At 35.3% G+C, this 61,909-nt stretch overlaps 2 protein-coding genes and 1 long non-coding RNA gene across 3 annotated transcripts; 1 reads left to right on the top strand and 2 right to left on the bottom strand.

The window, feature by feature from the left end:
* Nucleotides 1–9,978: 9,978 nt before the first annotated feature.
* CSN2 (casein beta) lies at nucleotides 9,979–17,556 on the top strand. Its single transcript, XM_075997746.1, has 6 exons — nucleotides 9,979–10,029; nucleotides 10,927–10,953; nucleotides 11,931–11,951; nucleotides 12,048–12,092; nucleotides 13,194–13,715; nucleotides 17,515–17,556. The coding sequence occupies exons 1-6, from the start codon at nucleotides 9,979–9,981 to the stop codon at nucleotides 17,554–17,556; spliced, it is 708 nt and encodes a 235-aa protein (XP_075853861.1).
* A 7,172-nt stretch (nucleotides 17,557–24,728) lies between these two features.
* Nucleotides 24,729–31,768, bottom strand: LOC142864745 (uncharacterized). The gene is made up of 6 exons (XR_012915095.1): nucleotides 31,725–31,768; nucleotides 30,697–30,714; nucleotides 28,928–28,954; nucleotides 26,470–26,615; nucleotides 25,752–25,795; nucleotides 24,729–25,070 (listed from the first exon to the last, which is right to left on the bottom strand). It is a non-coding gene; the product is annotated as an uncharacterized LOC142864745 (long non-coding RNA).
* A 666-nt stretch (nucleotides 31,769–32,434) lies between these two features.
* Nucleotides 32,435–41,963, bottom strand: CSN1S1 (casein alpha s1). The gene is made up of 11 exons (XM_012785911.2): nucleotides 41,923–41,963; nucleotides 40,127–40,189; nucleotides 37,939–37,971; nucleotides 37,467–37,487; nucleotides 36,843–36,881; nucleotides 36,341–36,364; nucleotides 35,942–35,965; nucleotides 34,566–34,592; nucleotides 33,404–33,436; nucleotides 32,584–32,610; nucleotides 32,435–32,494 (listed from the first exon to the last, which is right to left on the bottom strand). The coding sequence occupies exons 2-11, from the start codon at nucleotides 40,175–40,177 to the stop codon at nucleotides 32,435–32,437; spliced, it is 339 nt and encodes a 112-aa protein (XP_012641365.2). The 5' UTR covers nucleotides 40,178–40,189; nucleotides 41,923–41,963.
* Between the last annotated feature and the right edge of the window lie 19,946 nt (nucleotides 41,964–61,909).

Below are 61,909 nucleotides of genomic sequence, written 5' to 3' on the forward strand. Positions count from 1 at the left end.
TGTTCAATGATAGATATGAACTCGTGGCTTAGAAGAAAATGAAATAAAGGATATATATAGTAGAGGATATAGAAATATTAAGGGACTATAGGTTTATGTAAGGACATCATACAGAAATGTGTGCTCTAATCCTTGCCTCTCTTCCAAACTATGCAACAGACCATGACTTTCTCCATTGGCATCTGTCTGAATGCAAAGGTTAAGCCTGACCTACAGAGCTTTTACCATCTGCCCACGCCTTTTTCTGTGACCTACTTTATTTCTATCCACTTCTTGCCTTCTATAACCAAGCTGGTCTCCTTGAGGTTTCCCCAAATACCACAATGGATTTGCACTTGCCATTTCCTCTGCTAGAAAATTTTTCTCCATGCTCACTCCCATAATTTCATATCTTTTCTCAAGTATCACTATGCCAGAGAGGCTGTTCTTGACTGTCTTATTTAAAATTGCTTCTCTGCTCTAGCCCTTCCTTTGCTTCCATAGCTCACTTATCATTGTCTGAGATACTATGCGTTTACTTTTTGTCTGCATCTCCCAACTACAGCGTGAACTCTCGGAAGGCAGGGCCTTTGTATCTCTTATTCCTTGCTGTGTGTGCTGAATCTGGAACAGTGCCTGGCAGCTAGTGTCCTTCAAGAAATATGTGTTGAGTGAAAGTCACTGTTGACACCACTCATGGAGGGCCTTTGAGGGATTGTGTTCTGAGTGTCTGCCACTGCTGGGGAGGGACATGGGTGTTATATTCTGGCCTGTGGGGACAGATATGGGAAATGTGAGGACCCTGGAGGCTTAGGAAATGCGCTGTAGCAAAGGAAAGCAGGAGCAAATCAGGTGTTAACATAAATAGGCCAAATGATCTGGCTGAGGTTAGGAATCCTATATTTGTTAAACATAAAATATGACATTGAATTAGAATTAATTACTACAAAGGGCTTTTCATATTAAGTGCTTCAGAAATTGCTACTCAAACTGGGAAAAGGGAGCGATTAAATGGATGGTTAAGTCAATGTAGTCTGTAAATATGAGATGTAGAAATAAAGGGCATCCATGTAAGATTGTGCTAGAAATGTATTGCTTTTCGAAAGAGAACAGATTTCTAGTACTTAGAATAAACAGTGAAAATAACTTAACATTTTGAAATTGCAACTCTGTAATTACACATAAATTAGGAAGGCAAGTATCATGAAATATGGAGAATACACTATATCATCTTTCTTTTATTTCATATTGCCTTTTTGATCATTCTGCCAAAATGTGAAGGCAATGTGAGGGATGAGAATACATGTGCAGAAATTGGATTTGCCAATCAAACCTGTACAGACACAGAAAATAACAGATGATCCCTAAAATGTATACTCCTGTAAAAACATTTACATTTCCACTGCATGCAGACTAGCTATTTATAGATAATTTTAGTTAATACAGTGCAGTGCCCAAAATAGTGTCTGACATGATTGAAGACTTATTCAATGAATATTTGAATAAATAAAAATTATCATCCAGCTTCTGCATTTTATTACACAAAATAACATTTATCTTTACACATCTTTGAGAATTGTTTACTCCCACTGGCAAATGTTTATGAAATAATGGTATCATTCTTATTTTCTCTAGTAGTTTAGTAGGCATTGGAAGATACTATTACTATTTTATACAATTAGATTGGGTTGATCTAATTATAATCTATACTTATTTATCAACTTATATTTTAGCAAATATCCTTGGGCAACTTAAGCCCAATTTAAAAAAAATTATTTTTAAAACTAAAGCTTCTATTTTTTTCATCCCTTCTACATAAAACTAAATCTTTAAAAGTCAAATTAGTACTATTCTTTTGCCTCAGGATTGCTTCATAATAGCCCTACAAATTTTGCTGGTTTCTGTCTTAAAAAACCATCCTGTCATTTCTAATTATCCTAGAAGACTTTGTTCAGGAGAATATCTAGTGACCTGGCTTTAATTTTTATGTTTCCACAGAATCCTGTTCATAGCACTTTTTTGGAACTATGGTTTCTATGGGCATTGTTTATATCTCATTTTTGTATCTATAACATTTCCTACGTTGCATGGCTCATAATGAGTACTCAATGTTAAGTGTGGAATGAAAGAATGAAGAAATGCTTCATGGGAAATACTTTTATTATGTAAGGTATGAGTGTAACCTCAAGAAATCATCTAAAAAGTGTAAATTTGATCAAACTCAAATTTGACCAAAGTCAAATTTTATTTAGGTAATTAAGTCTTTATATTTCAGATAACTGACTCATTCTTTTCTCAGGCTCTGCTATGGTGGAAATAATTACAGCTCTTCCAAAACAGTTGGCATCAACTATGGATCGAAATATTTCATTTTCCTTCAAGTTACTTTTCTCTTGTCCACAGATAGAACATATTGCAAGAAAGCGTGGCAGATCTTTCAGCCATATTGGGATTAGCCCATTAATGAAATGAGATGGGGGCATGGGTCCTTGTTTCGGAATTCATGTTGTCACTGTTCACAAGGCCATGTCGACATGACAGCCACAGGGATGAGATTACTACTGTTAAACACATTTTATGGGAGTCCACTGTTTTGCATTGATCTCCAGCACTAGACCCCAACAGACCAGACCAAATCAAAAAGAGGTCACTCGTGCTAAGTGTCACAAAATCAAATCGAAATTTAAGAAAGCAGGTAGAGGCCCAAACACACCCGGGATGTGATTTAGTTAAACCAAGATAATAAAGTCAGAAACAAATAAGGAATTTGAGTATATACGCAAAAGTGTGATAATAATTATTACCATGAAATTCAAACAGGGAAAAAAGAAACACATAGACATAAGTAGTTTAAAGGGCATTGACAAATTGATAGGTCATCGGAAGATTCTAGGTGCTGGTGGGATCATATTTTCTATTTGGGGTATTAAAGGAGACTTATGGTATATAAGAGTTGAAAGGATGATATTAAGATTTGTGAAGTGATGAAATTACTGATATGACACAATGTGGGTATTTGTTACTCCCTATTTCTGGTCTTCTGATTAGCAGGGATCATGCCCTCTTCATCTTTGTATCATTGTGTGAACTTTTGCATCATCTGGGGCTATTTTTGCCCCTCAGGGAACATTTGAATTTTTTTAAGACAGTTTGGGTTCCAATGGCTGGCTGGCTGATGCTAATGGCATCTTGTAGGTAGAAGCCAGACATGCTGCTAAACATCCTACAATGAACAGGACAGCCCCCTTAATAAGGAATTTCTCTTTTCACAATGTCAGCTGCCCCGGTACAGAAACCCTGGTCTAGTATGTAGTATGTGCTCCAGAAATGCATCCCGAACTTGAGTGAAATTTTATGATTATATTTAAAATAAGAGAATTAGGATCTAATGAATACGTCCTATGAACCAGGGTCATGGGCTTTATGATTTCCCGATGTCCGCTTAGAGATCATTTTCTTATTTCATGATTGCTGGTTACTTTTATTAATTAATTTTGTAGCTATATTTCACATAAGATGCCATTTTATTATATTCAAATAATCTCTCTGAAGGAATTAAAATACTTTGTGCTATGCTATCTATCCCACTTGGTTCACTAATATTTATATTACTTATAAATTTGAATTATTATATAAATCCACACATTTACTTTTTCTTATTATTTATTTTTATCTATTTCTTTTTTTCTTCCCCCTCTTATATTTTGGTGAAGTTATTAAACAGTGCCTGAAATATTAGTCAGGAGGCAAAGGTTTCTAGTACCAGCTCTATCTCTAAATAGCCGTAGAATCCTGAGCAAATAATGCAACTTCCAGGCACAAACTTTCATCTTCTCTAAAATGTCTTCAGAACATTACATGGATAATATCTAGGGTTTCTTCCAGTTCTTATTACTCAAACATTTGTTGGCCCTTTAATTTTACTCTTTATCCTGCTTTTCATCTGCTCACTTTCTTCAAGGCACTATTTATGTGGCTTTAGCTATTACCCACCTTTATGCTTCACTCAAATTTCATGCTTGCATATCTCAGATCTGTTACCTGAAATGGAAAAGAGCTTTGGCTGAACAAATTCTGTTAGTGACATATAGTCCTAGAACATTTTGCATGGATTATGTCTTGTTCCTCATTTAGGGCTGTCTTATAATAAAATTTCAATGGGTGCAATTCTCCTTTGACTCTTTGAAAATGGCGACTCTTGAAGTGCTCATTGTGAAAGCCTGGGCTGCCCCACATGGCACTTTGCTCCTTACTTGTCATTGTGTTCTAATGCGTACCTGGCTCCTAGAACCTGGTTTTATCTTAAATCTCTGGCTTTTCCATTTTTCCTTGGACAAACCTCTTACTGTAGTGTATTGTCAGTGCTTTCCTTCATCATAGCTTTGCCTACTTTTCTGGCCCAATCCGGTCTCTAAGTATACTGATGTGATTAAAGATTGGTGAGAGTCGCAAGGAAATGCTATCTTTATTGCACAATATGTAAAGCATTTTGCTGAGAAAATAAAAAGGATCTCTCAAATAAGCCAGGAATGCTTATATTTTTATTCATTTTCTTAGAAATCATACTTTTTGCCTGTGGCTTTGGCAACCCAAAGCTAACACACAAAGGCACACTGAGTACCCAGGGCCTTTCCTACTTGGACTTAGGACATTAGAGTTATTTCATCACTTATTTTCCTGGCTTCCTCCTGGCTCGGCATGAACATAGTCTTTGAATATCAGCTGTGTAGACATCGATTTGAGTTTTCTGAGTAACATAAAACATGTATGACAATCAGGAGTATTCCCCTCATTCACAGATGTAGCATGACATAAATGCAATGTATGTTATGAAGAAAAATCATTGCTTAGGCCTATACTCTGCTCATTTATTTTAGAAGGACAGCTATCTGTGCTTAAGTCCTGAATACATCTGTTACAGGCAATGAATAGAAGAGAATATTGTAAGAATGAATAGCATCCGACACAATCATCCAAATACTTTCATCAACATCAGCCAATAAAGAGGCAAAGCAATTTGGAGACTGCTTTTGTAAATAGGCACAAAGGAAGTACTTTGAAGCCTACCTCAGGCTCTGGTGTGGTACTTTGGCCAAGTCCCATCTCCTCTTTGAGCTTCCTTTGTTTTGTTTTACCTCTATTTTCTGTACTTCCATGAACTTTAACAATTTACTGAAAACAACAACAACAACAACAAAAAAAACAAAACAGGAACTCAAGCCTGGATGGTCCCATTTTAATAAATCTGTACCTGTATTATTTGTTCTCTGATGTAGTCAATATGCAAATGTTGCTACCCATCCTAAAACCCTTCAATAGACCCCCATCTACTGAATAAAATTCACGTTCCTTAGGAGCACAGAATGATTTCTCCTTCATAGTAGGAACCTTTTCTCTTTCTCTGTTCTCATCTCTGTCTACTCCCTTCCTTGCACTTCATGGTCCAGATTCGCTAGTTGATTTAGTCGTAGTTAATGGTTTCTCATAGCCAAGACTCCAGTCTTCCTCTACGTCTAGCCTAGAATTCTAGGCTAGCCTCTTCCTCAGATCAACCCTTTCTTCATCTGGCTTTAAGATTCTGCTCAGGGCTCATGGTCTCATGGAGACACTCTTTTCTTTTATCCATCACCTAAAATGAACTAGATATTCCCCTTCTGGCTATTGAATCTTATTACAGCTTTATTGAAATATTTATTACATTTCATAGCCAGTAGGCTTTCGTATCTGTTTTCCCATGAAGGCTTTCATCCTCTTGTGGACAAGAAGGGTGACTTTTATTTATTGTTGCATTCTGAGCAGCTAAAGAAATGCCTGCAAACATAAATATTTAATATGAAATGTATTTTCCTCTTTTCTTTAAACAACCTTTACATCCACCTATTTTTAGCATTCTGCATATGAGGCTGTCCCTTAAATCTATTCATCATCCAGAAATTCTCTTCTTTCCTTTTTTTTTTTTTTTTTGTTGTTTTTGAGACAGAGTCTCATTCTTTTTTTTTTTTTATTTCAGCATATTATGGGGGTACAAATGTTTAGGTTACGTATATTGCCCTACCCCACCTGAGTCAGAGCTTCAAACATGTCCATCCCCCAGATGGTGAGCACTGCACCCATTAGGTGTGTATGTACCCATCCCCTCCTCCCCTCCCATCTGCCTGACACCCAGTGAATGTTATTACTATATGTGCACTTAAGTGTTGATTAGTTAATACCAATTTGATGATGGGTACATGTGGTGCTTGTTTTTCCATTCTTGGGATACTTCACTTAGTAGAATGGGATCCAGAGTGGATTAATAAAATGTAGTATATGTATACCATGGAGTTCTACTCAGCCACAGACTCTCATTCTGTTGCCCCGGGTAGCCCTGTGTAGAGTGCAGTGCTGTCATCATAGCTCACTGCAAAATCAAATTCCTGGGCTCAAACGATCCTCCTGCCTCAGCCTCCCAAGTAGCTGAGATTACAGGTGTGCACCACCACACCTGGCTAATTTTTTCTAATTTAGTAGAGACAGGGTCTCGCTCTTGCTCAGGCTGGTCTCTAACTCCTGAGCTCAAGCCATCCTCCTACCTTGGCCTACCAGAGTGCTAGGACTACAGATGTGAGCCACTGTACCTTGTCCAGAAATTCTCTTCTTCCTTATGCTAACATTCCCACCTGATGTAAAGCTCTGATCTTGTGCTTCTTCAGATTGGCTTGGTCTGTAGGTCCCATCATCTGGCCCAGTCTTTGCCTGTTTTGGTTATCTCTAGTCATTCAAGCCCTTTTGGTAACCTAGTGTATTACTCAACTACTTTTCAGCTCAACTAATACCTCATGGTTTGTCATTTTAACACAAACACAATCAACCCTAACCCTATCCAGACAATTCCTTTGACATATTGATATTACCACTGTGACCATCTTGCCACACATCTACTTGGTTCAAGAAAACCATCTGATATCTAACCTAACATACGTTGGAATTATGGCTTGTGAATTTTTTATTAATTTTTATTTCACATTAATCAAAAATTTCTGCTCCTTTTAAATTATATATATTTTAAGGTGTGCAACAGATTTCTAAATTTAATTTCAAAATATTAAGGGATCATAAATGCTTTTGTCACATGGATCCCTTGTATCATGCTTACGTTGGGGCTTTCAGTGTGCCCATCACCAGAATAGTGTTCATTGTAGCCGATAGGTAAGTTTTTGACCCTTCACCCTCTCCCACTCTCCCCGCTTCTTGATTTCCAATGACCTTACATGTCTTTGTGTCGCTGTGTGCCCATCGTTTAGCTCTCAGTTATTAGTGAGTGCACGTGGTGCTTGTTTTTCCATTCCTGAGATGCCTCCCTTCCCCTGTGTATAAAATTAGTTTAAACTGAATGGTTTATTTTTGCCAAATCAAGGAGCCCTGGGAGTTTGTCTCACACGACTAAGCTATCATCATGGACTTGTCACCTTGTCATTTTCTCCATTTCACCATAAAGTGCTGCAAACGCTCAGGTTTGCATGAAATTGTGGCCTTTTTGTGAATGTGTGTGTGCCCTGGTGCTCACACAGAATGCCTCCACAGCTGGGATCTTAAGGCCCACTAGGCCCTAATGAGATCTAATTGTGTCCACCTTAACTTGGGCACTGGGCCAGGGAGTCACCATCCTTCAGTAATTGTCTGGTTCTTGGACAATTGCATTTCCTGGACAGGATTCCTTTATCAACTGGTGAATTGCTCCCTTGTTACAATGTTCCCCAGAATTTCTGGGGACAGATAATGGGCAGAAATCATTTTCTAATTATGTGGACTTCTCAGAATTGAAACTCTCTATTGATTTTATTTCAAACCACAAAATTAGCATGTCAGTAAGCACAGTATATAAACAGCCGCAAAAGCAGAAAGACCATCATCCACTCAGCAACTCCTTCGCTTCTTGTCCTCCATCTTGAAGAAAAGGTAAGAATTTCAGATGTGAATTCATAGTATCTTCTCCTAAGCCTTTATTTCAAAGTAGTTGGAGCTATAGAAAGAATATAATTACTCAAAATACCATCTTTGAAATATAGGTATTTAAGTTAGACTGAAAATATTTTCAACAGTTAGGTTAAAAAAATAGAAGTGCCTAGAAGGAATTTTCTTTTTGGTAAAAATTATAAAGACTTTGTGAGTCTAAGAAATGTAATAACTAATTATTTTATATATATATATTTAGTACAAGTCTAGTTAATATTAAGAGGAGATTCATTTTTTGAATTAAATAAGTCTTCCAATTTGATTTACTGTAACGTAACGTAGCCATGAAAACAAATATATTTAAATTATACTATGGAAGATAAATAGTTATTGGGAAAGTTTTATCAAACAGGTAGTTTATAGAGATACCATACTGAGTTAAGAAAGAAGTGGTTTAAGGACATGCAGTACTTTAAAAGTTTATAAATAATGTTTTTAGAAGAAGAGTGTACTCATCAAACTTGTCTAGAACCTCCAACTTTCCCAATTATCAGCTAGTTGGTAATATTTCAAAACGATATTATAATGGAGACATGGAAATATAGAATTAAGTTAAAAAGAAAGTGTTCCACTTTGTAAAAAATTCTAAATGAAGCACAGATGACTTAGAAACAAAAAACAAAAACAGATGATTTGAAAGGAAAAGTAGTTAGAGCATATCAGTCAATAATGACATCCTGGCTTAAAACTTGGTATATAAAATGCTAATTATAAAATATAGAAAATGCCATGGGATCCTCCCTACATGTAATGATCTATAACAGAGTGCCACATCTTTTTTTTTTTTTGAACCCTGACAATAAAAATTTACATGGAAACTCATGGAAGTCTTAGCTTAAGTAAAATTCATAAAGAATTATATAACATCCATGAGAAAAATCTGGAAAAAATATTTATTTTCCCTAATAGTGAAAATTATTTTCAGCTTTCAGATATTAGACATTTTTCAGATAAGAGAGACTTTTTTATGAAATGTTTTTTGAACTAAATGTTTTCTGAACTGAAACTTAGTTTAAATTTTGAGAATGTAGATTAAGCATCAAGTGATAGGATGGGCAAACATTTTTAAAATAAATTATAGAAAATGCAATGAAATCTAACAAGAAGGCAATAAATGATACATTTTGGTCAAAAGTATTAACACATATTTTACAAGAGGTAGCCCAGGAATGGGGATTGGGCAAGAGAACCAGACCCTTGGTAAATCATCAAGAGATCGGTACACATATTTTAAAAGTGAGAAAAGAACAAGTATAGTGTGTGATCTTTAAAGTCATACAGCCTTAAGAGGAGACATTATTAGCTGTGTGGGGATGAAGACTGCATGGCGGGTGTAAATGGATAAGAAACAAACCTATCAGTCCAAGAATGCATCTGGAGGGCGGAACAAAATAAAGAAAATGTTAAAACGAAAATCTCAGTCTTACTGGAAATGAGGAGATAAAATTAAGCTAGATAATCATGGTAATTGTTTACTTTAATAAAAGAAAGATAAAGGTAAAATTTGATTTTCTTTGTATGTATTTTCTTGATAAGGCTTCCCCGGTAGAACATCATGACATCATCATGGCTGAGACTTCAATATTTTGTTCATTGCTGTAGACCCAGTACCTAGACAGTGGCTGGCAATAAAAAGTCATAAAGAAATACTTTTTAAAGAAGGAACAAATTCATAAATCAAAATTGTAAATGTTTATAACTTTCAAAAAATTACATAGTATTAAGAATAATATATATATATAAAAAAAACAGATTGGGAAAATGCTAATAGCTGAAAAAATCTGAATGGCTGGCAATGAAGTTTGGAATTGTGAGCCAGAGTAGATTTTGACCCAGGTCATATGATAAAACTTCTATTGGTATTTTTTTTTCTAAAATGAAGACATTTTTATTATACATTATCTTTTTATAAAGGAAAAGTAACCCTACACAAATAAGAAAATACATCTGACTGATCAATCTACCATCATTCCCTTGTTTCCCCATTTATAGGACTTGATAACCATGAAGGTCCTCATCCTTGCCTGCTTGGTGGCTCTTGCTCTTGCAAAGGAGGTATGTGCAGAAAAAAATTCCTGAATAATTAGCATATAGCAGACTATCTGGCTACTTATAGAGAATAACATCACTGACATTTTTTTTTACTGTACAAATAATTAAGAATTTCTGTAAAACTTTTTCAGCTGCTATGAAAATCATTTATGTTCACGCACCATTTCAACAGCTTTATATAGGGCTCCAAAGCTGGGCCAAATGCTTTCTACACCAATGTGCCTCCATTTCTAAAGGAAAGCCAAACAAATCAATAAGTACAAACAAAACAAAAAGAAAGAAAAATAAAAACAGCAAAAAAGTATAATATTGCACAAATACAATTGCACACATGTGCAACCTAGATAAGTATATCTTATTCCAGTGATAAAACATATGTATCTCTTACTCTAGAGCACTGGGCCAAATCTTATATGTATCTATCCAAAGATATCCAAAGGATGGAGTATAAGCAATAATCACAACCATAATCATAAATATATTGATAATGAAAAGTATTTGATACAAATTGAAGTAACTCCTTTTCTGTTACCCATCAAAAACTCTGTTCTTAATTCAGGTAAAATAAAAATATACCATTAAAAACCTATTAATCATAAAAGACATTACAGCAATTGCTCTTCAAGTCTTTAGAAAGGCATGCAACGTTTTTTTTTATTTCTTAAATTTATAAAAGAGATAGTTCTGCATAAAAGATGTAAAAATTAAGTAGGAAACATATTTAATAATTAATTAGCTACACAAACTAAAATGGTGATTTTTATCTTTACAGAAGCAAGAACTCAGTGTATCCTGTGAGGTAAGATTTTTATTTGGAGAAAACTTACCACCTATACAATGATAATATTCTCTGCTGTTGTAGAAGTCTTAGCTGATTGTTGATTTTTTTTACCCCCACAGACTGTAGAAAGCCTTTCAAGCAGTGAGGTAAGACAACATTCTTTCAGAAGCAATTTTCTAATTTTAGAGCAGTAAATGTGGTGCTAGCTTTCTATTGTTAGATCACAGCAGTTAAGCTAATATAGCTTTGTTGTGACATATAAGTTCTGGTGTAACCTTGCTTTTTATAAGGGTAAGGTCAGAATAAATATCTGGAGAATTCAGTATTCAGTATTCTAGAACTTTCTAAGTTGGCTCGCTACTTGAAATTATGTCATTTTGCTTCATTTTTTTCTTTTTAATGAACCCTACAGTCAGTACTGTGTCTGGAACCCTGTCTACTCTGACTTCATTCACTTTGAACATTTATAGAGCACCTTCTGTAGATCAGACGTTGACTAGGAACTGTGGTACAACCTGAAAAGACAGGGATGCCAATGATAGCTAAGAGCTTGCAAAGTAGTGGATAGGCAGAGATGCAGTAAGATATATTTTGCATAATTACAATAGTCACGTTAGTAAATAAGAAGCAGTCAGACTTAGTGTGGTCTCATATCTATCTGGGAGAGTCAGATAGATATTTACTCTTGCACCACTCGTTTTGGGCATGTCCTCACCTATTAAGTAAATGGCACATCAATATACTTCGTCTCTTTGCAAGATAATGTATTAATTGTTATTAGGATATGTTTTTGATGTGTGTTTGTTTTTTAGAATCAGATGAGGTTTTAGATAGAGATCATGTGTTGTCAGAGGAGGAAGCATGGCTGTAGAGAGAAATTAGCATCTATTAGACGCCTCGTTTTATACTACGTTCACTAATTTTCCTTTTCCTCTTGGCTATATTCATCTTACTTTCCTTTACATAGCTTATACAGAACAGTGTAATATATATATATTTTAGCAATTATCCTGATATTATTAAAGGTGTCCACATAATCTATTAAATGCCTTTGGTTTCTGATTTACACTGAAAAATAAGAATCATTCGCTAAAAGTCCAATTTTATTTTCTATTTTCTGAAGGAATCTGTTACACATGACAAGGTAAAACTTTCATACATAAAATATATGTATTTCTGAAATTCCCTATGCTTGATTTTTCCAGATGGTAACTTTCTTTTATATATGATTTGTTTTTAGCAGAAAATCGAGAAGGTTAAACATCTGGAACAGAAGCAAAGAGAGGTAATTTGTTCATGATGAGTACATTTCTAAAATTGTGAAGTACAATATACAAAAAAATTTTTGTAATATATATGTTTAGTCTAAAGAATGGTGATGAAATAAATGTCATGTGCCTGCCAACCAGTATAAGAAATGAAACATTAACAAAGTCATTATATTTTCTAAGACATAAATGCATTTTTAAGCACATAATTTCTAGAATATAGAGCAAATAACTAATAATATTACCAGTGGTGTATGTTTTCAGTAAATGTATATTGGCAGATTCAATGGCAGCTAAAAAAATGTATCTTAGCAGATACATTTCTAGGTTAGGAACTATGTTCCTTTTATTCTCAAGGTGAATATAATACTGAAAGGAGAAAGGACAGCTGGTAGAAGATCAATGGAGAATTTGTGTCATATTATCTTTATTCCCTATGGACAATACAAAATTTTATATTTAATTAAATTACATTTATAGCAACATATTTACATAATTATAATATTTCAGCTTCCCTGTTTATGAATGATTTGGTGCTCACACAAAATATTTTCTGAATCAAATTGAAATTCAAAAATTGATATCTCTTGAAAGACTCGAGAAAACTACCTTCTCCCAAGGGAAGTCATGCTAGAAGTTGGCCAGTGTTAAGTGACTCTCTGAAGACACAAATTAAGACCAATTTTTTATTAAAACAAAAATAAACCTTGGAGTTGTGCCACTAAGGCTTTTAAACTCAATATCCCTTCATTACATGAAAAAAAATTGGTATATTATCAACACACTTAAGTTGAAAACCAACGCTCTCTGAAGACCAAAAAGTGTACAGCTACAGCTATGCAGACAACTTAGGAAAAGATAAAAAAAAATATTGAAATCCCCAAATATTGATTCACTTTGGCCTGTGTTATTCATCCATGAAGTAAGTGAGTGGGTTAAGGAGAAATACCTCCAAGAGCATCATATTCATTTTTTCTTCATGACACAAGATAATTTCTTAATCACAAGTGAAAGATTTTGTACTCGTTATGGCTGTCCAAAAGAGAGAAGATGAATTCATCATGAATGGCAATTGTAGGTGAATCGCGGACTGAGAGATTCTTTTTTCTTCTTTCCAGAATGAACGCCAGGAAAAACTTAGCCCCTTTATCCAACAGCAACAGCCTCTAGTCTACCCATTTGCTGAGCCCATCCCTTACACTATCCTTCCACAAAACATCCTGCCTCCTCTTGCTCAGCCTGCTGTGGTGCCCACTTTCCTTCAGCCTGAAGTAATGCAAGTCTCCAAATCTAAACAGACCGCCTTTCCCAAGCACAAAGTGATGCCCTTCCTTAAGTCTCCAGTGATGCCCTCTTTCGACCCTCAAAACCCAAATCTCAAAAATCAGGCCCTTGCTCTGTCTCTGCTCCAGCCCTTGATGCCCCAGTTTCCTCAGCCTATTCCTCAGACTTCCGTGCTTCCCCCTCAGTCCCTGTGGGCTCCTCTTCAGCCCAAAGCCCTGCCTATTCCCCAGCAAGTGGTGCCCTACCCCCAGAGAGCTATGCCCCTCCAAGCCCTCCTGCTCTACCAAAACCCCACCGCCCGCCAGTTCTACCCTGCGACTCAACAGCCACTTGCTCCAGCCCACAACCCCGTTATTGTAAGTGCAAATTTATGTACTTTTCTGTTTTGCTCATAATGTGTATGATTTCGCTCATAATGAGTTGGTAGAATGAGTAAGTGAGATCTCTAACATAATAGATTTATAATGAATGGATCCAAAAGGCACATAGTTTATATCAGTGATTCTCAATGCTACTTATACAATAGAATCACCTGGAAAACTTTTTTTCCCCCCAAATCCCAATGTGTAGGCCTACCCACAGAGACTCTTATATAATTGTTCTGATTGTCTATGTAGAAGATATTGAGTGTTAGGAAGAAATGATTGCAGAAATTCTGATTTAATTGGGCTGCTGAGAATTTCGATTTAGATAAAGAGAATTAAAGTTCACTAAAACCAGAATTAAACTTGATAATCTGATTGGAATAAAAAATAGCTATTATTTTCCGTGGTTTCAAAGTTTTCCCTGTGCATAGGCCTTTGTTCACATCTTGTTTTTGCTATATGTACCTATGAGGGCAAAAGATTGAGATGATTATTTCATTACTTACAACATTTTTAAGGCAAGTGTTCTTCCCCAAAGATGAATTCTATATTTATTTGTATTTGTTTCTTTCCAAGGTCTGAGAGGATTTCAAGATTGATGCCCCTGCCTCATTTTTGGTAAGTTGTGGGAGTTTGGAAATTAGACTGATGATTTTTATATTTGATGTCTTTTAGCATTTCATTTTGCTACAGAAGCCCAAGATAGTGGCAAATTCCATTAATTCACAAATTTACATATTAATTAGCAATTTATTCTCAATAGTTGACTATTATTTACTGACCTGAAATTATGCATCTTTTGCATTCAAATAACTTTAATTTCATTAAATTATGTACTATTGACAGATTTGACTGGCTTGCTTTCCAGGTCCTATATACTTACATTTGATTATCATTATTTTCAGGAAAAACAGAAAATAGGTTTCCTTTTACTTTCATGTAAATATATTTGAGCTTTTGTTAAAGACCAATTTACATTCTTATTTCTAATTTAGGCTTCATAAATTTTGTACATAATTCACTTAAAATTGTTTAATTCATGAGCCAAAATAAAATTACTCAGTCTAGTGAGAAGTTTAAAAAGGGGAGAGAGGATAGCTTGGGATTCTTAGATACAAAACCTTTTGTGATCATGATAGACTAGACATCGCACTAAATTCCAACAGAGCAGATATTTGGTTCTATAGAAACTTTATATGTCTCCAAGGGAAGGCACAACAGGGTATATTTGCAAAGCAATTTCTTTTATGAATTAATCACACCAAAATTATATATGGAGCGAGGGAATAATTATAATATACAACATAACCAATTCTATATTTGCTCTCTATTCCACAGAATTGACTGAGACTGGAAACGTGGCCTCTTTTCTATCTTTGCATCATGTCACCAAATTTGTTTGGCTCTACATTCCTTTATGACACTCATTTAATTTAAATTTTACTCATAAACTGTTTACACTTTTCAAATTTTAATTTACTATCACAGAAGTTCAATATTGAGTTGAAAATACTAAAAACATATCAAAAACATGTATAAAAATAGCTTCTGGAATTGTGCTTATTATTATTATTTCTTTCAGAATTTATTCCCTTTCCAGTCATTTCAATAAATAATCCTTAAGCATATTTAAGTTGTCCTGTCTTTTTTTTTTTTCTTTTTTTTTTATTTCGGCATATTATGGGGGTACAGATTTTAAGGTTTCAATAAATGCCCATTTCCCCCCCTCCCCCCACAAGTCTGAGTCTCCAGCATGACCATCCCCCAGATGGTGCACATCTCACTCATTATATATGTATATACCCGCCCTCCTCCCCCCTGCCCAATATCTTATTACTGCAGTACCTATGTGACCACTTAGGTGCTGTTCAGTTAATACCAATTTGCTGGTGAGTATATGTGGTGCTTGTTTTTCCATTCTTGGGAAACTTCACTTAATAGTATGGGTTCCAGCTCTAACCAGGAAAATATAAGATGTGCTATGTCACCATTGTTTCTTAGAGCTGAATAGTACTCCATGGTATACATATACCACATTTTATTAATCCATTCTTGGATTGATGGGCACTTGGGCTGTTTCCACAGCCTAGCAATTAGGAATTGTGCTGCTATAAACATTCGAGTGCAGGTGTCTTTTTTGTAGATTGTCATTGGATCTTTTGGGTAGATGCCCAGCAATGGGATTGCTGGATCAAATGGTAGATTCACTTGTATCGCTTTAAGGTATCTCCATATTGCTTTCCACAGAGGTTGAACTAATTTGCAGTCCCACCAGAAGTGTAGGAGTATAGAATTTTTTAATTTCCATCTTGATTTCTTCATTTATGAAGTAATCATTTAGTAGGAGGTTGTTTAATTTCCACATTTTTGTGTAGAAATGTGAGTTTCTGTTAGAGTTGATTTCTACTTTTATTCCACTGTGATCTGAGAAGGTACATGGTATGATTTCTATTTTTTTAAATTTCTTGAGATTTACTTTGTGTCCTAGGATATGATCAATCTTAGAGAATGTCCCGTGAGCTGATGAGAAGAACGTATATTCAGTGGATTTAGGGTAGAATGTCCTGTAGATGTCAGTCAGATCCAGTTGTTCCAAGGTTTTGTTTAAGTCCATTATTTCTTTATTAATTTTCTGTTTGGAAGATCTGTCTTGTGCTGTCAGTGGGGTGTTGAAATCTCCGGTGATTATGGAGTTGCTATTAATCCATTTGCTTAGATCCAGTAAGGTTTGCTTTATGAAACTGGGTGCACCTAATTTGGGTGCATATATATTTAAAATTGTTATCTCTTTTTGTTGAAGTGTGTGCTTCACCATTATATAATGACCCTCTTTGTCTTTCACTACTTTTGTTGGTTTAAAAACTAAATCATCTGAAATTAGAACTGCCATGCCAGCCTTCTTTTGGCTTCCACTTGCCTGGAATACTGATCTCCACCCTTTTAGTTTTAGTCTATATGCATCCTTGCAGGTTAGATGTGTTTCCTGAAGACAGCATATACTTGGCCTGTATTTTCTTATCCATTCAGCCAGCCTATGTCTCTTGAGTGGAGAGTTTAAGCCATTCACATTTATTGAGAGAACTGATAGGTAAGGTAGATTACTGTTCATTCTGTTGGGTTGGATGTTGTTGCTTTGATTTCTCTCTTGAGCCATTGTATTATCTGGCCTTTAATCTTTGGGTTTTGGTTGTTTTTATATTCGTGAGTTTTTATTATGGTGTTCCATGCGTAACACTGTTTTAAGTACTTCTTGTAGGGCTGGTCTTGTCTTGGTGAATTCTCTGAGACTTTGCTTGTCTGAGAATGTCTTTATTTCTCCTTCATATACGAAGCTTAGTTTTGCAGGGAATAAGATTCTAGGCTGGGCATTGTTTTGTTTCAGAAGAATGAGAATGGGGCCCCAGTCTCTCCTTGCTTGTAAAGTCTCATTAGAGAAGTCTGGTGTTATGCGAATTGGCTTTCCCTTGTATGTAACATGGTTTTATTTAGTTGGAGGATCTTATCTTCAATCTCTGTGATTCTTTCTTCTGTTTGATCTACCCTGTTTTTGAGACTTTCCACTGTATTTTGTAGTTCCCTGAATTGATTCTTCATTTCCAGGAGTTCGGTTAAACTTTTCTTCATTGTGTCTATTTCTTTAGTGAACTTTTGTTCTAGGTGCTGGAGGCTTTTTGTGGTTTCTTCTTGAACTTTCGTCTTACAGCTCTTAGAAGGGCCTCTTTAGTTGATATTTTGGTCAGTCTGATGACTGCATGTCATGACGTCTTCCTGTTTGCATTGAATCTCCCAGGGATCCTCTGACCTTCTTGAACTTGTGTATCGAGATTTTTGAGCAAGGCCTGGGAAATTTTCCTCTATTATATCTTCAAGTAGTTTGTCCTACCCTTGGGTGTTGTCCTCTTCCCCTTCTGGTAACCCTATGACCCTCACATTAGGTTTCTTCACATAATCCCACATCTCTTGTAGGCTTTGCTCTTTTCTCTTGTTTCTCTGCTCTATCTCTGTGATGGTTTTATTTAGTTGGAGGATCTTATCTTCAATCTCTGTGATTCTTTCTTCTGTTTGATCTACCCTGTTTTTGAGACTTTCCACTGTATTTTGTAGTTCCCTGAATTGATTCTTCATTTCCAGGAGTTCGGTTAAACTTTTCTTCATTGTGTCTATTTCTTTAGTGAACTTTTGTTCTAGGTCCTGGAGGCTTTTTGTGGTTTCTTTGTGTTGGTTATTGAGTTGTTGTTGTAGGTCGGTGAGTGTTCTTATGATCCACATACAAAATTCCTCTTCTGTCATTTTGGTTGCCTGATTGGGTTGGTGTCTGTTTTTAGGGGGCTGGTGCTCCTCTTTGGGGGTGTGTTTTCCGTTTGGTTCTTCATATTTCCAGAGTTCCTTTGCTGATTTCTTCCCATGTCGATCAGTTGTTGTTTCTTTCCTTTAGGTTTTTGTTTGGGTATTCACACGCCTTGTTTAGTTTCTGAGCCGTTAGGTGGTGTCTGTGGGTGAGATTCGACCACTCCCTGTATAATGAGTCAGTGGGTGCCGTGAAAAGGCTGTGCAGGATGCCGTCCCTGTCAGTAGGTAATGCTTGCTTGGAGAAACAGGCTATGCTGTTGTTTTGTGTTGTTTTGTGTTATCAGCTCTTGTTCTGGGCGGAGCTGGGTTGGGTAAGCCTGCCCTCAGGCCGTTAGCAGGGGTCAAAGTTCTGTTCTCTGCTTCCAGGAAAAGCTGTCAGGGCGAGGCTGGAATGGTTCCGCTCAGCCAGAAAGTCTGCATGTGGGGGTGGGGCTGTCTGAGACCCGCAGTCTGGAGCAGGCCTTGCTTCTTTCCACCCTCCCCAACTCCGCAGCTACTCCTGGGCCTCTGCCAGCAGGCCAGACCACAAGCCACCAGGCCTCCCCGGACTGTGATGACGGCGGGGAGGTTATCTGCGCAGAAACGCCACCTGGGCTGGGCGCACGGCCTCCCTTTGGGGGGATGGTTGCCCTCTAGGATGTTGATCTGCCCCTGGAGGCACACATACCTCAGCAGGCTGTTCACAAATATCTCTTCTGTGCCCTGGGCAATGCTAGACCTCAGTGCATGGGATCTGGTCTGCAGGTCTGACCTCTGGGTCCCAGAGTTCAAACTGTATCCCCACCAGGGAGAGGAGTTCCGGTCCCAATTCACCCACAGGGAGCCTAAGCTGTGTCTATGTCTCTCAGCCTCTGAGTCGGCACCATTCTCCTGGAAACACCGTGCCAGCAGCACCTGGGAGGGCTGGCAGGTAGGGAGCTCACAGTCTGAGTTCCCCTGAGTCAGCTGTAGGGTCCCAAAAGGGAAGGTCCTGTTCCCTGGAGGTGCCTCTGGCTGGTGGCTGTATTGTCTCTCTGGGCACCCGCGGGTAGGGTCGGGGGAGGGGAGAAGGAGGCAATATGGCGCCTGCTGCGCGGCTCAGGTCTGTGCACATGGAGGTGCACAGGGATTTGGGAGTCTGGTGCCGTGTCCGCTACAGGCTCACTGCTCGCTGGCGGCGGCCGTTCTGGGCTGGTGTCCGCAGGTCTCTCCACCCGCTGGGGAGCCACCAGCAGTCCCAAATGCAGGGGAGGGGAAAGGTGATTTATCCACCTCCCCTTCCTGCTGATCTCCAGGCTGCTCAGGCAGTCTCAGCTTCCAGTTCTGCTCCGCAGCCTCCTCCCGTGGAGTCTCCCGGGGTCTCAGGTACCCCTCCTTCCAGCCCTCGTCTGCTGTATGCTAGCCTTCTTGCTTCTTTTTTCTAATTTCTGCTAGAATCTGTCTTTTCTGCAGAGACACTCTGTCTGCGGTGTTTCTCGTCCGCCATCTTGATCCTCCTCCCTAAGTTGTCCTGTCTTTATTACAAATTTTCAAACCTAATTGGCCTCTTTAAAGTTAACTTTAGGTTATTATTGATGTTCAAAATAATCCTGGAAGCATGCTTTGAAATTGAATAGAATGCTCTGAATTGAATATTAAAGGTATCAAAAACTGGAGAAAAAGATAGGGTCATCTTATGCCCTGTTTCCTCTAGAAAGTCTTGGTTTATCCCTGTTTTTCCAGCATAAGTCTCTGTACCTTTCACTTTCAAAAGTATCCAGCATTAGATGTTAATTCTGTAGTCATCCTAGGAAAAGAGCTTCACATGTGAAATCTGAATCACAACTCTGCCACATAATAGCTAAGTGATGTTCTGAGAGCTAGTCTCTCAGAGTTTCCATATCCACATCTATAAAATAGTGCAAAGGATTTTATTGAAGTTTTGATCACATGCTTGTGTAAGAAGATTAGTGCACTTGTATATTATAGGAAGATACTCCCTGTTGCTTCACATTGCTGACATCACTTACACCAAAGCATCAACGCATTCTGTGACAATCCAAATAAACTGGGTTGCGTGGTTTTAGCCAGTACTGCCCAAGAAAATAAGACTTAAATGATACTCTGATGACGATTATCTCTAATTGTTTTGTAATTGTTTTATTGTGGTGGATTATCTTTCTTCTTATACCAACTCCTCCGCTTGTACGTTCAATTTTATCCCCCTGAGTTTATGCAATGACTCATCTTTAGCAATTATTCCATCTTTCCTACATTCCCAATGTATTCTTTGCCTTAGTATAGCATAACCAGGACATCCTTGCTTATGCTATAGTATCTCCCATCTTTAAAGAAAAAAATTACCCTTAACACTGTACCTCTAAACCCCTCCCAGTTATTTAGGTTGCTCTATGAAAGTAAAAAGTACTCTTTCATAGAGGGTACTTATATAAGTACCCATACTGTTGTTTCCATAATTTCATATGTTATTCTATTATTAAACCACTCTGATCAAACTTCTGCCTCCCACTGAAACCATTTGTTTTGAAGAGTATCAGCAATTTTCATATTGCTAACCTATATTTATTTTACCCAGTCTTTCAGTTGTATTTGGTAGAACTGATCATCCCTGTTTCATTGAGAAATCATATTTATCTTCATTTGAAATCCTCAACTTGATAAACTTTTGGTTTCTCCTTTAACTCACTAGCCAATTTTTCTGTCTCCTTTCTGGTACTTTCTCCTCCAAACCTTTACCGGTTGAAGTACCCTAGGAATTAACCTTACCCTGGGTGATCTTTTTTCAGTTCCCTGGTTTTAATTACACTCTTAGACCAAGGACTTCTGAATGTATTATCTTAAAAACTTCTTCTGTGAACTCCAAACTCATGCACTCAACTGCCTTCCTGACCTCCACACCTAAGTATCTAATTAATATCTCAAGCCTGGCATGGCCAAACATGCTGAATCCAGTCCCCGAATTGTTCTTTTCTCAATCTTCTCTATATCAGTAAATGGCCCTACAATCTACTTTGTCATCCAAACTGAAAACTTAGAAGTCACATTTGCTTTCTCTCTTTTCTTCACCCCTTGTTCTGGGTAGGATAGGGCTCCTCAAGATTTCATGTCTTTCTGGAACCTCAGAACACTAGCTTATTTTAGAAATAGGATCATTGCAGATATAATTAGTTAAGATGAGGTCATACTGGGGGAGGGTGGACCCTTTATCCAATATGACTGATACTCTTGTGAGGAGAAGCGAAGAGACACAGAGAAAACATGGGAGAATGCCAGGTGACAAGGGAGACAGAGGTTGGGCTGATGTGTATGTAAGCTAAGAAATGTCAAAGATGACTGGCAGCACCAGAAGTTAAGAGAAAGACATGGGGCAGATTCTCCTCTAGATTCTTTAGAGAGAAAAAGCGTGGCCCTCCTGGCACTTTATTTTAGACTTCCAGCCTCCAGAAATACGAGAAAATAAATCTCTGTCGTTTGAAGCCACTGGTTTATGGTACTTCTTTAGAGCAGCACTAGGAAATCCATATGTCCTTAAATCCAATTTATCATTGAGTATAGAAAGCTCAACCTAGGAAATATACATCCAACTTCTCCAGTGCTTGGTATCCCTCCTGTTAATATTTTATTCTGACTCATCGCCATCATTTCTTTCTGAACCACGACAATGGCCTCGTCACTGACTTCTCACTCACCCCTTCCACAGATCTTCTCACACGGCAACCAGAATGCTGTGTTTTATAAGCATAGATTCCCTCAAAACAGTTGCCCACAAGATCTTACATTATGCAACTCTGGCTCCTATTCTGATACTCAACGCATGCTCACTAAGCTCAATCACATGCATGAATCTCCTTAATATGCTCTGATTACAGGAGTAGAAAGGTTAAGAGCATGGACTCTGTAGTCAGACTTGCGGGGTCCAAATATGAGCTCCAATGTTTACTTAAATATGGCCTTTTCTAAATTATTTAATCTTTCAGTACCTTGGTTTCCTCATCTTTAAAATGGAATAATATTTATCTTTAAAAGCTGCTGTGTTGATTTTCTGAAAAAAATCAATATACGTAAAATTAACAAAACACTGCCTGAGAGATTAAGCACTACACAATTATTAGCTTTTGGCTAAAGTATCAAAATGTAGACAAGATGAAATAGATAACCTGCATAGTATCATAACCATTAAAAAGATTGATTTTGTAATTGAAAACCTCCCCAAAAGACATCTTTGAGCTCAGATAATTTTACAGGAGAATTTTACCAAATATTCAAAAAAGAATTCATGCCAATTCTAAACAATCTCTTTCCAAAAGTAAAAAGGAACACATCCATCACATTTTATGAAGCCAATGTTATCCTGATATCAAACTTAGAAAAAGAAGCATGTATACACACACACACAGAACTAGAGACCGATCTTTCATGAACTTAGATATAAAACCTATCAACAAAATATTAGTAATTTAAATCCAAAAAAAAATTTAACAATACACTATATTGGGATGCTGAGGCCAGAGGATCACTAGAGACCAGGAGTTTGAGACCAGTCTGAGCAACAAAGTGAGACTTCATCTCTGCTATATATATGTAGACATATTGTTACGGCATATCATTTATCTTTAGTTATTACATACCAAAGTGTTGGCCAAGGGTCAGTAGCTCTAGAGATACCTACAGTCAACCCAGATCAGCTGAGATTAACCCAGGCTCTACACAGCCCTTCTGTAGAAGTCATGCATGATGATAAAGCTTACCTCTGAATATCCTTCAATTTGTAGTAAAGCGTTTTGGTATTATAAAGCTTCATATTGCATTGCTTTGCATCCTCCCTTATCTCCATTTGTGTAGGGTCCTTACATACACATTATTCATTACTGCTTCCAAATAGGCCTTCAGCCTATACGTTTGGGGACATTTACCTGGAGAAAGGGAAATATTTGATTATCTTACAGACTCATGGATGCATGGTCTGTCTTCCACTAATTGCTTGGAATGCAGGATGTTCTGATGATCTGGTGTTCATGATGAGATTTCTTTGAGTCATGTGATAGACGAAGTTGCCACCAGAGTTTGCCTCCTTTTATGCCCAGTCTAAACTATTCATGGTACACTCCCGGTTCAAAGTGTATAGTTTAAATGGATATACTTAGAAACTGATCTAATCCCCATATTGCCTTCCTGATGTATATAACAAGAAGGTCAAAAATACTGACTAGAAATCATTATCATGCTTCCTTCTATAATAAATAATAAATTAAAATCAGTACTGTATCTCTGGAGAAATTGTAGTGAATTTTAAAAACTAAAAGATACAAGTGTGAGTCATAATATTATTGCATTTCCTCATTTGGCCTTTGCAATTGCTTCTTAGAGAATAAAATAGATCATTACACATTTAGTGAGGTAATGTTACCTATTGCAGGTGGCATGTTGAATGGGTTAAGTGTCAGATAAATTCTTAGTACTTACTCTACAGGTAGTAACCCAGTAAATGCATTTTCTCTATTCTGATTTAAAAACTAAAAAAAAAAAAAAAAAAAGAAAGAAACGAAAAGAAAATAGTACTAGGAACAATTTGTTTTCAACTTACAAAATAGAGGTTCCACCTCATGGGACCATTTCAAGAACAAGTCTACTCTAGTCTTGCATTATAATTTAGTTTACATGAAAGGTGACTGTCTTATCTTATAGTTCACCATACATGAATTAAATTGATGACTTTATTTCTACAGGATTCCTAGATGCCTTTGGAAGTGACTCCATGACAGAAGCAGAAAGAGATACAGGGGCTGCTCCTGCATGAATTTCCTGCAGGCCCAGTTGTCCAGGTATGTTAACAAACTTTCTCTAGACTGAAAAACAGGTTGTTTCTGCTTGTATTTCCTAAAACTGAGAGAGGGTGGGAGACCCAATGCTAAATGATTTCTTTTTTATTTTTAAGGCAAAAAATATATGTTTTGGTATTTATACACACACTCACATATGTATAACCAGTAGAACACTGAGCATCTGATGTCTGTCTAGGTAATCTAAGCCATGGTGCTATGATTTGGTCAATCCAATGGTTCATTAAAGGGTCATGACAGTTTGGTTGATGTGGGGATCTTGGAGTAAACCCTGACAGGTAAATCTCACCTGAGACTTGGAAAATGTCAGAGCAAGTTAACTGTAACTATTTTGAGAAATAGGTCCTAACTGGGCTCTGGAGGACACTGGACAGTTCACTACCAGGTTACTGTGTACCCTGAGCTGACTTTTTAATTGTTATTATCTTATTTCTGTAGCTACAAACTCAATTATAACCAAGTGGATGGTACTCAAATGAGTCCCAATGGTATAAGTAAATTGCATAACAGGTTGTTAAGATTCCCAGTTTTCCCACAGCTGCTACACTGCTGTTCCTCTCTGCAGCTACAACAGTGTCCTCCTGGGATATATTCTATAAACTACTGACTTGGAATTAAAGATACTGGACCCAGTTACACACGCCATTTGTGATCTGGCTGTACCAGGTAGAAGTGAACAATTTTTAAAATCTTCATTAAAATGCGATCAAAAGTGTCATACGAAATTTAGTGGAAACAAAATATTACACACATGAAGACTCTTAACAGGATTATGGAAATATTGCTGAGTGGAATAATGACAGAAAACATGAATTGTGCCTTACAATGTAATTTATTGAAAAGAAGAAAAAATACATCTCAGTCACTGCACACAATTATTTGAAATGATGACATTTACAGAGGAAGCAATTCAAAGACTTTTTAAACAAAATTTCCATTATAGAAAGTTAGTAAAGACTTCAAATACTCTCTGTTTAGGTGCCCTCCATACTGGCATACCACAAGTGGAATTTAGATAATAAACTGTCTAAGGAAACTTAGCTAAGGAAAAGAATGATATGCTATCTAATACACAGTAGATAACTCAAGAAGAAAGACTGCCATTAAAATGGGATTTTCCTATTCTAAAATAACAGTCAAAGAGGAGAAATTCAGAGAATGGAATTTTCAGCCACATCTGTAAATAGAAATAGAAATACATGGTTAGTTATATTATTAGTGAGGTAAAGAGAAACTCTTATTATGTAATTTATTTTTCTAGCCATTTTCTCTTCAGATTAGATCAGCTCACAATGTTACTCTTGCTGTCCTGTTACTGACATACATTTCTGGTGTTACTGATTTTCAAGATTTAAAGACAACTTATTTTCTTTTGTAGTGTCACAAAAGATAGAGCAAGGCAACTAGAAAAAAAGGCTTGCATATAGATCAGAATTTTATAATTTTCCTTAGATTTATCTGTTGGAAGGGAAGTTTCCACTACTGCAAGGGGAAAGCACACACACACACATAATTAGAAGCTCCAATATAGCAGTGAAGGTCATTAAAACAAATTTGTAGACCTCTTCAACTGGTGTTGACAAATAGACACTTGGTTTCACCATGTGACTTGCTAAGGATTTCTGCTGCTGATATCATAAAGAACAGAATCCCACTATTGGATTAACCAGAGTTTCAAAGTCACGACTTCATGAAAATTGGTAACATCTGCCCATACTTGTATGAGTTTCCAATATTATAAACTATATTAGTTAAAATTAGGTGATTTTTAAGTTGCTGTTTAAATACATTATGATTATTTTTAAAAGTTGCAAATAGAAATATGATCAATAGATAGACATGTAATTTCCAAACTTACCAAGGGTCATAATTGTGGAGTTCCTGAGAATGGACTTAATTCTTCTGAAAGGAAAAAAAATTGTTAAAATCATGTGATCAAGGACTTGTAAAGATTCAAGGTTAAGGGGGAAAAATCATGCAATGAAGGCAGTCAGCAAATTTTTTTACCAAATCAAGAAAAAAATGACTGCTACTTATTTGGTATCTATTTTCCCAGCACCATGCTTAGTAGAGATTACTACATTTTATTACCTTAGGGTTATAAGATATCACATTGTTATTTCAAATAAGCAAAATGGTCAGAATTTGAATATAGGACTACTGAATATCAAAATCTATGCTCTATTCCCTACATAGCATTTTTATATTTATCATAAGTATACCCAAAACCAGGCATTTAAAGATTAGTAAAAGTACAAGGAGGAAAATGCTAAATTATATATCAGAAGTCTTTATATTTTTTAATTTAGAGAGGTCTTTTTGCTCACCCTCATTAGAATGAATTTCACTTATAGAATAGATAACACTGCTCTGCATGTTACCAAGCAATAGATTAATATTAGCCAGAGATACCAGAAAGTATTACTCATTTTCCATTTCAGAAAATTTTAGTATCATGCAGTAGGCATTGATTTGGCATGTTTATTCTAAATGTGTTCTCATAGTGTGTCCTCTAAGCTGCCTTCTTTTATTTCCTTTGTCAGAATATCAATATGCAGTAATTTAAATGAACTTACCACCACTGTGCCATAACATTAGTTTTCTCATTGTTCTCAGCGGAAGTTTGCTTAGCGATGTCTTGGGATGGCAGGAAAGATGGGTACTGCATGTTTTGTGGGAAATAGTACCAAGTAGCGTCAAGCTGGTAGACTTGAGGGAAGAGCTAGGAGAAAAGACAATTGAAAGCAACTGTGTATGAACAACTGCTGTTTTCAATCTCTGAAAAATCAGACATTTGATTTGTTTCCTAGATGCCTGTTAGCATCCCAGAAGGTGATTACTCTGTGAGAAAAAAGAAGAACTCAAACTCTGTGGTTTGGTGAATTATGGTGAAGAGACTTCTAGAAGCAGCTCTTTCAGGGTACCAGAGGAGCGATGAATAAATCACTTTTTTAAGGCCACTATTCAATATTAAACTCCAAGAACCTGTATTATTCACACAGGACAAATTACCAGAGCCCAGAAGAATGTAGGAGCATGAATTCCATTAGTATGCAATTCATAAGGTTATGGGCATTTTTGCTACTGAGCTCTATTACTTTCCTTAAAAGGCATTGAGGTCAAAGGAAGGATCCTGCATCTAGAGTCAGCTCAGGTGACTTTCAGAAATGCCAGGCATAGAAAGAAAATAATTCTCCAATTCCTATATCAATGCTGTTTCCAAACATCAGAGTTTTGAGGCCAAAACATTATCCTTTCTGAAATTTTGGAATAGCTGCCTCTGTTGATCCATTGTAGCATCTTACTTAATTGTTTCTATGTATTAACACAAGAACAATTGCATATAATTCTCTATATGTTTTGGTAGAAGATATGTGCTTTTTTTGCTGGAATTAGAAAAAAATGAAGTCATTTCAAATTTTGCTATGGATACTAGACTATGTAAAGATTAAAACAAATATGAAATCTGGAATTTTCTGTTTGCTTATTAAAGCATTTAAATTAAAAAAATTAAATATAAGAAAGTCAACTCACCTCAGGGTAGAATTGGGCCTGTTCCTTGATAGAGCGAGAGACAGAGAGAAGGAGAGAGAGAGAGAGAGAGAAGAAAAGGAGTTGTTATGATTTGAATGTATTCCCCCAAAATGTAACCCCTAATGCAACAGTTGTTGAGAGGTGGGAACTTAAAGAGCTGATAGGGTCTTAAGGGCTCTGCTCTCAAAAATGGATTAATGTTATCATGAAAGTGGCTTCATTATTGCAAGAGTGGATTTGTTATAAAGTGAGTTTGATCCTCTCTTGCTCTCGTTTGCACCTGCTCTTTTGCCCGTCTGTTCTTCCCCCGAGGGATGGCGCAGCAAGAAGGCCATGGTAAGATGCCCCTCAGTCTGATCTTGGACTTCCAGCCTACAGAATCATTAGCCAAATTAATTTCTGTTCATTATAAATTATCCAGTCTGTGGTATTTCTTGTTATAGCAGCACAAAAGGAACTATGGCTTTAGTGTCATGATTTACATCCAATAGAACACCATGATAGACCAAATTATTGCTGCCCCAATCCCTCATTAATAAGAAAAAATACATATATATTTTTCACACACTTTTTTCAAAGAATTACATGGAGAGTTGAGACCAGTGAACTCTTTGGAGCTCAAATAAACTGCATTATTGTCTTTAGTTTGCTTTTACTTTTACCAGTGAAAGTGATTAGAAGATTTCAGAAGGAATTGAAGATAAAATTTGATGTACACTGAGGAACTATTATTCCTAAAATCAATTAACAAACTCAATATGTTGAATCTTGGAGAAAAATTTTTCTGTCTAATTACCTTCACAGAGAGAAAACTCTATGGCCTTCTTTAGATGCTTTTTTGGTGGTTGTTAAATTGGCATGTCACGTATAAATTGAACCATTATTGGTCCAGAGTCATTGATTTGAACTCAGTTACCAACTTTGAAAGACACAAAAAAGCACTATAAACATAAGCATATGGGAGTTTTGGGGGAGAGGAGAAATTGATAAACATATTAATTTCTTCATAAACAAGAAACCAAAGATTAAAGAGAATACACAATATGTTCAAGTTCATGTGATTAGAAGGTGTCCAACCTGAGATTGAAAACCTAAGTTGTTTCCATTACACAGTACCATAGAAAAATAAAAGGTCACATTTGACAATGTGAATGGCCAGTTGGGATTTTTCTGACTTAAAAGTTGGCCTGATGCTATCTTCTTCACTCAGGGATGGCCATAGAATTATCCTTTCATTTTTCTTTGATGACTTATATCTGATCTTTCAGAGCAATGTTCAAGCCAGCACCGGAGAGTCCAACACTAGTCAACAGCTAAGAAATACTAGTGTAATGCTAGTTAATGATGCAGCTGGTTAACAATGCAGCTGGTTAACGATGCAGCTAGTTAACAACGCAGGTAGTTTCTGGAAAAAACAGTGACTGCTCATAGACCGTATCTGGAGCATTGTTAAAACACACATACACACACACACACACACGTACATTAACACTGATTTACCTGATTCACTACTCTTACGGGCTCTTCCTAGAAAGAAAAAGAGAATCAAAATTATCTTTTAAGACTGAATAAAACTTCAAAGACAGAAGAAACAACCTAATTGAAATACTTTTCATTTGGGAACTGACACTAATTTTGCCAATTGTAGTTTGAGACAGTGTTTCTTCGAAGACTCGTGGAGCATTCTCACTTATCTTTATAAGATTCACTAAATGGAGATTAGTGATTAGAGAGCACATTCTTGGTATGGATTTGGCATAGTTATTTATAGTAATCATAACTGTTAAGGTAATACATATTTCATAGTAACTGATCATTGCCATGACAATGAGATTAGAAGGTTCAGGAACACTGTGGGAATCAATGCTACATAGGCTAGGGGAAGAGTCAGTATCTGTTAGGTATTACTGATAAACTCATTTCACAGGTGAGAAAACAAAGGATTTTGGAGAGTATTTTGAGAAATAGTCTCTCCAGGTGGTTTCTTCAAAAGAAATGTGTGTCAACTAGTAAATCTCCAATACACTTTGCTTAAGAGAGCATAATTATAACTGAATTTGAGATTCTTAACAATAAATAGGATTTGAGAATCAGACAAATTTATGGGCATAAGTATATAAAATTAAGGAATATGCTAAAAATTATTATAATCATGGATATTAATGTTTCATAATGCTTATGATTATAATTGTGATACCCATGTTAGCTGAGACAGAACACTTTCCGTTTCCAAGAATAGAGACAAGGAGTTCTTACATTGCAGATTAATTAAATAATTTCAGAAACTTGGAAGTGAGAAAAAACTGAGAAGAAAGAAATCTCTTCGGCCGGGCACAGTGGCTCATGTCTGTAATCCTAGCACTCTGGGAGGCTGAAGAGGGAGGATTGCTTGAGCTCAGGAGTTTGAGACCAGCCTGAGCAAGAACGAGACCCCGTCTCTACTATAAATAGAAAGAGTTAGCCAAACAACTAAAAAATAGAAAAAATTAGCCGGGCATGGTGGCATGTGCCTGTAGTCCCAGCTACCTGGGAGGCTGAGGCAGGAGGATTGCTTGAGCCCAGGAGTTTAAAGTTGTTGTGAGCTAGACTGATGCCACAGCACTCTAGCCTGGGCAACAGAGTGAGACTCTGTCTCAAAAAAATAAAAAAATAAATTTCTTCAAGAGCAGGAGGCTATTTAAAAGCAAATAAATTTAAACTTAGCAATATATTATTTTGTAATATATTGTTATTTTATAATACATTAAGCAAAATATTACCACTTGAGCATGGTTGTATTCATTCATTCTGCGAAGTTGCTCCTGTATAAAAGGAAATAAATTCTAAATTACTTAGACATCTTATGGTGCAACACATTCGCCTTACCTTGCACCAAGAGTGTATCATCATACATGAAAGTTAGAATGAACTATATTCTATGCCAGAATTAACCAAAAATATCAAAACACTTATATTTTCTAAATTTAGAAAAATATTCAGCTAAAGGCTAAGCTCACTAGAGTTTGGAAGAATAAAAAAAAAATTGTAAGGTTCACACTGAGGCAAAATAATAACTTACCAATTTTCTAGGATTACATATTTTCTGTTCCTGGCTATTTACTAATTATTTAAATTTTATCTTTGGTAAATTTTAAATAAAGTATTACCAGATCTGGGTGGGAGACACTGTCTCTATTAGAATATATTTTTATTATAAAAGAGCATATATTATAAAAGCATAACAGAGGAAGAAAACATTAAAATATTTTACATTTAGTAAATAATCTTACCTGAGCATGGATAGCTTCCTAAGGAAGAGAAAATATTTTGATTAAGTATTTGATTTAATTCACTTATAACATTTACCAGGTACCTTCATTCATTCAGAAACTATGCCAAGTATTAAAAACACATCTATGAAATATTATGAAAACTATGAGCAAGCCAGAATGGTTCTAACAGTTGAAGTTACAGACAAGCCATGTCACAACTAAGGTACTAAAAAGTATTATTCAGGTAATTTTTTAGATCAGTAATGAGGAATTCTAGTGGGATACTGATGTATTTAAATTTATGAGGACATTAAACACAAGGAACCTGAAAACTGAAACAGGAGGAACAATTGGGATCCACATTAAATTTGTAATTGACTTTCCGCCTCCCACACTGATTATAGAAGAAAATGTTAAAATGTAATTTTGCTAAATTAGGGCAAGACCTTTTCCCAAAGTCTCAGTGAAGTCAAATTTATTTGCAGTAACTTAAGAAAGGTTTTTATTGCCCTTTCAAGTGAAAGACTTTTATGATACTCAAAAGGTCAAATCCAGCAATAAGTAGCTGTGTGAGTTATGGCAGAAGTAAACCTGGCGTGTGGTATTCCTGGTTCATTTTCTAGAATCCACACTGTTTCTTAAATGGAACGTTTACTTGGCACAACTGTGCTTTCACAGGTAACCACGTTTATGACACCCTCAACTAGGACTGAATTTGGGAAAATAGACACATGACAAATTTTTTAAGACAATGTATCATCAGGGAGACTATAAGACGATTTGAGGTAGAATGTAGTCAAAGTAAATTTCTCCCTGGTTAGTAATTATGGATAAGATATACAACTTTAGTCATAAATAGAGTGAGCTTTGCCAGTAAATACATAGACAATGATATACATAATTTATCAATTATTACTGGTCAAAGCTAGAATAAATAATTTCTTAAGAAAAATGAAAGCATATCTAGAAGTGGCCCCAATTTAAAATTTATTTATTTACATTCTACAGTAGAATATGATTTTGTATTATAATAAATAAAATATTACCAGCTGGAGTTGGTTGTATTTGTTCATTCTATGAAGCTGTTCCTATTTAAAAGGAAAAATATTCTCAATTGCTTGTATGCCATTCGGTCCAGTTCCATCATTTTTAGATAATGAAGCAAAAATATTAAAATACTCTTTCCCAGGGATAGAGAATGAGTAACTATCAATCCTACGTTAATGCTATTTCTACCACAAGTAATTTCAACCTATTCTATTATTCCTTTTTAAAAACATTAGAAAAACTACTTCTTAAACTTATTTTTAACTTGAAATAAATTACAGTGCAAACTGATATAAATTAGTATCTGACAATTTTACTTGCAGCATATTAGAATTACTAAGAACATTGAAAATGTTTTTTGCTTTCTGACTGTGAAAAGTTTACTTTGGCCAAATTAAATGAGCATATTAGATGAATGGAGAAAAATGATGCTTCTAATATTAGCCAACATTTTTTGATAATTTACTATGTGCCACTTAAATACTATGCTATTTAGATTGAAAAGGAGACTATAAAATACAAATATTCAACTGAAACCATAAATAAGATACCTTCGATTAAAAAAATTGTTTTATTTTTGGAGTGGAATTAGCAAACATCTAGAGTCCATTAGACCACTTACTATAGATAAGTCCACCACATAATGAGAAGGAGATATATCTTATCAATACAACATTCTAACTTGTTCCTTGGTATACTTGATACACCTTTAATGAATTTTTACCTGATTGCATTGGTTGGTCACATCTTCATTTAAAGCGCATTTTGGCTGAAAAATATATATAAAGGTTGTTTAAGTAAATTTTAACTTGTCTTGGATAATATTAATATATTTTAAATTTAGCAAATATGTCTTACCTCGGTGCTGCTTTGGGAAGCAACTTCCTTTTAAAAAAATAAAAAAAAATGCAGAATTTTAATTTTATGACATTAATTTACACTTAAGGTGAGAATATTAATCGACCAGACATGATTACTAAATAACTAGGGTAAACTGATTTTTAGCCATAATTTCCTGGATAACTGAGACAAGATTAATAATTTGAGGCAGATGTTATATTTACACTGCTTTTCCTTTTCTTACTGCCTTCACCAGGATGTTACTCCGAATACTGGGGGTGGATGTGAAGTAATCACCTTTATTGAATAAACAGGAACTCCAGCTAATTGACTTGCTTTTATTTTGGTCATATGAATGAAGGTCTTCTCCCAAGTCAAAGGAGGGAGCTCATAACCTTCTTTGCTATCTTTTTTCTCTAGATTAACAAAAAGCAAAGGGTGAACAGTAGTTACAGGATTCCAGGGTCTGATTAACCTAGAATTTATTGATTTCTACCCAGGATTTCTTTGGTTTAGAAGCAGGGTCATTGTTGGAACTTTTACTGATAAGATTGGGTTCTATCAAAATCCGTGAAGGACAAAATAATTGGGAAAAATTGGGCTCCATAGATGGCCAGACAGGATTGCTGTCCAGAAATAATTCTGTAAATTTGTCTCTGACAAATAATTCCTTTCTTCTTTTGGGTATATAATCCCACACAAAAACTAGGATAGTGTCACATACACAGTGCCTGGTACAATGAAATCTTACCGGGCATGTAATATTCCTAGTATAATAAGTTTTCATAAAAGTTTTTTTAATTAATTAGAGCACTGAATTAATATCAAAATCATTTACCTCGCTTGATGAACTGCTGCTAGATTCACTCTGCTAAAAGAAAGAAAACCACTGGTAATGATCTTCCTGAATTTTTAGAATTGAAAGAAACCAGTTCTGTACCATCACAGTGGGTTGCTTACCCCTGGGAACATCAGAATTGAAATTGGTGGTATGAAAAGATTCAGGGCTACTATAATATATTTATCAGGAATGTCAATTTTACTTGAAAAATGATGGGGTAAAGTTTAATAATATATCTGGGAACTTAAAAACTTTATTTTTTTAGTTTACTAAAACAAACATAGGTATATCATTGAGTAGAATGCAAAATTTATATAGATCCTTGTGATAAAATGAAACTTCAAAGAAAGAGTCATATTGAACTGGTTGACCCAGAACCTTGAGTTAACTGTTCTCAACTTTGCTTGGGGTTAATTTTATGTAAAACAATGGAAACATCAAATACATCCAACAGTTTCAAGATGGAATTAAAATTACATTAGCTTTTAAAACATCTACCCTTTTAGATATTTATTTTTTTCTTCTAAATCCTGTATGCCTACGTTTACATATAGATATAATATTTGTTCCCAAGTAGATATTTTAAAAGATTAATGTTAATATACAACAGACTATTCAACTCTGGGAAGAGTTGATTGAGCGTATATAATGGGCTAATAATTTTTTCCCATGTGTTTAGAGTAGGTAGCATAGCCCATTGATCCTAGGTAATTGCTGTGATAGATTTTTCCTGCGCACGGACTATCTTCAATAGCATAAAAGAGTAATCTCATGCCCTAGGATGTCAGAGGCAAGTTTGTATTGGAGTCTTATTTTAAATATTTGTGAACCTTTTGCTTTTTACTCTTTCTTTTAATAAATAAGCAATGTTTTCACTGATTATCATTTAAATGGCTCAAATTCTCGCTTCCAATTTTAACTTTATCTGGCACAATGTTGTATGTTCTTGAGTATAATACCTCTGTATGAGTAGTGCAATGAGTTAAAATTAGGATAGGATTCATTTAACATCAGGATTTTAAACATTCTAAAATTAAGTTTCTTATCTTACTCAATTTGAGAAGATCTCCTTCTTAAAAAGAAGCACACTGCATACTATACACGCATACTTAATGCATGATACATCAGTGTGGAGTTCATGAGAATAAAAGAGCCTTACCTCAGTCTCGGTTATTACATGTTGTTCCTTAGGAAAAGTAAAGAGAATTAATTTATTTTTCGTGACTCCCAGTCAAATGCAAAATTGATAATTACCAAATAAAATACATGCCAAAGAAAATATAAAAATGGGGCAATGTCAAAGTAATAAGGAAAATTTAAAAACCTGCCTCCTTTGATCTGAGCTAACTGAAAGATTTAGCTTCCTAATCCACATTTCAGAGTTTAAATTTTTTTAATTTTTTTTATATTGTGGTAAATCAGTGTAAACAAGTTTACGTTTTCCTTTAACACCACTTCTCTCTCTCTCTCTTAGGCTTCTGGACATTAAGCAAATAATTGCATTAAAGATCACGCAGTAGATAAAAGTATGCCGAAGGGGAGCACTGCTTCAATGGCATGTAAACACTTCAGCAAAATAGATTTTTTATCTGTCTAGTATGTTGTGTTCAGTCTTCATGACTACGGCAATACAGAGAGTGGTGGCATTATCCATAGAATTTAAGTTCAAAATATTAGTGTTGGTTTAGTTATGCAGCTAACTTGGGCCAACATGATATAATAATCTTTTTTCTTTCTTTGACTTAGAGTTATCTTTCATCATTCTGACGCAAGAGAATTATTTATACATATTGAGCAGTGGATTTGAAGGAAACATTTTTTTGTTATTTTTTTCCTTTTTCGTATTGAGTGCAGTTGTTTTAAAACAAAGAGTCTTACCTCAGTTGATTCATTGTTAGTTTCCCGCTAAGACAAAATAATTTATCAATCACTTGTGAAGATATATATCTTATAGGTCATAAATTTTGAGCGCCTATTTGATCTCTCAATATGAAATCTATTAAGAAACCAGTAGACACTACAAATCAAAAAGTTAGGTTTAAAGAGAATAATCAGCTGTGACTATGTGAGACAGTCTTGAGTCAGATATACTGCATTGCTTTGTAATATCTTTGATAAAGCATTCCTTCCACTTTGATGATAAATACAAATAAACAATTGCACTTGTTTATTCATTCACATTAATGCTTTGTGTCATTATAGGTACACAGTTAAGTCAATAAAATTAGTAGTCTTTAGAATTCTCAGCAGAACTCATTAGTCATTATAAATGGCATCATATCATGACTATCCTTCAGGGAAAGGATAAATGTCATAAAAAACACATTTTTTAAACAAAAATGAAAACATTTTTCCTACTATAAGGATATATATTTTGGCCACACTATTTTAAGAAAAACTTTGATACTTAGATTTCTTTGCTCTGTTTTTCTCCCTGACGTTCTCTCTGCCAAAATCAATAAAGTATAGCTTATGAAGTATATTTTTATAAGAGCACACTTTTAAAATAGTTTAAATTTCATTGATGTTTCTTACCCTGTTCAGTTCATTGATGTATTCCTTAGAGATAGAAGAAATAAATAATATTAGTGAAATGAGACATAAATGAATGAACATGTATGAGAAAGCCTCCCTCTCATTGGCCTATTGCAAATTTATAAATAATGTATTTTAATGAATGCACTAATATTTCTTGTTATATAACTTCTAACCTTAAGGGCTTTTTTTGTTTGTTTGTTTGCTTTTTTGCTACATGTTCTCCATGTAAGTTGTCAGTATATGTAAGTGTGCACTTAAAAATATTTTAAAATTTATTCCACTGAACTTTGTTGTCTTAGACCTTCACCTTGTGTTAGGCACTGTTATGAGTCCCCTGATCCTAACAGTTGCTTCCCTCTCTTCACTCTACAATATGTCCCGTGGAGTCATTCTTACCTGTCTTAATTCTATTGGTGTGGCCTGCAAAAAAAAAAAAAAAAAAAGAAAGAAAAAAATGTTATAAAGGTTATACTAAAATTCAAAGTTGAGTTGTCCATCAAATTTTTTAAATAATTTCTTTGAATTAAAATTTGATGTTTTTCTATTTGACAATTAAGTGACAAAATTATAGAAAAATACAACACATTTGGGGTAATATTTACAGTCAGAAAACATTCCATGATAATGAGTACAGAAATTATAAAGTTCTACTTAGGTCATGCAAAAGAAAGCACAAGTGTTTTGGAAAGGGGCAAACATTTAGGTACAAATTAAAATTTAAAGTAGCTCTTTAATATTTTCATATCTTGTTTCAGTATATTTTGTGGGTGCCTGGATTGACTGACTAAAGGGATGGTTGACCAAGTGAAGTGAAAAAACATTTTTTATGAACAAAAATTAAATGAATTTCTGCCCCAAAATATGTTTATCTTTTAAGAATAAGTGGATAAACACTTACCAGAGCAATTGCTGAAAACTTTCTTTCTTTGAGGATTTCCTGTTGAAATTGGATTGTGAATTATAAAAATGATAAACACCAAAAAATGAAGGTTTTTATTTTCCATTTGAACACAAATGTTCCATTTCATTTGGTAAACTGGCAGATTTTTTAGGTAGAAGAAAAAACAATAGTTTGAGGGTTTTTAAAACTTTCAATCTATTTAGGAGATACAAGTGCAATTTTTTATATGGATATATTGTATATGTGTGAGGTGTGGTCTTTTAGTGTATCTGTCACCCGGATAGCATGCATTGCACCCAATAGGTAATTTTTCATCCCTCACTTCCCTTGTGTCAATAGATTTAGTTTTATTATCTAATTTTAAAATCTAAAGGGGACACTTTAATTAGTTTCTTCTTCACCAGGCCTTGAGATTTCGAAAGTACATGCTTAGCAAAATGTCTAAAGAAGAAATTGAATAGGGGTTTCAAAACAAAGTTGAGAGAGTAATCCAAGGACCTGTGTACTTGGATACATTTTAGTGTAAATCAAAATTAGAATGACGAAGACATTCAACGTTCATGAGAACTAACTGAAAGATAGGAGGTGAGGGGAAGTCAACATTCCCTACAGAGAGCTTACCTCGCTGCTGCCTGGTTGATTCTGCAGAAAAATAATAATTTTGAAACATGGCATTAGTTCAGTTACTGGAAAAAATGCAGGATTAATGATTCTTGTAGAAGGTGTGGTAGAGGTAACCAACTCAAGATTCAACATGTAAAATGAGGCCAAATTGTAAATCACATGTTTGAACACATATAAAAGAGATAGAAGCAAGACTATATTAAAATAAACCACTCTGTTTAATTATTTCTTTTGAATAATAGCAATCCCTTTATTAACATAAATTTTATATAAGGCCATGTGCTCTCTTCTTTAATAGGTTTTGTAAGAGCAGGCAACAGCTGTCAGTCTGTGAACTGAAGGAATTATGCCTTAGCCCAAGTGAAATGGGTACAAAGAAGGGAAGATCAGTTTTGAAGTCTATGTGCTCCCATTGCACTTAAGCTCCACAAGTAGAAAGAATTCTTGGAATGTAGAATAACATACTTACTTGAATGAGTTCTGGGTGTCTAAGAGGATGTTTCTGTGAAAAATAATGCAAAAATTTTAAAACAAAACAAGCAAAGCAACAGTAATAATACACATATAATACTATGAATATTATTAACATTGCTATTTAAGAAGGGTGTGTATTTTAACAGCAAAATTTGCCAGAGATCAAGAACTCTGGGAAGAAAAAGAAAAAAAAATCATAATTATTTCATTGACAAATATCAAAGGAAAATAGGTTGATTATTTCCTTTCTTTAGAGTATGACAGAGAATTGAGAAAACTGTGTAAAAAGTCTTTAAAAAGTAAAACCCTTAGTTAGTGTGAATTAATACAGAATGATAAAAAATGTATTTAGTTTTATGAACTATTTATAAGATTTATATTATAAGTCATCTGAAGATGATGTTAAATCCTTATAGAAATGTTGGGCATTATAATTAAATGTTTGCCTGGATTTTATTTTTATCATCAATTAAATCATATAAAAATGTATCTTCCTGTGGAATCAACCCAAGTGCCCATCAATATGAGTAGATTAATAAAATGTGCTATATTATACTATGGAATACTACGTAGCCACGAGTAAGGATGAATTAAGGCCTTTTGCAAAAGTTTGTATGGAAGTGAAGACCATTCTCCTAAGTGAAGTATCTAAAGAATGGAAAACAAACACCACATGCACTCACTATTAAATTGGAACTAACTGATGAGCACACATGTGCACAAAAGGAAGTAAAATGAAATGGAAATCAAGCAGGGGGAGGAGGGTGGAGAAGATGGACGAAAACCTACATAACGGGTACAATGAACACCATCTGGGTGATGGGCACACTGATAATCCTGACTGAAGCATAACAAAATAGGTACATGTAACCAAAAACATTTGCACCTTAGTAATATCTTGACATCAAAAAAAAAAAAGTATCTTCTCAGACCACAGTGGAATAAAACTAGAAATCAACTGAAGAGAAACACTCAATTCTACACAAAGTCATGGGAATTAAAAATGCATTTTAATCTGCATTTTGACCGCGAAGATAAGACTTAAGTTTTGTTACATGATGGCACAAACAAACAAACAAAGATTCTATTGTTTTCCTTGGAATAAAGGTGTAGAATTTTTTTGGGGGGGGATAATTTTATCCATTTCCTTTTTGTAAAATGAGAAGATAAGAAGTGCTTAAATGATACATTTGTAAGGCACTTTAATCTTCATTTGGTAACTTGTAGTTAGAGATTTCTTTCTATTGGTGTCTAGGATATAGCATGAGCAAAAGGCTGTTGGTTTAGAATTTAAGTCTTAGTGATTCCTCACTGTCCAAAGGAGGATGCAGAGAATGAGTCTCATTAACACAAGCAATAACCCCCTAGCATTTCATAAACCTTTGCTTCTGTATGAGATGGTCTTAGTGTCCAAATATCCCTGATCATTCCTTTATCTGGATTTTTTATACTCATACCTTTATCTGTTTATTTCTCCTTACATTTATTAGCTATACATCACAAGGAAACAAAGAAACTTTTGCTTCATATAACTACCTAAATAGATGCAAACTCTAATTTTGAGAAGAATGGTTATTTTAATTTACATTTTCACTGTTTACAGTGACCACAATAATTTGATTGCTGAATTGGCAGAATCAGCTCAGTTTATTATCCCTTGGGGAAAACAACAACAGAAAAAAGGTGACACAGCCACCTGAAACAAGAGTTTGACTTAGGTTCCAGAAGTAGGATACATTGGAACATGTGGGTTTATGTTACATTTGGTTAAGAAATGTTAGACACCTGTCACATGTCTGAATTATATCTGATTTATATATATAGCTGATTTATATCTGAATATTTCTGATTTAATTTGAATCATTTCTGAATATCTAGAAATATTCTATAGTGGACCCAGGGAACCAGCCTAATCACATTCTTTGATGCTATTTATTATGTTACTCAATAACTCATTTCTTCTTTTTCTTAATTTTTCTCTTTAATTCTCATTTATTGTGAGGTGCTTATATTTCAAGCTTTGAATTGATTATATAATAATGATGAAAATGTGAATTATTACTACATTTCTAATGTCAATAGAAAGATCACCCAGTGCTTTAAGAGTACTATTCCCAGTACCCTGGGAGTCATCAGGTCATTTCTAATAAGATTCTAGAACCTAAATTCTCTATTGAGCTTACAGGTCTGGCAAGAGCGACAGCCACAAGGCAGGTGAGTATGAGAAGCTTCATGGTTGTCAAGGCCTATGAAAGATGACCAAAAAAAGAAAAGAAAAAGAAATATCATATTAAAATAGAGTTTTTTAATGAAAAAAAATCATTAATTTTTCAACAAAGGGTCTCACCACTACAAACAACAGTAAATATGGTAAAAGTAAATTCACTTGAGAAGCAGTACTTTTATAAACTTAAGATGTTCTATTTTTTCTCAACGTAAATGTTTATCATTTTAGTTATCTTTGTTAGTTCTTACATTATTTAAAAATACCAGTTTCTTAAAACCTTTTTATTCGCTAATACTCTAGAACAAGACACTTGGTCCCTAATGTGGTAATATGGCTTCGTGAGAAGAATAGAGAAGAACGAGTATTTCAATACAATTAACAACAACAACTTTTTCTCCCAGATCATTAGAAAGCGTAATAAACTAAAATCCACTAAAAACTGGTTATTAATTTTATCTGAAATGTCTTGACTATGTGTTACTCTGATAAGTCTGCTTGAGAGCATTTTGTTCTTTTAGTCTTCTTAAAAAATGCCAGCAACACATTATACTAAAGCTATTAATTTCCATCAATTATATTTTAAAAGAATCAACCAGGTGCAGTGGCTCATGCCCATAATCCTAGCACTCTGAGAGGCCAAGGTAGGAGGAACGCTTGAGCTCAAGAGCTTGAGACCAGTCTGAGCAAGAGCGAGACCCTGTTTCTATTAAAAATATAGAAAAAATTAGCTGGGCATGGTGGCACATGCCTGTAGTCCCAGCTACTGGGGAGGCTGAGGTAGAAAGATTGCCTGAGTGTAGGAGTTAGAGGTTGCTGTGAGCTAAGCTGACGCCACAGCACTCTAGCCTGGGCAGCAGAGCAAGACTCTGTCTCAAATACATAAATAAATTAATTAAAAGAATCTAGCTATAACTTTATGCTTTGTTACATTGGGATATCCATGACATGACTATATGAAGATGATTGAATTGGATAGAATAATAACATTCAGATGTCTTATCATGTTTGACTTCTAGAGTTCCATCAAACTGCAAGAACCCAGAAATCCTGACATTAATATGTACTAGAAAAATGGTTTCCAGAGAAAGTAGAAAAAAAAAAATCAGGTTAAATTGCAATTTGCTCACACCTTAGTCAACAAACTAATGCTCACATAGCTTTATATACTGCTTCAGTCTACAAATTACAGAATGTAGATGCATTATTAAAGAAGACATATTTTTAAACCCAAATTAATTTGTATCTATCCATTTGTATCATTCCAGATATCTAAATTTAATTTTTACAAAGGTAGTCATCTATATTTAATAGTCTATCTTTGATATACATATTGTAGAACTGATTTTATTACCCAAATAATATGCAACAAAAATGAAATGGTCTGACAGCTATGGTATTAATAATTACAAAGATTATAAATTATTTTACATAACAACTTTTCATAAGATTGGGCAAAAATGATTCAAATTATCTTACCCCAAGTCTCTACTGAAATTATGTATCTACTTTTCCAATATACGATATTTTAATTACAAAATTATCAAAAAATTATGTGGCCTTTATAAAAGTATAATGATTTCTCACCCAAAGCTCAACATTCACAAACGTGTTTTTAAGTTACCAGTATATTAGAAGAAGGTATTAATATTTGCAAACATATAGAAAAGTTACAAATGCATCTTTAAAAAGAGTGGAAGAAAAAGATTAGATAATGTAAAATCATAGTAATTTTGCAGTATGTAAGCACAATACCTTGAACCCAAGACTGGAAAGAAGCAAGCTGGGCTGATGATCGAGGTGATGGAGCTCTTTACTTGGTGGCTATTTAAACCTAGTGATTGGTAAAATGCTAATTTTGTGGTTTTGGTTCAACCAATAGGTTTATTTAAATTCTCAGAATTCTCCCAAATAGGAAATTAATTTTCTGCCCAATTCCTTTCCCAGGAAATTCTGAGGAGAGTTTTCAACAGGAAGTGATTCATACTATGATAACAAATCATATAGGAAATGAAGTGGCAGTATTAAATATCAAAATACAAAAATTTCCAGATTTATGATTATTATAAGAACATGATTTTATGTTGAATGGGCAATTGAAAAGAGTACTATCTCAATATAATTTCTTTTATATCTTTTTCTTTTAAAAAATTCAATTTCTATAAAGAAAATCCTTGGGACAAAATGAGATTTTCAAAAATTTTAAATTTTTAGCAACATACTAGGCCATTAAAAGAATTCATCATTTATTTCACCTTTCAAAATACAACTTGTCTTCTATCATTTATTGTGATTATTTATTTTATAGAGTAACTTCTGTTATTTGTGGCCTGATCTTTTTTCCTAAGAAGGAAATCCAATTGTATTATATGTTTTGGTGATATTTTAACTAGACCAGGTAATTTTTTGTTTGCTTGTTTTAGGCATACCAGTTGGGATAGTATTCATTTGTTTAATTATTACATAACACTGTTTAATTAAAAGTAATATTTATTCAATAATTATAATTTTAAAAGGTTTTTAAATCATTGAGTATACCTCCTAATTTACTTTACTTTTAAAGTAAATAAAGTGAAAAAATGAAAATCCCTCTTTCCAACCCCCAGTTCTACTTCTAAAATTACCTAGCATCGTACATTGTAGAAAAATATTATATGCTGAAGAAGATATCCATACATAAAGAGGGTTTTACAAAGTTGTTGTTGATTGTGAGTTTGTTTTTTTACCAGAAAAGAATCATACTACACATTTTAAACAATAAAAAATTATAATGATATTTACAGCTTCTTATAGTCATATGACTGGAACATTATTCTGGGTTAAAAGAAATTTCAGAGTGATTTAGGCTCCTAACATTGGTGATTAGAAGAGTATTACAGTTCTCCTTAGTTAATATCTTCCTTGCTGACTTCATTACCTCAATTTTAACAACTTACTAGTGTTTCCAATTTATGCAGATCCATTCTAGGGACTGAGGACAAGCACCCTCAGCTGCAATATAATACTTTGCTTTTGTCTTTTCCCAGTGGTATACCCAAGGTGACCAACTTATTTTACTCCCAACTCAGAAGCATACTGCATGAAAAATCTACTTAATTTGTGAAAAGCTTCTGTATCCTCATTTGTTTATTCATTCTTTTATTCACTAATTTATTCAGAGACATGAAAAAACTGGACAAGGCACTGGAAATATAAAAGTTGAGCAAGAAAAGATGTCTGGCATTATAATATAGTGAGTAATTAACACACACGCACACACACACACACACACACACACAAACAAATAATTTTAATATGTTACAGATAGTCCAGAATTAACGATTTGAATAGGGCCTCTGGAGTGCTCATGGACAGCTGAGACTGGTGGCCATACCAGACAAGGTCCTCTAGATGAACTTGATCATGAGAAGTCTTAACATCAAAGGAGAACCATCGGACTTCTGAAAGTGTCTAATCTACATCATAAGACAAGTCACCACTTAGAGAATTTATACAACAGCTCTAGGAATTCTCATGAGCTCAAAATCCAGGGATTTTTAAAACTATAATTTCCCAGGGATAGAATCAATCTTCACTTTGTCTGAATTACATATTAAAGAAGGCTGTTAATTGGGTTTTCCTGTTATTTTAACAAATTATTCTTATCATTGTACAATGTAACTGTGCACTCTAATTTGAGAAAACATTTTTTTGTATGCTCCTTATAGATTATTAGTGCAATCAATGCCAAGTTTGGAAGATTTTAACCAAGGTTTACTTGCTTTATCATGATCATTTTCCATTGCTCTTGTGAGTTAAATTTGGCCACTAACAAAGCTCAATTTGAAGCAAATATCTAAACCATTTGTGATCAGATGGGACTTTGCCACATGGGTAAAGAAAAAAATGAAATTATTACCTGGAAGTCAGTATCAATTTCCTGGTATAACAGGGTCATTTGTATAATGGGTTGAACATATAATTGTTCATTCAATACTGAACATTTCTGATAATGAAAGGGTCTGTTCTTAATAATTACAATAGAACAACAGACATAGACAAAGACCGTCAAGGCCTACCAAGGTATGGTCACTCTAGTCAAATCACACAACTGCTTTTAAAAACCCAAAACAATCCTTAACCAAATGAAAGTGTAAATATGTCACTTAAGGGACAACTATATAGAAAGCTTCTCTGTTTTCCAGGTTTTAGATATTGGAAAAATTTTTTTCTTTGGATTCATACTAATTAGAAAATCAATTAGTTTCAAAAATGGAAGGAACTCCATTAGCAGTAGACATATTTGTGGAGAAAATACTATGTCAAAAGGTAAATTTTAGTATGCAAAGTTTTGTATATTATTGCTACATCTTCTGCTCCATACCTAAACCTGCTCTGGGGGACTCATTTTGTATGAAGCAGTCAATAATTCAAAGTATGAATTTCAAAGATAGTTTGTCATGGTTCAATTTATGATGAAGACCCCAAAGGCAATCACAGAAAAAACAGAACTAAATAAATAGGATCTGATCAAATTAAAAAGCTTCTGCACAGCCAAGGAAACTATCACAAGAGCAAACAGACAACCTACAGAATGGGAGAAAATATTCACATGCTATACATCCAATAAAGGGCTGATAACTAGAATCTATATAGAATTCAGAAAGATCAGCAAGAAAAAAATCAAACAACCCCATTAAAAAGTGGCCAAAGGACATGAACAGAAACTTTTCAAAAGAAGACAGACTAATGTCCAACAAACACACACACAAAATGCTCAACATCTCTACTCATCAGGGAAATGCAAATCAAAACCACAATGAGATATCACTTATCCCCAGTAAGAATGGCCTTTATCAAAAAGTACCAAAACAATAAATGTTGGCGTGGATGTGGAGATATAGGAACACTCGAACTGCTGGTGGGACTGGAGACTAGTGCAACCTCTGTGGAAAGCAATATGGTGATACCTCAAAGAGCTAAATTGGAAACTACCATTTGATCCAGCAATCCCATTGCTGGGCATCTACCCAAAAGGAAAAAAGATATTCTATATAAAAAAAATTCTGCACTCAAATGTTTATAGCAGCACAATTCACAACTGCAAAGATGTGGAAACAACCCAAGTGCCCATCAATTCATGAGTGGATTAATAAAATGTGGTATATGTTTGCCATGGAGTTCTACCCAGCCACAAAAAACAATGGTGATATAGCACCTCTTGTATTATCTTGGATAGAGCTAGAGCCCATTCTACTAAATGAAGTATCCCAAGAATGGAAAAACAAGTACCACATGTACTCACCAGCAAATTGGTATTAACTGATCAACACTTATGTGCACAAATAGGAATAACATCCATCGGGTGCCGGGAAGATGGGACAGGGGAGGGGGGGATGGGTGTCGTGTGCACCGTCTGGGGGATGGATGCACTTGAAGCTCTGACTCAGGAGGGGCAAAAGCAATATATGTAACCTAAACATTTGTACCTCCATAATATGCTGAAATGAAAGACATATGATGTGATGCATTCAAATTTTGTCCTTTCTTGGAAGTAAAGAATGTGAAAGGGATAATGGCCATATAACTGAATTTTTATGGTCACTGGGAGAGGGGGTGTAAGGAGGCTGCCCAGCTGGAATGTTTCAGAGAAGGGAGAGCATGAAGGTGAATTGGGAAGAGGAGATAGCAGGCTCCAATTTCTCTGAACAGGACTGGATGTTAAGAATGACAGCAATGAACAAAGTAGTGTAGTAGAAAATATTCACAGAGGCACATGAAAATCTATATAAAAATTTAACAAGTAGAACTTATTTCAGGATTTAATTTTTAAACATCTTAAATAAGGAATGAATTACAGAAGAAGTCCAGAATACAGATAGCAGATGATGGCATGAGGTGGTCAGGAATGTGCAGTGACTGTTACTATTTGGGTAAGATTGGAAATGTTGAGTAGTGAGAGGAGAGGTCTGCACACAAGAAAAGTGCTAATGGCAAGTGTGTGGAGACATGAAAATAAAATTCTAAAGTAATTTTGTCAAGGAACAAACCTTTTAGTAAAAAAATTTCGTATTTTGAAAGGTGCTATGATTGTTGAAGAATATGAGAACTTGGGTAAGTACAAAAGAGGAAATGTTATTCTCAGCATGAAAAGATGGGGAGAGGAGTCTTGAGAGATGGGTAGGAGGGTGTAGCCTGAGGAAGGGAGGAGAGTGGGAGAGGATGACAGGTGGAAGTGGGAAGATGTGTTGATTTGAAGTGATTTGAAGTGACTATACCATAGTGTTAGTAAAGGAACTGGTGAATGACACAGCTAGAATGCAGGGCAGGAAGAGGAACAAGGAAGACCACGTAGTACAAGGTCGGATGTGACCTTAAGAATTGGAAATTCTCCTTCTTTATGAGGAAGACAGGAGACTGAAAGGTTGGCAATCTCTGCTGTTGGCCCTGGAGGTGGCACTGCAATGGTGTCATCTCTACCCCACCCTGCTCACTCTACCTCTCTCCTGAATGTCATGACTTCCTCTTGTTGTTTCAAGCTGTTATGGTTATGGACTGTTCCAACTCAAGGATCTTGAGAACCTTCCTCTTCCAATGCCTGGAAGCTCTTCAAGAAGAATATAGGACTTGGGTCCCCCCCTGCTTTAACAATTCACAGGCCATGTTGCTGACCTCAGTTACCCCATTTCCAAGCACTTACATGAGGAGACAAGGAAGGACATTAACTACAATGTACTGTTTATTATGGGGCCAACCCTCCAACGCAATTAGATTCCTCCAAAATAGTCAGGGCTGGCATTTATTGAGCATTTACACTGTTCTGGGCACTCGGGCATTGTGTAAACACTTTAAGAATATTTTCATCATGAGAGTTTTCTGATGACAGCAGAAGGAGTAAATTTTATTGTTATTTCAATTTTAGAGAGGAAAAAACTAAGGTTTATAATAGTTAACTTCCACACGTTGATCCATAAATGACTAAGCTGGAATTTGTACCAAGCTGCGTTATTCCAGGGCCCTGACTCTTAAGTACTGTGCTTTATTTTCTAAATTATGCCCCCAAAGACTTTCTGTGCTTTTGACAAAGATTTGAGCACCGCAGGTACTCACCATCAAATTGGTATTAATTGATCGACACTTATGTGCACATATAGTAGTAACATTCATTGGGTGTTGGGTAGGTGGGAGGAGGGTGGAGGGAGGAGGGAGGAGGAGGGGATGGGTATATTCACACCTAATGGGTGCGGTGCGCACTGTCTGGGGGATGGGCACACTTGAAGCTCTGACTTGGGTGAGGCAAGGGCAATATACATACCCTAAACATTTGTACCCCCGTAATATACTTGGAAAGGTGGGCAAGATAAAAATTTTTTTCAAATAAAATTTTTCAGACACATTTCTCCATTCCTTTGTTACTCATAAAAACTTGTTTAATTTTGCAAAGATTTAGCAAAATCATGACTGGTAGACTTTAGGTTTAAGAGGTGTTGAACTGTTCTGAAGTAAAGAATATCTGTTTTTCTTTTTTCTTGCTTATTTGTTTTTGTTTTGTTTTGTTTTTTTGAGACATAGTCTCACTCTATTGCCTGGGCTAGAGTGCTGTGGCATCAGCTTAGCTCACAGCAACCTCAAACTCCTGGGCTCAAGCGATCCTTCTGCCTTCCGAGTAGCTGGGACTGCTACATGGTGGCATGAGCCACCATGCCCGGCTAATTTTTTCTATATATTTTTAGTTGTCCAGCTAATTTGTTTCTAGTTTTAGTAGAGATGGAGTCTCGCTCTTGCTCAGGCTGGTCTTGAACTCCTGACCTCGAGCAATCCGCCTGCCTCAGCCTTCCAGAGTGCTAGGATTACGGGCACTATTGGTCACCTTGAAACAAGTATATGGTGGCCTTGAATCTAGCTAAATGTAACAGGATACAAATAAGTCTTATTTAAAAAGAGACAAACTCCAGCATATGACAGTAATTTTGGAACAAGAAAAATGATGTCTTGTGATAGACTGTTGGAATGTAGCTCATAGATTTTAGGGGTCCTTATACCATAATTTTGTTTCAGTGAAATTTTTTCTTGCAATATAATTCCCTTTCTGACATTATTAAGTGCTGAGAAATGATAATGTATTCAACATCTTGGGGAATGGAAGGAGACTTGCGTTCATGCATGAAAGAAAATAGTGCAGGAAGAGAAATTTGATATGAAGAAATTTTGATGCAATCGTTAAAGGAGATGCCAGGAACAACAGTTCAAAATGATTTAAAAATGTTTAGAAATCCTGAGCAATATCCTGGAGGGTTACATTTCCTGTGGGATATAAATCTGATGCTATATAAACAGATACAGTTCATTAGTGCTTATCTAAAACCAAACAAAAATCATTCCAAATGCGTGTCCCTCATTCCAGAACTTGGAAAAAAATAAAATATAATTTTGAGGTACAAGTCCATGTGATTAAATCTATTCTTTTACAAAAAATTGTTTACACTGGTGGAAGAAAAGCCTAATTTTAATACTTAGTTAACTGAAATTATAAATAAATTGGTAGCAAAAGGAATTAATCACACTTGTAAATATAAGAATAAATACTTATACTTACTAGGTATAAATATTCTGACATCTCACAATGAGGGTGCTGGTCACACCCTGCCCTCCCCTCCCTTCCCTTTCTTCCTTCTATTCCATCTTTCCTTCCCCTCTCTTTCTTTCTTTCTCTCCTTCCCTCCATCCCACTCTTTTTTTCTTTTTTCTTTAATTATCTAGCCTAATGCGTAGTTTAAATATCTCTATTAATAGCATAGTCTGCCTACACTACAGTGTGAATATTGCAAGACAAGAATCTTTGCAGTGTTGTCCACTAACGTATCCTAATAATCAAAACATACAGTGTTGGCCAGGCGCGGTGGCTCACCCCTGTAATCCTAGCACTCTGGGAGGCTGAGGTGGACGGATTGCTCAAGGTCAGGAGTTCGAAACCAGCCTGAGCAAGATCAAGACTTCGTCTCTATTATAAATAGAAAGAAATTAATTGGTCAACTAATATATAGAGAAAAAATGAGCCGGGCATGGTGGTGCATGCCTGTAGTCCCAGCTACTCAGGAGGCTGAGGCAGGAGGATCGCTTGAGCCCAGGAGTTTGAGGTTGCTGTGAGCTAGGCTGATGCCGTGGCACTCACTCTAGCCTGGGCAACAAAATGAGACTCTGTCTCAAAAAAAAATAAAAATAAAAATAAATAAATAAATAAATAAAAACACAATGTTTGTCAAATAAATAGGGTTTTGAACATAAAAAAATCAAAGTAAATATGATTGCCAAATAGCAATTTAGAGATTATTAAATAATATAAAGGTTATTCTACACTACAGTGATATCCCATACTTTCTTGAACTGTTCCTATTTTAAGAAAACAAATTTATTTTTCTCTTTCTGACTTCTGTTACCTCCACTGATTGAAAGTTAGTATTTGAATATAGTAGTTGCAACAAAGTGCTTTCTAATTTCTAAACATTTTCACTTCATGGATATTTCTTTGCACAATTATATTAATGTTATAAAAAAGGGTTAAGCATAGATAAGGAAATGGTGATATATATAGTTTATCTCTTTGGCATATAATTATTTATGGGTTTGAAAAGTATTATATGATGCATTAGGAAATTAAGATATTACAGATAAAGTACTCAGAAAATAAATACAATGCATTTCCCAGAAATGTTCAAATGTTCTGAACTCACTGCAATTATTTTAAAGTAGACTTAGCACTAGGAAATAATTTGCTAGGAATACTTTTGTGACACAAAGGCCCCAGTGTCATATCTTCCTTTAGCCAAAATTAAACAACTATGTGTGAACCTCTACTCTTTTAATCCATGGCAGAGAATAACTATATTTTAATCCATAAGCAGACTTTCATTATTTCAAATTTGCTCTTTAAATTTGAAATCTCAAAATATTGGAGAGAAAAAGACTAGAAAATTATCTATTATATATTCAAATCAAATTCCATTCTACTAATGCATTAATATTTATATGCCAGATTCTCATAGTTAAAAATATAATTTGACAAGTTTATTAATACTTATCCTTCTCAAGATTTGAGGCTAAACTAAGCTCAGAAAAGACATTTATATTTGATTCTTTACTAGTTGGAAAAGAAATAAAGACACAGAAAAAATGTTGGAGTGATAATGAATAATGCTATTGTGTCTGATTTTATGAATATGGACATGGGCCAGGTGTTTTAGGTAATAATTTTAAAAAGGAACTTCCATTTCAAAAATGTAATTCTAAAAATGATATTTATCTCTAATTTCATAGAAGTAATATGAGTGTTGACTATGGTTGAACTTTCCAAGCTGCAACCATAGGTCATGAATAGGTAGGAAAAGTCTGACTCAGGTACACAGCAGCTGCTGAGGCCCCAGCAATCTCAGTCAGGAATCAGCTTCACCAATTTTTCCTTTCTGGACTTAGTTCTTCCATTTTACAATGTATCTCATCTCTATCTCGCATGACTGCCCAGGGATTCAAACCTGGCCTTTCTCTTTACTAACCAGATGGCATCTGTACTATGTCTTGTCTGCCCATTCAACCAATCATTCCAGAATGTTCCTTGATCCTTTGGGCCTTCATCCTCAACTTCTCTTTCTGTGAACAACTGTTAGGACATATTTAGCTTTGTAAGTGGCTAAATGGTGATGGCATGTAGGGGACTGACATATATTTTCCTAGTTTAAGAATTAAAGTTAGTGAGTAATATATGTGTTCTGCCCAGAGTGTTTGAAAGTAATCTGTTCTGGACAGGCTCCCTGTGATAAACAAAGGTATTGCCTAGAGGCATAACAAAGGACCTGAGCTGCAACTAGCAAGAGCAGCTCCACCCCACAGCATTGGGGGTCTGGAGGCCACAAGATAAACACCCCATAAGATGGCTGGTTAGTCAATGATGGGTAAGACCCCTCAAGGAAGGGGTGACCTAAGCCAGGCACAGCTGCCAGGGTTCAGCCGAAGATCTTAGGGGATCACTCTAAGAAAAGCTGGGGATGAGAAATGCCCCCTGTGGCTCACCTTGCCCATCCTTGCTAATCTCGGTCCTTTATCTATGCCTAGTGCCTAGAGCAACCACCTGGAAACCTTGAGCCAGGGGATATCTGCTTCCCTAAGGCTACGTATTCCGGAATTTATGGCCATTGCTGCAATGCCTGGGTTGTTAAGTACAAGGAACTAACTTTAAAATTTTAGAGTATAAAAATAAAACTGACCTGGTGTATTATTACTCCAGTCAACCGTCTGCATGTGTGTCTGTGTTTTTTTTGTGTGTTCTGCACGTTTGTGTTTTATGTTCTGTGTTCATCCTCCGTCCTGTAAATGGGCCACAGCAATGGCATCCGCAAGGAAGGAGTTCATCCCTCCTGATAAGGAGAAGGGGGGAGAAGTGAATTCAACGTGTGAGAGGACGTAGGGTTTAGAAGAAAAGGACACTGAGGGTAGGAGTCAAAGACACACACAGGAGAAGAAGAAATAGGAAAGACAGACTTCTGAGCTTCTAGCTTACTCAGCACACTTCACAGTATCAGAGACGGTCAAATGGTAGGTATCCCAAAGGCTATTTTGTTTGGTCTGAAACATTCGAATCTTTGCAACATTAAAACAATTCATATATAATTCAGTAATTCTAGTCTTTCTTGGTAAGTCAGATGACCTGACAGTACTGTTCCTGCATTCCTATGGGGAATCTCTAGGAATCTGTCAGGAGTTGAGTTGTGAATTATCTGCTTGAAATAGATTATGCATATACCACTTAACACTTCCCACCACACTCTTTTAACTTATACCCAATCTGCTTCATTCATTTTCTTCACTGTTGACTATTTGGCCTGATAAGAATTTGAATCTGCAAAAACACAACCAATGAGGTGTTGTTTATTAATCCACTCAACAATATTTGTTAATAATCTAGAATGTACAGAATATGATAGTAGCTGATAAAGATTATACAAAGATGCTTTCAATTATGGGCCTTGTATTTAGGGAGACTAGATTTTAGAAAGAGAGATAAATGAGTAAATAGCTATAATGAAAGTAGAAAAGATTTAGTATTCCAAGAGATGTTATCATTATATAGAGGAGAGAAAATACATTTTCAGTTAGATTATCGAGGTAAACTTAATGGAGAGGATAGAATCAAGACAAAAGCTTAGTAGATAGGTCAAGGGTAGGTAGATACATACTTACGGAGCTAAGTTTAGGAGATAGAACTCGTTGTCTCTCTATAAGATTATCAGTATTAGGCATTAAGTTAAATATTTAGGTTTATATATATTTGTACATGTATATGCATATGTATATATAGTGTTAAATTTATATGACATATTTGTATAGTCATATAGACTATATTAATATTTGCACAGAGACTATATTAATATTATTAACACTTGTCCTTCTGCACATATGTAAATTACATCAGACAAGGTTTTTAACAATTATATTGTACCTACTTCCAGGTAAGGGAAATGCACACACACACACACACATACACACACATACACTAAAATACAGAACCCTGAGGGAAAGATCATGGAAGCCTTACAGGCATCTCAAATTCCGTCTGTCTAAAAGGAGTGTGTCACCTTCTGCCTATGTCCAGAGATCATTCCAGGATTACTCAGCCCAGACATTTGTACATCATGCCTGACTCCTCTCTTGTCTTGTTTTTCAGTAGCCATTCTAGCCTAAAATCTCTTTGAGTCTGCCTAGAAAATGTCCCATTTCTGGTTGAGCTGCCAGCATCATACTGCCACAGTCTGGGCCTTTTTACAGCCCTCACTGTCTCCAGTACTGCCCTTCTCTAACCTGGGCTCCACGCTGTCGTCCAGGCAGTTTCTCAGACATGCAGAGCTGACTGTGTTGTTTTCCCTTTGGCTCCCCATTGCTGCCAGATCATAGTCAAACACCTAAACTCACCTATAAATTCCTGCATGCTGTGAGCCCTGCTTACTGCTCCAGCCTTGCTTTCTACTACCCTGTAGTATCCATCCCTTCTCAAGGGTGCAATCACAAGAGACTTCCTACAGTTCTGAGAGCATATGAGGCTCTTACTCCTTAAGCTCTGTGCACCTGCTCTTCCCTTCTCCCCAAGTTTCCCCATTTAGTATTTCTTCACTCCATCATCCCAGCTCTTGCCTGCCCTCCAGTGTTCGTTAAGTGACTCTTTTCTGAGGCCTTTTGGACATTTAATTTCTACATGTATCTACATATATTTTACCAACACTGCATATTAATTGCCTATTTACATATTTATCTTTCTCTTTCCATTATAAGATGTTTGAGAGCAAATAGAGGTATCACTGTATCATCAGAAACTTGTAGTACTTGAAATGTACCTGGCCACAAATTAATATTCTTAATTGAATTGAGATTGAATTAGATATTCATTCCTAATCCTATGGCTTTGACATAAATTCAAAGAACATGCTAGTCTAAATTTCTTTGTGCATTTTGGTGACTAGTATCTGATGAGTTTAAATGTCTAGGATGTCATTCAGTGATGATAGGTGTAGACAAGTGAAATTAGTAATGTTCCTTTTTCGATACAGATAAAATAATTCATATGAGAAAATCATATTTTTAATTGTCAAATTTACAATGGAAATATCTGTCATGATTTTAATGAGTGATAAGTTATAGTTCAGGAAATTCAATTTAAAAAGTGTATTATAATATTAAATATTATTTAAATCCCCAGATACAGAGTCTCTGCTGTCCAATCTAAAAAGATGATTTATTGCAGGACCTATTTATTTAGTTTTTCTTTTTTACTTTGCATTTATTCATCTGAACTTATTATATTGCTCTTTGATGCCACCTAATGATCAAAGCTGATGTGTCTTTTGTAAAAACAAAGAGATCAAAATTAAATAGATCTATTACCCACCAAACCTTCTCACACCTCCTGAGTACAAAGGGGATTGTTAACTCTCCCAAGGTTTCATGTGTTGGGGTGTGTGTTTGAAGAAAGAGACAGGAGACAAGGAAGGAAGGGAAGAGATAGTACTTTACAGTTTCTCTTAATCCATTCATTGACATAACTTGGCCATTATAGCTCTTCTCCGAATACGAAATTCAGGTATTTCCATTTGGAATGGTCAGAAACACCTACTCTAGAAAGCAAAACTTGCACTTCCTTAAGACTTGAAGCATGCCTCACAAAGGTGTTTGGTATTAAAATAAATCCTGAAGTCTGGTTTCCTCTCAGCCTTTAATGGACGGTCAGCTTCCTTTAAAACTCCTTAGGTTTTACCTCCTCCTACTGGCACTAAAGAGAATATCACTTTTAGTACCATCAAAAATTTAAATTTATTTTGTCTTTGGTTATTTAATAGACATCATCTGTAAAACCATTTTGATCTAATATTTACTTTCTGTAAATTAGTAAATTTCTTATTACATCTCCTTGGAGACTCTAATGTTATTTAATCACTTATTAAATTATTAAATTTCTCAATAGTGTGGCATTATGTATTTAAAAATCATTAAAGAAATATAATCAAAACATATATCTTTTATTCATTTATTTATTAACCTTTTTAAGATAAGATCTCACTATTTTGCCTGGACTAGAGTGCAGTAGCATCATCATAGTTCCCTACAACCTCAAATGCCTGGCCTCTCCTGCCTTTACCATTCCAAGTACTTGGGTGTATAGGCACACACCACCAGGCCCAGCTAATTTTTGTATTTTTTGTAAAGATTGGGGGTCTGGCTATTTTACTCAGGCTGGTCTTGAACTCCTAGCCTCGAGTGATCCTACCACCTGGGCCTCCCAAAGTGCTAGGATCACAGGCATGAGCCACCTCCCCTGACCATAATTTTTTTGTGATTAGAGTTATGTTTTTGTTGTTGCTGCGATTGCCATTGAGGTCTTCTTTAAAATTCTTTGCCTATGCCGATGTCTACAAGAGTTTTTCCAACATTTTCTTCTAGAATTCTTATGGTTGCATGTGTTACATTTAAATCTTTTATCTATATTGAATTAATTGTTGTCAGTGGTGAAAGATACCGATCCTGTTTCATTTTTCTGTATGTGGCTATTCAATTTTCCCAGTACCATTTATTGAATAGGGTTTCTTTTCCCCAAAGTATATTGTTGTCTGCTTTGTTAAAGGTCAGTTGGCTGTATGTGGATGGTTTTATACCCAGGTTCTCTGTTCCATTCCGTTGGTCTAGGTCTCTATTTTTGTATCAATACCAGGCAGTTTTGGTTACTAAAGCCTTGTAATATAGTTTGAAGTCTGGTAATGTGATGCCTCCAGATTTTTTATGACTAGATTACATTAAAAAGTTTCTGCATAGCTAAGGAAATAATCAACAGACCAAATAGACAAACTACAGAATGGGAGAAAATATTCGCAAGCTATCCATCCAATAAAGGGCTAATAACCAGAATCTACAAAGAACTCAAGCAAATCAGCAAGAAAAAACAAACAAACCTATTAAAAATTAAATGAGCAAAGAAATTTTTTAATATTTAGAAGAAGAGCTAGCAGGGGTTCTGGGACCATCATCTTGGCTTTATCACCTCTTAGTTGAAGAATGTTGAGTGCATTCCTTATCATTCAGTGTCTCTGATCCTCATATGCAAAATGTGTCTGATAATTCTGTTGACTTCATAGAATTTTCTGAGTGCTTGGTACTGGTAAGCAGTCAATACATATTAGATATTAATATGATACAGTGATCCTCATTACATTTTTTTAAAAAAAAACTAGTAGGTGAATATATTTTCTTACTAAATACCTCAAAAAAATCTGATTTTTTTTTCAGGGAAAGAGTAGTGAAATAATAAACTAGATTATTAACAATACAGATAGAGAAATATATAAACAAAATTCTATTTTTTATTTCAGAGTATTGTGGAGGTACAAATATTTTGGTAACATGAATTGCTTTTGTACAATTTGAGTCAAAGTTTTAAGTATGTACATCACCCATATAGTGTGCATTATACCCATTAGATGTGAATTTACTCATCCCTTTCTCTCCTCTCCCACATGCTTGATTTCCATTGAATTTTACTACCATATGTGCATGTGGGTGTTGATCTGTAAGTTTCAATTTAGTAGTGAGTCTTTCTTTCATTCTTGTGATACTTCACTTATAAGCATGGTCTCCAGTTTCATCCAGGTTGTTACAAAATGTTCACCATTTTTTATGGCTGAGTAATACTCCATGATATACATATACTACATTTTATTGATCCACTCATGTATTGATGGGCACTGGGTTGTTTACACATCTTTGTAATTGTGAATTGTGCTACTATAAACATTCAAATGCAGATATCTTTTTAATAAAATGTCTTTTTTTATGTAAATACCCAGTAGTGGAATTGCTGGATCAAACAGTAGGTCTGCTTTGAGTTCTTTGTGATACCTCCATACTACTTTCGATAGAGTTTGTACTAGTTTGCAGTCCCACCAACAGTGTATAAATGTTTCTTTCTCTCCAAATCCACATCAGCATCTGCTGTTTTGGGACTTTTTCATAAAAGCCATTCTCACTGGAGTTAGGTGATATCTCATTGTTGCTTTGATTTACATTTCTCTAAAAATTAGAAACATTGAACATTTCTTCATATGCTTATTGGTCATTAGTCTATCTTCTTTTGAAAAGCTTCCATTCATGTCATTTACCCACTTTTTAATTGGGTTGTTTGATGTTTTATTGCTGATTTGCTCTTTTGTATTTATGAAATTGAGTATACCTCAGATTACAAATGCTGATATTCACCTGTTTGTCCTCAGAGAGTTGTATGATGTCATATAATTTGACTTAATATATGATATATGACATTTACAAATAACTCCATTTGTAACTTCTTGCTGGAAAATGTATTTATCTTATAATGCCTTGAATGAATTGGTGTTAAATCACAATTAATTCCTCTACCTAATTTATCTATTGATACAACCTTTGGAATAAGTTAGACTAGTGACTCCCAAATTTAGCATGCTTCAGAATCACCTAGAGGGCTTGTTAAAACACAGATTATATACCCCACTCTCAGAGTTTCTTATTCAATAATTTTGGGGTGGAGTCCAGGAATGTACATTTCTAACATTTGTAGATGTTACCATTGTAAATGGTATTGAGGCTGCTGGTCCAGGGATACCATGTTTTGACAACCACATAGTTAGAACTGTGTGGAAAGACTCTACTGGAAACCTACAGTGCCATACAATACTTTCACAATTATTGGATGTCTTTCCATGTGTGGAATCTTTGAATAAGATGCCATATCTGAGAACAGTAAAGACTTGTCCTCCTATTCACCTACTTTCATATTCTTCTAGGAGAAAAACTGCAAGGTAACCATCCTGAACATTTGTGACCATATGTGTATGGGAATAGGCTCCTCACAGTAAAACGCTAAACTGCCTCTATTTTGTCACACGTCCAAGCTTTGCCCATGGCTTCTGTCACCATTGCCCCAGTACAAGCCCTCTGTAAAAGGCCACCAGTGACCTCATCTTCCTTCTCTCTGAGCCGACAGTCACCATATTACAAATGAGTAAGGGTCAAGCCTTTATGCCTCTCCCCTCAGACTTCTTTCTCTCTAAAATTGTTGCCAAAGTAATTTAAAATATAAATTTGAACCTTCAAATTCTTGCCTAAAATCCATAAAACTCTCCAGAATCTCCCCACAATCTGTAGGATGCACACAAACCACTTCGCTTTGTGTCTTTTCCCTCAGACCGTTCAGCTTAGTTGTTCCCTATCCTCAAATCAAGGTGTGAAGTTTCCTTGATGCCCTGGTCTGCTTTTGTCACTGCTCCTGCTTTGCTGCCTGGAATGCTGTTTCTCCCTCAAGCCACGTCTGGTTGGTGGGGCGTTGAACTCCAGTACTTGGGCCAGGCCTCATCTCCTGTGCGATTCTCAATATAACACGTAGAAGTCACCCTACCTGTGGATGATTAGAACTCTCTGTTCTAAATTTTCTTCTTGATTACTTATCATCAAGCCCCCTACACCTATATCCATATTTATACCAGGCTTTCTTATATGATTCTTCTAAATGCATTGCTCTTTTATTATGCCACTGTGTCCTAACATTGCCACAGGGATGATATAATGAACTTACGCAGACAGCAATTAACTGTCTACCTAACTAGCATTAAAAGCAGTTTAACAAGTGTCACGGAGTCCAGACCAGGAGTTATTTCTCCTCCTGGCTTCCTTATACGTATATTTTATGAAGAAAGAAAGTTTCTGCTTACAGAAACTGCTGACATATCAGCAAGTAGGAGGATGATAATTTAATCAGTTTATATCTAAATATATTTATGCAATTTTCTTGCTTACCAAGGTGTAGATAAGTTTGTGGTTCCTTATTTTTTTTATAGTTTTTCCATGATTTGAAAATTATTTGGGAAGAGTGAATAGGTAAATATATATTTATCTATTCAGTCAGCCTTCAGTCAGCCTTCTAAAACCAGCAAACGCTTACTTTTTTTCCAAGATGTTTATATATTTTAACATCCTAAACCTAATACAGATAGATTTTCAGGACTTATTTTTTTTCATTCTGCATAAATATATTATCAAAGAATTTAATTAATGATATATGCCACTTACCAATTGGAGATAATATGATGAGTTGGGCTAATTACAATTACCCATTTTTATTGTTAAAGAAACTTGGTTTCCAGGTAATCTCCAGAAAGCTTACTCTAAAAGTTAGTTGTTTTACCATTTAACTAATAGCTTTAATAATATTTGGCTAAATATTATGTCCTTTTCTTTTTCCTCTTTTAAAATACTAGATATACTTTTCCCCTTACATATCGTACCCTTAATCATCATAAATATTTGTATTTCCATGCTCACTCCCATTTCAAATTTCATGGTATTTTAATGTTTTGATCCTATTCTTTTTCATTCTACTTGATTCTTCCTTTTGCTCCCCGCTCTCCTGTAAACAAAACAAAGCAAATCTAATAATACTTTTCTTCCTTTACATTCAGACCTGGAAATCAAAAATTGCAAGTGCATTACATTAAACATACAAACAATCTCAGTCTCCATCTTGAGAAACAGTATCCCATGAGTTACAAATTATTTCATGTAAGACTGGAAATATAATAGCATATCCTAAAGTCTTTCTTCTATGTTTGCAGGTAACGTATATGGTTTAGAATGTGAAAAAAATGTGGCCTTTTCATACAATTATTTCTACCAAAGGGAAAAGAATCCCTGACCCTAGCACCTGAGAAAAGTATTTAGACAAATTTATGACTGGAAAGGGTAAGTTGAAATATCAAATTGATTTCACAGTTGTGGGAAAAATGTTTATGGAGACTCAGTTATGCCTTATGGATGAACAATTCTCTGTTAAGGGATGGCTATCAGAGCAGTCCACTCCTGAGGATCCAACAGAAGCTTAAACAAGAGCTAAGAGGACCTTTTATGCCATATAAAAATCTCAAACATAGGCCTAGAATTAGGAAAATGCAAGGCATATGTAAAATTATGAATATACCATATTGGATGGAGATAAGATTTTTGGAAAGTGAATTGGAAGTAAAGTTAAAGATCAAAACATGTTACAGAAAGAATTACCAATCAAGAAAGATTTTTTAAATCATTTATTATGAAAATTTTAAATCAAATGCAAAAGTAGAGAATATAAGAAATATTCATCTACATGTCACCCAGATTCAATGACATCAATATTTTCCAAAGCTTTATCTATCCCTTCCCCTGACCCCCACGCACAATTTGATTTTCTTGGAGTATTTTTTTTTTCTTGGAGTATTTTAAAGCAAATCTCAGATATCATATCATCTTGCCTCTAAACACAATAGTGTGAATCTCGAAAAGATATTTTTTAATGTAACCACAATGCTATTTTTATATCCGGCAAAACTAGCAATAATTTAATATCATTTAACCTCAAGTATACATTCAAATGTCCCTGATTACCTATAAGAGTGTCTTTACTTGGGTCTTTTTTTCAAATCAGAATTCAAATAAAGTTAGTATTTCATTACTTTTTTCTCTAGAGTGTTTTTCTAGAACAGTACTGCCTGCTCTTGTTGTTGTTAAAACATAGAAATCTTATTTTAAATTATTCTATTTATTTTATTACACATATAGGATATGAGGATTTTCTTAAAAATATTATAAGATCTATTTCCCTGACAACATGACTGGGATACTTCAAATATTCAAATCTTTTTAAGATCTGATATTATTAATATTTAGCTATAGTGTAGTCCAGAAATGAAAATATGCAAAATAGTTTTAGGAACACACATATTTCTACCTGCTAGTACATTTATAAATTATACAAAGATGCATATTTATTTGAAAATAAAACATTGATGTTGAAATCAGTTCATTGCTGCTGTGGTCGGAATGTGTTTCCCATAATTCATATGTCGAAATGTAATTGCCAATGTGATAGTACTAAGCAATGGGGCCATTAGGAAATAACGAAGTCATGAGGGCAGAACCCTCATAAAAGAGGTTGACAAAAGTGTCCTGGGCCTTTTTTTTTTTTTCCTTTCTGTATTTTGCAGAACAAGGCACCATTTGAAAGCAGAGAGCATCCCTCACCAGAACTTGATCCTGCTAATGCCTTAATCTTGAACTGTGAGAAGTAACTCTGTTATTTATAAATTACCCAGCCTCAGATATTTTGCTACAGCGGCACAAAGGGACTAAGACACCATATTTTTACCAAAATAATGACAAGAAATATTGTATGGTGAGGTAAAAGTCAAAGCAGAAAAATCACTTTCAACTTAGATTTTTAATACCTTAAAAATGACATCAATTCTATGAATCACATTCACATTGTCCTTCTCCCATATCTGTCTGCTTATAATAAAACAGAGAGATGGTCCTGAAGATGATAAATGAAATTCTTACATTTCTTAAAATAGAGAATAATAGCTAAGATGATCTTCTTCTTCTTCTTCTTCTTCTTCTTCTTCTTCTTCTTCTTCTTCTTCTTCTTCTTCTTCTTCTTCTTCTTCTTCTTCTTCTTCTTCTTCTTCTTCTTCCTCTTCTTCTTTTCCCCACCAAGATGGAATCTCACTATGTTGCCCAGGCTGGAGTGCAGTGCCTAGTCACAGGTGTGATCATAGCACAGTGTAGCCTTGAACTCCTGGCTTTAAATGATCCTCCAGTCTCAGCCTCCTCTGCAGTAGCTGGGGCTACAGGCATGCACAACTATGCCCAACCAAATTTTATTTTACATCTCTACATGAGTTTCTACTGCATTAAATTTATTTTACATGAAAGAACTGATTATAAAATGGCACAATACCTTAGAAACATTTTTTACATTCATATATCTATATTAATTAATATTTCTCAGTTCACTTAAATATGTCTCCTAGTATACACCAAACCTTCCAATAAGATCAAAAAAAGACAATGTATATTCTCTTCCTTTTTGTCACCTCCCCACTCCCCCATTGTTTGTTTTTTTTAAAATGTTCTGTAGTTTTGTACAAGATGAGACTTAGACTTGGGTATATCTTGCTGAAGCTTTAATGCTTTGTAAATAAAATCGGATGTTTATTAAAAAAAAAATCTTTGCTTTCAGAAAGCAGTCCAGTCAACTTCTTTCTATTTTTAGTAGAGATGGGGTCTCACTCTTGCTAAGGCTGGTCTTGAACTCCTGAGCTCAAAGGATCCTCCCTCCTCGGCTTCCCAGAGTGCTAGGATTACGGGCGTGAGCCACCATGCCCGGCCTCTA

Source organism: Microcebus murinus, chromosome 26, assembly GCF_040939455.1.
Source record: "Microcebus murinus isolate Inina chromosome 26, M.murinus_Inina_mat1.0, whole genome shotgun sequence".
In the NCBI taxonomy this organism is placed as follows: Eukaryota; Metazoa; Chordata; class Mammalia; order Primates; family Cheirogaleidae; genus Microcebus; species Microcebus murinus.

Excerpts from the sequence above, each read along its gene's own strand:
- CSN1S1 (XM_012785911.2), bottom strand. The coding sequence starts at position 40,177 with ATGAAGCTTCTCATACTCACCTGCCTTGTGGCTGTCGCTCTTGCCAGA. Across the intron at positions 37,488-37,938 it reads GACACCCAGAACTCATTCAA|AATCAACCAGGCAGCAGCGA; the intron begins GTAAGTATGTTA and ends ATTTTTCTGCAG. Across the intron at positions 36,365-36,842 it reads AGTTTTCAGCAATTGCTCTG|GCCACACCAATAGAATTAAG; the intron begins GTAAGTGTTTAT and ends TTTTTTTTGCAG.
- CSN2 (XM_075997746.1), top strand. The coding sequence starts at position 9,979 with ATGAAGGTCCTCATCCTTGCCTGCTTGGTGGCTCTTGCTCTTGCAAAG. Across the intron at positions 10,030-10,926 it reads CTCTTGCTCTTGCAAAGGAG|ACTGTAGAAAGCCTTTCAAG; the intron begins GTATGTGCAGAA and ends TTACCCCCACAG. Across the intron at positions 13,716-17,514 it reads CAGCCCACAACCCCGTTATT|GGATCCTCTGACCTTCTTGA; the intron begins GTAAGTGCAAAT and ends TGAATCTCCCAG.